This window comes from Salmo salar, chromosome ssa20 (genome assembly GCF_905237065.1).
Source record: "Salmo salar chromosome ssa20, Ssal_v3.1, whole genome shotgun sequence".
NCBI classification, from domain to species: domain Eukaryota; kingdom Metazoa; phylum Chordata; class Actinopteri; order Salmoniformes; family Salmonidae; genus Salmo; species Salmo salar.
Window position 1 is genome coordinate 39,404,027 of NC_059461.1, and position 71,563 is coordinate 39,475,589.

The following is a 71,563-nucleotide window of genomic DNA, read 5'->3' on the forward strand; positions in this document are numbered from 1 at the left end:
ATCACGCACAGAACGAGCAGTATGGCTGGTGGCATTGCTATGCTGTAGGGTCATGTCAGGACGAGCGTGCAGGAAGGGTACCACATGAGGGAGGAGGATGTCTTCCCTGTAACGCACAGCTTTGAGATTGCCTGCGATGACAACAACTCAGTCCGATGATGCTGTAACACACCGCCCCAGACCATGACGGACCCTCCACCTCCAAATCGATCCCGCTCCAGAGTACAGACCTCGGTGTAACGCGAATTCGACCATCACCCTTGGTGAGACAAAACTGTGACTCGTCAGTGAAGAACACTTTTCGCCAGTCCTGTCTGGTCCAGCGACGGTGGGTTTGTGCCCATAGGCGATGTTGTTGCCGGTGACGTCTGGTGAGGACCTGCCTTACAACAGGCCTACAAGCCCTCAGTCCAGCCTCTCTCAGCCTATTACGGACAGTCTGAGCACTGATGGAGGGATTGTGCATTCCTGGTGTAACTCGGGCAGTTGTTGTTGCCATCCTGTACCTGTCCCGCATGTGTGATGTTCGGATGTACCAATCTTGTGCAGGTGTTACACGTGGTCTGCCACTGCAAGGATGATCAGCTGTCCGTCCTGTCTCCCTGTAGCGCTGTCTTAGGCATCTCACAGTACGGACATTGCAATTTATTGCCCTGGCCACATCTGCAGTCCTCATGCCTCCTTGCAGCATGCCTAAGGCACGTTCACGCAGATGAGCAGGGACCCTGTCATCTTTCTTTTGGTGTTTTTCAGAGTCAGTAGAAAGGCCTCTTTAGTGTCCTAAGTTTTCATAACTGTGACCTTAATTGCCTACCGTCTGTAAGCTGTTAGTGTTTTAACAACCGTTCCACAGGTGCATGTTCATTGTTGATGGTTCATTGAACAAGCATGGGAAACAGTGTTAAAACCCTTTACAATGAAAATCTGTGCAGTTATTTGGATTTTTATGAATCATCTTTGAAAGACAGGGTCCTGAAAAAGGGACGTTTATTTTTTTGCTGGGTTTATAAATAGAACATAGGCTATATAAAAGCATGAATGGCTACATAGACCTACAAACATTATTTACAATGGATAACAAAAAATCCAATCATAAGAATGGCTTCAGCTCTAACTCTATATTGAGACCGAAGGGAACACGGGTCTTTAAATTAAAGATCCAGACAGCCCCTAATTTTAACAAATTGTCAAGGTCACCCCCTCTCCTAGGGAGGGTGATGTGTTCGATGCCAATATAGCTAAGGGAGGAAATAGTGGTGCGTTTCCAAATATCGCACCCTAGATTCGAGCCACATCTTATGTAGTTGAACATTAAAGTGACAAACTGACGCTGTTATTTTCGTAAACAATGTTATACGGAGTGCACTTGACGACCTGCACATGTGCAGTTCAGTGCGAGACAACCATTGGATCCGATTAGCTGTTTCTGCGCATGAGTTTAGCTAGCCAATGTCGCCATGACAATGCCTACAAATGTGATCGTGGATTTCTATTGGAGAAGCAGTTTCTGCCCATCGTCATACTGTAGGCTCTAGCCAACGTCTCATATTGTGTACTAGGGGTTAACTAGCCCCCCCTAGGAACTATTATCTAATTGCTGACACAAAAAAGCAATGTTTGGCAAAAAATAAACAATATTTAAATTTTAGACAAGCGATTGTAATGTTTGGATGGGAGACTATAGCAACATTTCAATCCAAGTGGCACCATTTCCACACTGTTTCCACTAAATCAAATCAAATTTTATTGGTCACTTATACATGGTTAGCAGATGTTCATGCGAGTGTAGCGAAATGCTTGTGCTTCTAGTTCCAACGATGCAGTAAAATCGATCAAGTAATCTAACAAATTCACAACTACCTTGTACACACAAATGTAAAGGGAAGAATATGTATATATAAATATATGGATGAATGATGGCGTGTGGCATAGGCAAGATGCAATAGATAGTGTAAAATACAGTATATACATATGAGATGAGTAATGTAGGATATGTAAACATTAATAAAGTTGAGTTATTTAAAGTGACTAGTGATACCTCTATGTGAACATTATTAAAGTGGCGTTATTTAAAGTGACCAGCGATACCTTTATTAAGTCCGTTGATTTAAGTGGCCAGAGATTTGAGTCTGTATGTTGGCAGCAGCCTCTCGATGTTAGTGATGGCTGTTTAGCAGTTTGATAGCCTTGAGATAGAAGCTGTTTTTCAGCCTCTTGGTCCCAGCTTTGATGCACCTGTACTGACCTCGCCTTATGGATAATAACGGGGTGAACAGGCAGTGGCTCGGGTGGTTGTTGTCCTTGATCATCTGGAGGGCAGGTAGTTTGCCCCCGGTGATGCGTTGTGCAGACCGCACTCCCCTCTGGAGAGCCTTGCGGTTGAGGGTGGTGCAATTGCCATACAAGGCAGTGATACAGCCTGACAGGATGCTCTCGATTGTGCATCTGTAAAAGTTTGTGTTTTAGATGACAAGCCAAGTTTCTTCAGCCTCCTGAGGTTGAAGAGGCGCTGTTGCGCCTTCTTCACCACGCTGTCTGTGTGGGTGGACCATTTCAGTTTGTCCGTGATGTGCACGCCGAGGAACTTAAAACTTTCCACCTTCTCCACTATTGTACTGTCGATTGTGGAGTGGGGGGGTATGCTCCCTCTGTTTTCTGAAGTCCACGATCATCTCCTTTGTTTTGTTGACGTTGAGTGAGAGGTTATTTTCCTGACACCACACTCCGAGTGCCCTCACCTCCTCCCTATGGGCTGTCTCATCGTTGTTGGTAACCAGGCCTACCACTGTAGTGTCGTCTGCAAACTTGATGATTGAGTTGGAAGCGTGCATGGCCACACAGTCATCGGTGAACAGGAGTACAGGAGAGGGCTGAGAACGCACCCTTGTGGGGCCCCAGTGTTGAGGATCAGCGGGGTGGAGATGTTGTTTCCTACCTTCACCACCTGGGGGCGGCCCTTTATTGCTACAACCCCACTAAGCGGACTTGTTACAATAAAAATCAGTGCTTGATGACGGTGCACACAATGTTCTTTTTTGCTTAAGTTTTCATGTACCAAATAAAAATCTTAAGTTCAATGTGTTTCTATTGTATTTTCAACTCTACCAATAGTTTTGTCACACCGTTGCATTAAATAGGCACCTGTGCTGTGACCAACAGCTCGCATATACAGTGCTGGTTGGCTAGTCTACATGAGATTGTTATGGATAGCCAATCAGAGAATATTTGTCAAACTGCAGTCAAGTATCGATCAGGTCATCAGAATAAGACCCTCAATATTTATTGTAAAGCAGCATCAAGCTCATCACCATGAACTTTCAGCACCCTGTGAAGTTTATAATTTATTTAATCTGTTGCCTAATAAACTGCATGGTTTCCTGAGTCATAGTCAGAGGACCCCACACCATATCATCACATGACTCAAAATGTACTTCTATATGATGGCTATTATATAAAAATTACACCGACACTTGTTTCCATCACAGCTGTCATGATTTTTTGTTTATATACAGTATGACTTTACTCCCCTAAATACTGAGGATGGAAACGTGGTTATTGAAGTTTTTTTATATACAGTATGACTTTACTCTCCTAAATACTGTGGATGGAAACGTGGTTATCTAAGTTTTTTTATATACAGTATGACTTTACTCTCCTAAATACTGTGGATGGAAACGTGGTTATCAAAGTTTTTTTATATACAGTATGACTTTACTCCCCTAAATACTGTTGATGGAAACGTGGTTATCTAAGTTTTTTTATATACAGTATGACTTTACTCCCCTAAATACTGTGGATGGAAACGTGGTTATTGAAGTTTTTTTTATATACAGTATGACTTTACTCCCGTAAATACTGTGGATGGAAACGTGGTTATTGAAGTTATTAGGGTCGAATTCATCAGGCACCAAACGGACTGAAATGGGGAGGGACTACCTGGACTTGTCCAATAAGGAATGCCTATTTTCTTCAGGGGGCTAGTGAGATACCCAATTTAAGGCCATGTGGCAAACAATGCAGACACTAGGGATGGGAGACTGAGCATGCAGATGAGATGTAGTCATTTGTGTCCGTCAGTAAGTTGTTGTTTGTATGTGGATGTTTGGAGAAACACAATTAAAAATGTAATATAAAAAAAGAAGAAATGTGTGTTTTTCTTTTCCGTTACATTGTGTGCTATTTATGATCTTGATGTCATACCTTGCCCTCTGTCACCTGTTCAGGTACTGTGGCTGCGGATGAGCCAATGAAACGACAGGCTCTCCTGTCGATCTCAGCTGCCCTAACAAAACGTTTGCTTCCCCTGCAAAAAGAAAGGACCCAGAAGGTAGTTGTGCAGGTATCAATACCAACTTATTTAAGTGCAGCTGCCACCTCTCCACAAACTTGAAGCTAACGAGAGGGAGACAAACCCATTTCATTCAATACATGTAAAGTAATTCCATCTATTATGGTCGTCTTGATTCTGAAGTGCAACTTGCTGTGTCTATAGCATTATTCTTTACTGTTTACTGTGCCAGTCATTGTAGCCAATTTAGGATAATAGTTAGTTCATTTCCCTAACTGTATTGCAATTGACACAAGTTACTGTAACTGGTATGTATTCCACCCTGAATCCACCACTCACATATACCTCAAATTCTAGAGAACTTTAATGGCCTTATCTTCTCTGAATCAATTGAATAAATGAATTTACCAATGGTAAGGCATAGAGCAGGCCTTTCTAACCAAAGACCATATAGCTACTAAAGTAGTCTAAGGTATTTGTGTCAGATCACAGTCCTTGACTTTGAGCCAATGTTTTTATATTCAAAACATAGTGTAATCTATTTGTTAGCTAAATCAAATAACATCTGATGTAAACTAACAGTGGAATGTTTTCTTACTAGGGGAAACCATGACCGATGTATGTAACTTCTTGGTCTAGGGAGGTGACAGGTCGTGCCCTGGGTGGGTCTTTGTTATTAAACAAAAGCGGGAATAATTTCTGTACGCTTTAGTCCAGTGACCACTGATACAGGAAGTCCTTACCTGAGAAACGTGCCAAAGAGAACACACAGGGAGTGAACCGTTTTGGTCACAACAGTGGGGCTGCAGACAGAATGCTGTCCCTCATCCAGAGACAGACACTATTGCCTCTGTGCAACTTTATGTGTTCCTGGCTATAGTGAATGCAAAGAGGGAGAGAAGCTACACACCCAACTTCAATAGGCTTACAGCATTTTATAAAGGCCTGACAGCAATATCTCTACACATTATGCATTGATTCAAGCAGACATAAGAGTTATCCTTGCAGTTTGATATCCTACCAGTTTATTTTTACCATTTCAAGTCACAAACTATTATTTTTTATTGACCTTCCAGGTCTAAAAAGGTTTTTCTCCGTGACTGTGAGGCGGTGATAAAGAATCCAGAAGTAATCTTTTTCAGTACCTTAAGTGGCTTTCATCCCATAAACTGGTTCCTCTTTATTCCAAGTTAAATGTAGCCTGATTTGTGTGTACAATCTATCCCCACTGACCAGTACGGAAAAAAATGCATGAAATGTATGCATTCACTACTGTATGTCGCTCTGGATAAGAGCGTCTGCTAAATGACTAAAATGTAAAATGTAAAATGTAATGTAAATGAATCTGTATAGTTCAACTGAGCCATTCATGGTGATTACTGATATTACACTCATCTATTATTACATATTGTTCAAATGTAATGTCAAACTGCACACTGAAACACTCTTAGGACTCTAATAACAGTTTGGAAATCTACAACCCAGTTTGGGGCTCTGATGAAAATTACAACCAAGTTGCAAGGACACAATCATGCCCCTGAGAACAGACAGAAGGTCTGGCCAGGTGAGAAGAAAGGAATGGTAGAAATTTACATTGAATAAGGCAGAGGAAGAGTCTGTATTTGAAATCGTACAATAATAACACATTAAGTAAAAAAACACAAAATGGTGGCAGTAACTGCCTACAGCTCTAGCTGCTGTGGTTCAATAAATTCACCAAAATACACAGTGTACAAAACATTAGGAACTCTTTCCATTACATCGACTGACCAGGTAAAGGCTGTGGATGAAGTGGAGGAGACAGGTTAAAGAAGGATTTTTAAGCCTTGAGATAATTGAGACATGGATTGTGTATGTGTGCCATTGAGGGTAAATGGGCCAGACAAAAGATTTAAGTGCCTTTGAACGGGGTATGGTAGTAGCTGCCAGGAGCAACGGTTTGAGTGTGTCAAGAACGGCAACGCTGCTGGGTTTTTCACGCTCAACAGTTTCCCATGTATATCAAGAATAGTTCACCACCCCAAGGACATCCAGCCAACTTGACACAACTGTGGGAATAATTGGAGTCAACATGGGTTAGCATCCCTGTGGAACACTTTCGACACCTTGTAGAGTCCATGCCCTTACTAATTGAGGCTTTCTGACGGCAAAAGGGGGTGTAACTCAATATTGGGGATGTGTTCCTAATGTTTTGTACACTGTGTGTATATCTGGCTTTGAAATGGAATTCAACTTTGTTAGGTAGATTGATCCTGGTTTGATGTGGCCGTTAGCGATCATGAGACAAACACCATACTGCCTGGTAAGGTCAAAACAGAACCCTTTCGGGCCAATCACTAACGGCCACATTAACTTTTATTCAACGACAGGACACCTTTTCCAGTCAGAGTGAGTGACTCATTTACCAGAATGGCTTTGTCCTCACTCCCCCAACAGTTTCACTTCTGCAGAACCTGAGCTAGAGTGAACCCCACTACCTCTTTCAGAGGTGTTCTCTCTGTGGTCGATCTGGACCAGCAAGAAGTTGCCTTTAAAGGAAAACTCCACTCAAAAACAATATTGTGGGGTTTGTTTTCATTAGTCCGCTGTTGATACAGCCCCACACTGTTTTGCATGTCAGCAGTCAAGTTTTCAAGATCTTGGACTTTCAAGAAGCAAAGTGCAAAATGCATCATATGATGCAAAACACATCATTATGATTACGTGTCATGTCACACTGCTTCTTAAAAGTCCAATATCTTGAAAACTTGACCGCTGACATGCAAAACATTTTGGGACTGTATGAACAGTGGACTAATGAAAACAATGACAACATAGTGTTGGAGTGGATTTTTCCTACAACTGCTGATGTAATGTCAGTTTAGCATTTTCCCTCTCATGGTTAAGGTTCAGATTGGGGGAAGTTGAGCTGATCCTAGATCTGTGCCTACTAACTTCTACCCAGAACCTTCTTTGCCTTTCCTTTCTGTCGTGTAGCTGGTGGTTGGGATCGAAACATTTAGGTCAAGAGAGAAGAGAAGAAGAGGAGGATCTGAGAAGTTCCATTTACCATTTGCAGTTTCATCCCTGGGATTTGGTGGTCTCTCTTGATAGAATAGGGTAGCATTCATACTTTGTTTTCTTATTTTAAAAGAAATATCTAGAAAATTACCTTAAATGACATAAATGGTGGGCTGGCTGTTCCAAATGTCCAATGATCAACAGGTCAGTGATCAAGAACTGGTCTTGACTTTCAAAATAACACTAAGTTAAACTCACAAGTACAATGCACACACTCCCCTTTTCCTACAATCAACAACAAAATGCTTTATTCTGAATCACGTAAGAGTTCTGGAGACGTGTTGTCTGGGACACCCACAGAGTCTAGTGAACAATTGTTTGATCAGGACCTAAAAGAGGTATGAGGAGAGATGTTTTCTCTTCCTCTTCCTCTCCTTTGTGAGAGAAGTGAGAGATCTCTGTTCCCGGAGAAGAAAGGCAACTAATTTGAAAGTCATTGTGATCATCTCTGGTTCTGTATTGTTCAGTTTCAGAGAGGAGGTAATGTGGCAGGTGGATGATACTTAGTGCCTGGGGGGAAGAGGAGACATGAGTCTTACATTCGTATGTCTGTTAGTCTCCTAAGTACACCTATTATGGGTGTCTCACTGTTTCTGATGTCACAATGCTATGTTATTGCCTAGCCAATAAATACAACTATAAATTGTCTAAAGCAGAAACAAACTGGCACCATTGCAAAGCCTAAGTGGGGAAATACTGTATATATATATATATATACAGTTGAAGTCGGACGTTTACATACACCTTAGCCAAATACATTTAAACTCAGTTTTCACAATTCCTGACATTTAATCCTAGTCAAATTCCCTGTTTTAGGTCAGTTAGGATCACCACTTTATTTTAAGAATGTGATATGTCAGAATAATAGTAGAGAGAATGATTTATTTCAGCTTGTATTTCTTTCATCACATTCCCAGTGGGTCAGAAGCTTACACACATTCAATTAGTATTTGGTAGCATTGCCTTTAAATTGTATAACTTGGGTCAAACGTTTCGGGTAACCTTCCCGGGTAACCTTCCGCAATAAGTTGGGTGAATTATGGCACATTCCTCATGACAGAGCTGGTGTAACTTAGTCAGGTTTGTAGACCTCCTTGCTTGCACACACTTTTTCAGTTCTGCCCACACATTTTCTATAGGATTGAGGTCAGGGCTTTGTGATGGCCACTCCAATACCTTGACTTTGTTGTCCTTAAGCCATTTTGCCACAACTTTGGAAGTATGCTTGGGGTCATTGTCCATTTGGAAGACCCATTTGCGACCAAGCTTTAACTTCCTGACATCTTGAGATGTTGCTTCAATATATCCACATAATTTTCAGTCCTCATGATGCCATCTGTTTTGTGAAGTGCACCAGTCCCTCCTGCAGCATAGCACCCCCATGACATGATGCTGCCACTCCCATGCTTCACGGTTGGGATGGTGTTCTTCGGCTTGCAAGCCTCCCCCTTTTCCTCCAAACATATGGTCATTATGGCCAAACAGTTATATTTTTGTTTCATCAGACCAGAGGACATTTCTCAAAAAAGTATGATCTTTGTTGCAAACCGTAGTCTGGCTTTTTTATGGCGGTTTTGGAGCAGTGGCTTCTTCCTTGCTGAGCGGCCTTTCAGGTTATGTCGATATAGGACTCGTTTTACTGTGGATATCGATACTTTTGTACCTGTTTCCTCCAGCAAGGTCCTTTGCTTTTGTTCTGGGATTGATTTGCACTTTTCGCACCAAAGTACGTTTATCTCTAGGAGACAGAACGCGTCTCCTTCCTGAGCGGTGTGATGGCTGCGTGGTCCCATGGTGTTATACTTGCGTACTAATGTTTGTACAGATGAACGTGGTACCTTCAGGCATTTGGGAATTGCTCCCAAGGATGATCCAGACTTGTAGAGGTCTACAATTTTTTTCTTGAGTTCTTGGCTGATTTCTTTTGATTTTCCCATGATGTCAAGCAAAGAGGCACTGAGGTTGAAGGTAGACCTTGAAATACATCCACAGGTACACCTCCAATTGGCTCATATGATGTCAATTAGCCTATCAGAAGCTTCTAAAGCCATGACATCATTTTCTGGAATTTTCCAAGCTGTTTAAAGGCACAGCCAACTTAGTGTATGTAAACTTCTGACCCATTGCAATTGTGATACAGTGAATTATAATGCAAATTAATTACTTAAAAATCATACTATGTGATTTTCTGGATTTTTGTTTTAGATTCCGTCTCTCACAGTTGAAGTGTACCTATGATAAAAATTACAGACCTCTACATGCTTTGTAAGTAGGAATACCTGCAAAATCGGCAGTGTATCAAATACTTGTTCTCCCCACTGTATATTTTTTTAAGCTGTTTCACATGACAGGCTAGAAATGGAAATTCACTATTCATTATTCCAGTGTTGTCATTTTTCTCTCTTATCGTCAGCCATGTGGATACATACAGTAGATTACTGGCAATTGCATCAGTGCCTGGTATGGCAACTGCTCGGCCTCCGACCACAAGGCGCTACAGAGGGTAACACGAACGGCCCAGTACATCACTGGGTCCAAGCTTCCTGCCATCCAGGACCTCTAAACCAGTCGGTGTCAGAGGAAGGCCCTAAAAATGGTCAAAGACTCTAGCCACCCTAGTCATAGACTGTTCTCTCTGCTACCGCACGGCAAGCGATACCGGAGTGCCAAGTCTAGGTCCAAGAGGCTTCTAAACAGCTTCTACCCCCAAGCCATAAGACCCCTGAACACCTAATCAAATGGTTACCCAGACTATTTACATTGCCCCCCCCCTCCCTTTTACACTGCTGCTACTCTCTGTTATCATTTCTGCATAGTCACTTTAATAACTCTACCTTCATGTACATATTACCTCAACTAACCGGTGCCCCCACACATTGACTCTGTACCGGTACCCCCCTGTATATAGTCTCACTATTGTTATTTTACTGTTGCTCTTTACTTTGTACTTTTATTATTTATTCTTATCCATATATTTTTTAACTGCTTTGTTGGTTAGGGGCTCGTAAGCATTTCACTGTAAGGTCTACTACACCTGTTGTACTCGGCACATGTGACTAATACAATTTGATTTGATTTGATTTGAATTATCAGCAGGCCATTTTGCCATATACACAATGCTTTGACAGAGTCATATTGAAAGATGCTGTGGAGTTGATAAGACAGGAAGGGACTGCAGATAGGCTACTACTCAACTCTATATGGGGCAGATACCCTATGTGGCCCAGGGGTGCTGTACTACTGTGGCTGACCCTTTAAAACAACACATTTTACTGGATCTATCTGGTGTATATGACTATATATTATAGCCTTCATACCCTGTTGGTGTGCCTTCTCACTATCCTCTACATGTGAAAATATAAAACACAACCTTGTGTTTTAAAATCTCAGTTTATTTAAAAAAAAATACAGATTACAGATACTTTCATTTATTTCAGTCAGTCACTCAAATGTTTATAAGAAATCACAAAATCATGGCTTCCCTCATTAGATTAAATAACTTTTGTTGACTCATTACATCACACAACAAAACAACACAATTTACAGACTGATTAAAACTGTCAGTAGAAAATCATTTAAAACTACCATTACAAAAGATAAATGATTGTTATCACATTGAAATCCCATGCTCATTAATTACAGAGTGGCTTTATAAAAGTACTAGTTAAAAAGTAACAATTTAGGACAAAATATTTTCATATTTTCTTAACAATTTCCATTTACATTACAATTTCTTGCAAATGTAAGCCTAACATTTTCTTAATGACACATATTTTCACATGCACAAGTATTGTCAGTTCTATCAGTCTGAAATACAATACACTTCACAGCTTATTCAAGGTACTACATAATTATCTCCCCACCCCTTTTGGAATAGTCCTCTACCCTCTTCTCTTCAGCAGTCCCTACTCCTATTCCTCCTGCTAAGAACGTCTATGCTTCTTCCTCTGTTCTTCCTTTACCCTGCTTCCAGCTCTCACCAAATCCTATTCTTTCTCCTCATCAGGCCCTATGGTTTCTGTTAATAAACACCTGGGTCTGAGTGGTAGTCTCTTTCAAATGGTTCAGGTGTGTCCATCATCTCTTCACCTGCGTCAGAATGGTAAACCTGGTCACCTATCTCTAGCTGGTCAGGGTCGGGCTTATACAACTGGTCATCTAACTCTGAATCTGAGTGGTACACATGTTTACCTGTATTACCTGACCCAGGGTAACGCACATTGTCACCGATGTGGTGTCCACCTGCCTCTTGTTCATACAGCTGGCCCCCCAGCTCAGAGTCAGAGTCATACACCTGTCTACCTGTCACACGCTGGTATACCTGTTCCTCTGCATCACCTGGCTCTGACACAAGCTGATAAACCTCTTCACCTGCCCTAGGCGGATCCACCTGTCCACCTGTCTCCATGTCCCGTCCATCTGTCTCAGACCTGTACCCCTGTCCCCTAGTGTGGTGTTGGTAGACCTCAGGGCTGTACTGGCACCTCCTGTACAGGCTGTCTTCCTCATCCTCCTCCTGGCAGGAGCTCCCTGGGACGCTCTCCCCGTCCGACTGGGAGAGGCGCAGGCTGGGCCGTGGCGGCCGGGGCTTCTGGGAGAGGTCAAAAGGCTCTTCCTGGCTGGAGCGTGTCAGAAGACCCAGAGGGGCCGACAAGCAGAACCGCCCCCGCCGCCTGAACACTGGAGGAGAGACACATGATACAATCTACATTTGTTGAACACTGGAGAACAGAGACACATATCACAACAGAGACACGTATTTAGTATTTTATTAGGATCCCCAATTAGCTGCTGTCAAGGCAGAGGCTACTCTTCCTGGGGTCCAAACGGGAAACAAAACACAACAAATAGAATACATAAAATACATATTATACATGACACACCTAATACAATTTTAAATACAATACATAACACAATATATAATACATAATACAAAATATAATACAAGATATAATTCAATATATAATAAAATACATAATATAATATATAATTCAATATATAATACAATACATAATGCAATATATAATACAATAGACAGTTCGGTACCTTCAACACATCAACACCTCGCACAAAGACCAATAGTGTGTAGTCAATCTCTACTCAACTTTGAGCCAGGAGAGATAGACATGCATGTCAAGACATTCTCCCTCCATGTACATCTAAGTGCAATATGTGCTGCTCTGTTCTGGACCAACTGCAATTTGCTTATGTCCTTCTTTGGTGCACATGACCTCACAACTGGGAAGTAGTCCAGGTGCGACAAAACGAGGGCCTGTAGTACCTGTCTGGTTGATTGAGATGTCACTTATTTACATAAGTATTCAGACCCTTTGCTATGAGACTCGAAATTGAGCCCAGGTGCATCCTGTTTCCATTGATCATCCTTGAGATGTCTCTACAACTTGATTTAAGTCCACTTGTGTTAAATTCAATTGATTGGACATTATTTAGAAAGGCCCACACCTGTCTATATAAGGTCCCACAGTTGACAGTGCATGTCAGAGCAAAAACCAAGCCATGAGGTCGAAGGAATTGTCCGTAGAGCCCAGAGACATGATTGTGTCGAGGCACAGATCTGGGGAAGGGTAGGAAAAAAAATTCTGCAGCATTGAAGGTCCCCAAGAACACACTGGCCTCTATCATTCTTGAATGGAAGAAGTTTGAAACCACCAAGACTCTTCCTAGAGCTGGCCACCTGGGCCAATCTGAGCAATTGGGGGAGAAGGGCCTTGGTCAGGGAGGTGACCAAGAACCCAATGGTCACTTTGACAGAGCTCCAGAGTTCCTCTGTGGAGATGGGAGAACCTTCCAGAAGGACAACCATCTCTGCAGCACTCTACCAATCAGGCTTTTATGGTAGAGTGGCCAGATGGATGCCACTCCTCAGTAAAGGCTCATCTGTGGGGATGTTTTTCAGTGGCATGGACTGGGAGACTAGTCAGGATCGAGGCAAAGATGAATGGAGTAAAGTACAGAGAGATCCTTAATGAAACCTGCTCCAGAGCGCTCAGGACCTCAGACTGGGGCAAAAGTTTCACCTTCCAACAGGACAATAACCCTAAGCACACAACCAAGACATTGCAGGAGTGGCTTTGGGACAAGTCTCTGAATGTCCTTGAGTGGCCCAGCCAGAGCCCGGACTTGAACCCGATTGAAAATCTCTGGAGAGACCTGAAAATAGTTGTGCAGCAACACTCCCCATGCAACCTGACAGAGCTTGAGAGGATCTGCAGAGAAGAATGGGAGAAACTCCCCAAATACAGGTGTGCCAAGCTTGCAGAGTCATACCCAAGAAGACTCGAGGCTGTAATCGCTGCCAAAGGTCCTTCAACAAAGTACTTATGTTAATTATATATTGCCGTTTTTAAAAAAATATAAATTAGCAAACATTAAAAAATATATGTTTTTGCTTTGTCATTATGGGGTATTGTGTGTAGATTGATGAGGGGGAAAAACAATTCAATACATTTTAGAATAAGGTTGTAACCTATCAAAATGTAGAAAAGTACTTTCCGAAGGAACTGTTTATCCCAATCTGACAGTCTGATTCTGATTTAGCTTCAGGGTAGGAAGGTTATAGAAAGTCTCACTGCAGAAAGGGAGGAACCATATGATGCATTTATCCATAGCCTGGAGTGCTTACCTCTTGCATTCAGGTCCATGTCCATGATCCCGTGCTTGACCTTCATATGGCGGGTGAGATTCCCCTTCAGAGTGAACTTGCTGGGGCAGTAGCGGCACTTGAAGGGCCTGCTGTCAGAGTGCAGGTGCATATGGCCCATCAGGTTATGCATTCTGTTGAACTCCTTCCCACACAGCTGAAAACAAGGAAGAACACAAATAAAATAGTCAGATATGTGCTCACGGACGAACCAATAAGGCACATAAATTGAAGAACAAACAGAAAGTGGAACAGATTTATTTTCGGCATTAAAAGACTTCATCAGGCTCCTAGGAAAGCAGTGCATGTGCTTGGAAGCAACAGACATTCAGCTGATAAACCCAAACCAGCATTTTGGCAAAGAATTATTGTAATTTTTCCTCAAACAAATGCATTGAATACCAACTATTGAAATAGTTTGTGTACGCATTCCTTGATTACTATTTGTGAATTCCATTATTCCTCGAACCACATCATAGCACTTCCTGGTATAGTAAACACCATTCAAGGGCAGAAAAACGACGACAAGTCTAGAACTGTGTCCACTTATCAGACAACTGATGTGTTAGATGACGAATCCTCAAAGCATTCAGAGCTGTAATAGGAGCTGGATGTAATTATGAATGTCTGTGTGCGTGCGCACGTGCGCACACACACACACACATACAAACACACACAATACACACACACAGAGAAAGGGCCAGAAGAGGAGGGATGGGAAGGGCAACTCCTGCGCTGTCCTTCCTCTGTATTCTTTTTGATTAGGGTTTCCTTCAGGAGGAGAGAGGGACTGTAAACTGTCCAAGAGGACCGTGAGAAAACAGGAAGTGTTCCCTCCAGCAGCAGAGAAAGCGAGATGAAATCTATTTGTGGGACCTGATCTCCGGGGAGGCTGGGGGCCATTGTTAGAGAGGCAGTTTGTGCAGCGATATCCTTCCTATGGAAGAGGAGGGATCTCACTGCCAAATCTTCTCTCTGTCTACATTCTCCTCATCGTCTCAACTCTTCTATTAGTGAACAAGTTCACACAGACACTCAGTGTTGAGCTGCTTCAGAGAGTCTATTGGCTTCTCTAGACTTTATATTATAGTAATAAAACTATTGTTTGTGTTATTTAAAAAAAAATCTTTCAATTTCGTGATATCCAATTGGTAGTTACAGTCTTGTCCCATCGCTGCCACTCCCGTGCGGACTTGGGAGCGGCGACGTTCGAGAGTCATGTGTCCTCTGATACACGCCCTTCCAAGCCGCACTGCTTCTTGACACAATGCTCGCTCAACCCGGAAGCCAGCCGCACCAATGTGTTGGAGGAAACACCGTACAGCTGGCGACCGAAGCCAGCGGGCATGCTCCCAGCTGCCACAAGGAGTCGCTAGAGCACGATGGGACAAGGACATCCCAGCTGGCCAAACCCTCCCCTAACCTGGATGACGCTGGACCAATTGTGCGCCGCCTCATGGGTGTCCCGGTTGTGGCTAGCTGCAACACAGCCCGGGATTGAACCCGGATCTGTAGTGACGCCTCTAGCGCTGATCAGTGCCTTAGACCGTTGGGCCACTCAGGAGGCCCAGAACACTACTTTTCCCTAAAACATCCCTCGGTGTTCAAGTAACCAAGCAGGGTTAAATTGGTGCACAAAATATGCACACAGACATGCAAGGCAGACAGTGGGACTATTGACATGAATTTATCTTCAGATACCCTGGCTTTAATAAAAGGAGTTGTTGCAGTTGATTTGAAAATGTCATAAATGAAACTGTCCCTAGCGCTCTCCTCAACATATTGTACCATAAGAACACTCACCTTGCATTTGTAGGGTTTAATGTCAGAGTGGACGATCATGTGGGCCTTGAGGGTCTGTTTCTGGACAAAGCTCTTGAAGCAGAGGTGACACTGGTAAGACCTGATGTTAGTATGTATCAAGACGTGGCGCTTCATGTTTGCCAAGAGGGTGAACTCCCGACCACAGATACGACACTTGTGCTCCTTCACCCCCTGAGAGAAGAGAAGAGAATGTTTTAATTAATTGTTGTTTGTTTAAAAACCATCATAGTGGAAAATTGTTTTACATGTTGACAAGCAAGGCCGTCAGGGACAAGAACGACAAGAAAGACATGTTAGCATGACAACAAGAGAGTGGATGCCTTGTATCGTCTGAAAAAGGCAGAATAATAGGATTCTCACAATATTACATGACTGAACTTGTAGCTACGGTTACTGTAGCATGCACTCACATCTCTCTCTAAAGTCTCATTTGTCTGTTTGCTGGGCTCAAGGTTTTTGAGGAGAGCTGCTCTTTGTCCTGGCTTCACCATGTAGTACTAAAAGACAGTTTGAAGCAGAAACAATGATGTGAAATTTGTAGTATGAAAGTCATCATACTGTCATGTACGTATATCCCATAACAAAACCATTTAATGTCAACAAATGTAAAGGCCCTTGATGTAGGCTACGTGTCATGGCACCAGCCAGCTGTTGCTGTCAACAGGTAAAGCCTGCCTTAACACCCATTTGACCCAAAGACACTTCATCTTCACAACACCACGCAACCTAGCTGTGTAAAGACACGTCCCTCCAAACACACATGTTGACATTAGTGGACAGTAGTACGTGGACAGTATGAAAACCCCACCCAGTCTTACCTTATGTGTGAGTGTGTGCTGTTTGAGGTGATGGGACTGTATAAACTCCATGCCACACTCGCTGCAGATGTATGGCCGGATGTCTTTGTGCTTCATCATGTGGTTCTGCAGCTGGCTGGGGTACTGGAAGCTCTTCTGGCACTCACTACACCTGGACAGAAAACAGACACTTGATACACCAGGGCAGAAAACTATCGAAATAGAATGAGAATTAGAATTGAGATAGAATGAAATAGAAGTATAATTCTATACAGAAAACCCACACTCTGATGTGGCCTGGATTTAGCCAAAAAGTGGGTTTGACAGTTTTTTTTACTGTCAAACCCACAAATCTTCCAGTGAGGTAATGTAAAATATCTACAAGCAGAAATAGGGGTAACAGACACATGAGGTAATGTGCAGCCCATCGGGTGTTTCTGGGCATATGTTATGTAGGCTACCTGTAAAGGGTGGGTCCTCTGTGGGCCGTCAGGTGTCTCTTGAGCTGGGCCAGAGTAGGGAAGTCCAAACCACACTCCACACACACGTTCTCCTGGCCTTTTTCATGCTTCAGCTCATGGGCCCGCAGCTCACTAGGGTAGGCAAAACCCCTCCCACACACCCCACAACTAGAGAGGAGAGGATAGGATAGGAGAGGAGTAGACACAATACACAAAATTAATAATTTGACCAAACATTTAGGAAGAGGTCATCATTTCATGGAGTCTGTGAAGGAAGAAACCACATGGAAAAAGTGATAAGCAAGTTATGTAAAAAAAAAAAAAAAGATTTATTGTGTTAGAGATTTCATGAAGCTTGTATCTAAACCAAAGTAAATCATTTTAAGATTGCTCTATGCATCAGTTGGGGTCTCTACACAGTTGGGGTCCCAAAATGGTTATTCGGCTGTGCCCATAGGAGAACCCTTTTTGGTTCAAGGTAGAACCACGCTCAGTGGACAGTTTACTAGGTACACCCATCTAGCACCGGGTTGGACCCCCCTTTGCCTCCAGAACAGCCTGAATTCTTCAGGGCATGGAAACGTTGCTCAATTCATATTAAAGGACCTAACGTGTGCCAGGAAAAAATTCCCCACACCATTACACCACCACCACCAGCCTGTACCGTTGATACCAGGCAAGATTGGGCCATGGACTCATGCTGCTTACGCCAAATCCTGAATCTTCCAACAGCATGATTCAACAGGAACCGGGATTCATCAGACCAAGCAAGATTTTTCCAATCCTCAGTTGTCCAGTGTTGGTGATGGCTTGCCCACTGGAGCTGCTTCTTCTTGTTTTTAGCTGATAGGAGTGGAACCCGGTGTGGTCGTCTGCTGCAATAGCCCATCCATGACAAGGGCCGACTAATTGTGCATTCCGAGATGTCGTTCTGCACACCACTGTTGTACTGCACCGTTACTTGCCTGTTTGTGGGCCGCCTGTTAGCTTGCACGATTCTTGCCATTCTCCTTCGACCTCTCATCAACAAGCTGTTTTCGCCCACAGGTGTGCCACTGACTGGATGTTTTATGTTTGTTACACCATTCTCGGTAAACCCTAGACACTGTTGAGCGTGAAAGGTCCTAGGAGGGCCTGAGATACTGGATCCATTATGCCTGGTACCGATGATCATACCTCAAATCCTCTTAGGTCTCTCTTTTGCCCATTCGAACATTCAATTGAACAGTAACTGAATGCCTCGATGCCCATCTGCCTGCTTTATATAGCAAGCCATGGCCACGTGACTCACTGTCTGTAGGAGTGAGCCATTTTCGTGAACTGGGTGATGTACCTAATAAACTGAGAAAACTGAGTCTATGTAGATACCTTTGTTAGAAAGAATACTATATTTCCCTTGATGGAGTGATGCTGAATGTAAAAATAAATTGGTCAACTTACCCCACTCTCCCATACTAATGACAATTCATGGACAGGTCTATCTTTGGTCTAAGTTTGTTCTATCCTTGGTCTACGTTTGAGTCACAGACTAGGCATGTAATGTAAGGTCCTTGTTGATGAACTAATTTTCTTAATTCTCGGCTAGACTAAGTAAAGAGTAACTCTAGTCTAGTAACTCCAGTAACTCTAATCTAGACAAAGATGGTGCCATTACTGACCTGTACGGCTTCACGTCACTATGCTGCATCATATGTCTCTTCAGGTGGCTGGTCTGGGTGAAGGCCTTGTGGCACACCTGGCACTTGTGTGGCCGTGTGCCCTGGTGGGTGAGCAGGTGAGTGTGCAGGTGGCTCAGCTGCTTGAACCGATTCCCACACAGATGGCAGCTGTGAGGCTTGATCCCGCTGTGGCCCAGGATGTGTGTGACCAGGTTATACTTGGATGTGTATGACTTCTCACACGTACGGCACTTCCAACGCTTCTGGTTTCCTCCTACATCTACGTGGTAGCTGTCGTCAATGCGGATGTTGAGACCCAGCTTCTCAGCGCTGGTCATCCCACCTCGGGGCCCTCCGTCTGGGCTGCGCCGGCTAGGTCGTAGTGCCTCTCTGGGGTAGAAGGCTCCAGGAGAGAGGTGCATGATGGGCCCAGGCATGAAGAAGGGGAAGGGGAGGAGGCTGGGGTGAAGAGGGGGGAAGAATAGGGGAGGAGGGTGGTGATGGAGGAGTGGAGAGGGAGGCCACAAAGGTGAGGGGCTGAGTGGTTCCTGTTTCACCTGCAATGGGAGGCCCATAGTTGGCTCATATCTGGACATAGCCCTGTGGTGCAGCTGGAGCCGGCTCAGGTTGATCATACCTGGGATGGACATGGGAGAGGGAGGGAGACGAGGGCGAGGAGGGAGGGAGAACGGAAGGTGGGAGAGATCAACAGTCCTGGTGTTGTCTCGACGCTCCACCTCCTCCATGTCTCCTGTAGGGGATTCGGAACCCTCCATTTTTTGTGGCCTTCTTTTGCGTTTTTGGGAGCCTTCCCTCTGGGTGTAATGCATGCCCTCAGAGCCCAGGGGCCGATGGTGAGTCAGGGGGCTGTAGGCCTCTCTGGCCGGGAAGAGGGAGAGTTTGGTCGGGTTCAGGTAGAGTGGAGGTGGGCTCAGATAAAGACTGTGGTGAGAGACAGGTCTCAGGTCTTCCCTATGAGGACTCCTCCTGTCTGGTCTGAAACCTAGAGTGTCTGTGTCCATCATTTATCTGCATGGGGAAATATACAGAGGAAATCAGTTATGTATGTCAACCATTACAATATGATTACCATAAGCATGCTTCTCCAACACCTGAGGAATAGAAACAGTCCTTCTGGAGTTACTTACCTAGTGCACAGGTAGCAGTGACAACACTAATCGCTGTCCTCTCTGTTACACCTTTATAACCTGTCACTTTTCGCTTCTGTACTACCATCCCTTCTTCCTCTACCATCCATTCATCTGAAACAGGAACTAACGTTCACTTCTCCTCCTCTCTCTGCTTTGTTCATCTTTTTGCATGGATTGGTGGAAGGGCACTTCTCCTTTTGTCCTCCACTACAACTCTGTGTTAGATTTCTTACTTTGCTCTAGAGAAGCACAAGTTCCAAACAAATTGACCACTTTGTAGATCTGCATACTCTGCTTATTAAGAAGAGCCAACCAACTACATCCACTATAGAGTGGCATGTGAATGATCGGATTAATGTTGGCATTTTTGTAGTTATGAGCTGAAGACAGTTGGTGGGAGGGACACAGGAAATTGGCTGTGATAGAGGGAATCAGACAATCAAACAATGAAGTGTTCAACTTCTGCAGTTTGGCTAAAAGAGGACGAGACAATACTGTTAGTTGCCCTTTCCTGCAGTCAATGACCAAAAGCTCTCTCTTTGGCCTCATGGGTGGAATGTTATTCATATTTTTCATAATTCTATTATTAATAAAGATTATAAAAAATACTGTGTTTCAATGTCAAATAAAGTATAATATTGGAATGCAAACTCAACATTTTATAGATTTCATCTCTACAGTGCATTCGGAAAGTATTCAGACCAACATTTTGTTATGTTACAGACTTATTCTAAAATGGATTAAGTAATTTTTTCCCCTCATAAATCTACACCCAATACCCAATATTGATGAAGCATTGAAGGTCCCCAAGAACACAGTGGCCTCCATCATTCTTAAATGGAAGAGGTTTGTAACCACCAAGACTCTTCCTAGAGCTGGCCGCCTAGCCAACCTGAGCAATCGGGGGAGAAGGGCCTTGGTGAGGGAGGTGACCAAGAACCCGATGGTCACTCTGAAAGAGCTACATAGTTCCTCTGTGGAGATGGGAGAACCTTCCAGAAGGTGGTGGCAGCATCATGCTGTGGGGATATTTTTTAGTTGCAGGGATCAGAATCCAGGGAAAGAGGAACTGATCAACGTACAGAGAGATTCTTGATGAAAACCTGCTACAGAGCGCTAAGGACCTCAGACTGGGGTGAAGGTTCACCTTCAAACAGGACAACAACCCTAAGCACACAGCCAAGACAACACAGGAGTGGTTTTGGGACAAGGTTCTGAATGTTCTTGAGTGGCCAAGCCATAGCCCGGACTTGAACCCGATCGAACATCTCTGGAGAGACGAGGAAATTGCTGTGCAGCAACACTCCCCATCCAACCTGACAGAGCTTGAGAGAATATGCAGAGAGGAATGGGAGAAACTCACCATATACAGGTGTGCCAAACTTGTAGCGTCATACCCAAGAAGACTCGAGGCTGTAATCGCTGCCAAAGGTGCTTCAACAAAGTACTGAGTAAAGGGTTGAATACTTACATAAATGTGATATTTTTGTTTTTTATTTGCAATACATTTGCAAATATTTCAAAAAATCTGGTTTTGCTTTGTCATTTGGGGTTATTGTGTGTAGATTGACAAAGGGAAAAAAACTATCCATTTTAGAATAAGGCTAAATGTGGAAAAAGTCAAGGTGTCAGAGTACTTTCCAAATGCACTGTATATCTGACATTATACAGGTGTCTTATTTTCGTTGTTGTTTCCCATAACCATGTGTGTCAGGTGTATACTTTTGTTTCAGTTGATTTTTTTTGCCCAATGCTGTAAAAGGTTCATTAATAATGATGCCAGTTATGTAAATACAGTGTGTGTGATATTTCTCTGAACTGCTATCAATCTACAGAGCAAAACCACTGAGAACTTCCAATGTTGATAGGGATGGTGATGGTGATCATCAAGGATAAAGATCAGGTCACAATTCAATTATTGTTAATAAAAAGACACTTAATAATGGGCTACTCTAAGCTTCAATGTGTTATTGCAGTCACAGTGTGAAAAGAAAATAATGATGTAAATTATGCGATATAAACATATTACGATATTATGAAAACCTGTTAAATCAAATGTTTCCTCAAATGCACACAGATGACAAGTAACCAGTCACAGGTAACCTGACTGTCAGACACTCAAGCAATTCATTATCAACCAGATGTCAATGCATATTCAAACACTTTCTCTATTCATTTTTATTAAGAACCACATCAAATACAATCACTAAATTACTCTGCTCCACACACAGTACTGTCAGATACACAAGTACTTACAATATCTCTATTTCGGCAATACACACAGTTTCTCAACATTTTTTAAACGCAAAAAGTTTCTCCAGAACCATGCCCAGTCTATTCTACACAGTATTGAAAGACCACTCTGTCTCTTCCTCTCTCTCTCTGTCTGCTCTGCCAGTGTATATCCCCAGTGAGTACAATACAACACAACTAAGACAATAAAACAAAAGCCCCCCCCTCACCCTCCTGTCATGCCCTGTTAGTCCTCAGTTGGACCTGAGAGACTCACCAGCTCAGTGTAGCTCAGTGTAGGCTCAACCTCTCTGTCCAGCGGTAGTGCAGTAGCTGTGTTAGGCTGTATTCCAGCTCCTGTAACGATCTCTCTGGCCTGCTGCTGTCCTGACAATGAGCCACCCGTCCACGGACAGCATTTGATGTGACTTAAGAAAGAGAACAGGAACAATCGCTTTGTTCTCATTTTTCAGATGAGTACCTTCGGAGAGAAGGAAGGAAGGGAGGGAGAGGAAGTCAACAAGCCTTCCTGCTGAAAAATAAGGAAACACTAGATAGACATCTCAATTTCTCTAGAAAATAAGGATTTACACAGCTTTGGGAGAGACTGGATGAGGCTTGTTTTAAACAATTGAATAGTAGTACAATGTTGATTGAATGTTGTGCATTGGTAAACAAGCATGGAAGTCCAGGAGAGGAGTTTCCAACTGCCAACACCAACAGTTCTGGGAATCACTTTCACAACCCTGTTTTTCCCATCCTGCAGATTACCCCTCACATGCTAGATTCACACTGCTTAAACATAACATCTGTGACGTTAGTTAGTGCAATAATGGCTTCAGGATGTGTGGAATGTAATGCTGGAAAGACAATTATGCGTAGATTATTTAATTGGCCAATTAGGAACCACCACAGAAAGGTAATGAATATGTTGTCATGTGAAGCTGGTGTATGCTCTGTGAATGCTCATGGTTATGATACAACGTTTAAGTGTCTTGATGACATGACAGTATTCCAAGTCATTTAGACGCATGCCTAAATGAAAGTGAAGCTCTGTCTGATTTACACATATACTAGGGTATCAACGTAATTACTAGGAATATTAGAGTATTTCAAGGTATTCCTTTGTTCAACTAGTCTGCTTTAGCCTCTTGGGTGATGGGTAGATTTTATTCAGCATAAACAGAAGGATTGAGTTGGCTCGTGTATGACAGTGTAACATGTAGTGAGTCAATACAGCCACATGTGGGAAGGATAACCCAACTGCACCATGGGAGAAGAGCTCAGTTGGGCCATTTCAAATACTCTTTAAAAGTGATGAAGGGTGCATATACAACATATTTGAACTGGGCCATCATTAATCTCTCAGTCAGGCCTATACACAAGGATTTAGACATGTTCCTGGCAGCAAGACCAGGCCTTTACTTGTCTTACCTCACAGTGACTCTTCATAGTGGGTACTGGCTCTTAAAGGAAGAAAACTCTTTTATCACATAAATCTTATGACACGTGTATGCACCAATCATCTGACGTAAACTCGTCCCCCCCCAATTTGCATATATATTCACCCTGCCTTTCTGCATCAATACAGGATGACTAAACCTGAAGGCACTAATTGAGCTCATCTCATTGGAAGAGTAAACGTCTCTATTAGGAAGCCGATTAGCGTTGTCTGTGTTAATGGACTCGGTTAATCAATTAACCTAAGACCTTGTCAATGTGTACTAATTGCTATGAGGTATTACAAAGTTTACTAAGGTGACATATCAGATATATTGTGTGTGTGCTTGTGTGTGTGCTAGTGTGCCAATGTGTGTAGCCAATAAAAGCTCATTAATTAAGTGCATTAATAAGATAACCCCTAGCGCAGGGTTCAACAACTGGGCTGAATTTGACCCATGGGTGGTTTTATTTGGCCCCCCAAGTTTTCTGAGCAAAAATAATAATAATAATATTCACTTAAAAAAATTATAAAAAATGGTGTGGAATTTTCATTGTTGGACATACCAGGAAATCAGCTCCAAGTGATTTTAATTTAAGACATTTGTTTTTAGTATTCCCACGCATAATACAGAGACACGTGATCATACAGAAATATAAACAAGGTTGGAAATGATTATATTTTAGTCAAACATTTTATCTGTTTGGGCTTCTTGCAGTCAATTTTCAGTCTACAAATGATTTGTAATTATGTTCCGGCCACGACCCTCTGCTCAAGCAAAAATTTGTCCCGTGACTGAGTCTAGTCGATGATCGATGCAATGGTGTATAATCTCAGTAGGTACAAATCTGTCTTCTTATTCCATTAGTACATGATGCTGTTTTCTCAATCCTTGATCTGGAACCATCTACAGGATATAGCCAACCAGTCTGTCAGATAGTTAGCTAACACTGAAATACACTGCTCTACAGTAATTGACTCACAATCACCATCTCATTACGTCATCTCTCTAATAATAGGTCATAGGTCCAGGTTCAACACATCCCCCCATCCCCATCTACACACCAAACACTTCCCGTTTGTCTCATTCCTCTAACACCTCTCCTCTTTCACATGCATAGTCACGGACACAGGCCCTCCACTAATGATTGTCTCTATGGCTGAGGCCGCGCCAGGCCACTTAATGTATGACTGTACTACTGGCCAGGCATCTGCCAAGCCCAAGCCAGGGGCCAGCGCTATCAGGAGGGAGGGTGAGTAAGACAGGCTCGTTAATTAACCCTAAGTGGATGTCAGGGGTCCGTGTCACTCCCCGGGAGAGAGGGGAGAGGGTATATAAGAGGTCTGGGTGCTAATGAAGATACAGAACTTCAACATTCACCTGGGAGTCACTCCGAAACACATTCGACTTGTACTCTATTCCTCTTCTCTCATTAGAGATGACTGGAGCCGCTGTGTCCTTGTGTTTATTCTTCCTCATGTCTTTCTGTTCAGCCTGCTACATCTCCAACTGTCCCATCGGGGGCAAGAGGTCCATCATGGACTCTCCACAACGCAAGGTGAGTGGCAACTCGATCTGTCTAGAATCTAGATCTACACTCTTTAAATCTTATGTGTATTGTAAATAGCAGGTATGATTTGTCTTATGCATCAAGAGGAGCGGGAACTGAAAGTGAGGCTCTGTAGAAGCACTGAGTTCTGAAGAAACTGAATTCTGAGATTTGACAATGAACCGTTACCTTCCCTGTGAAAAAAGGGAGTAAGAATGTTGATAAGAATCTATGTTTTTGAATGATGATACAACTTAATACCCGATTGTCCCTTCTCTCCTCCTGCAGTGCATGTTGTGTGGGCCAGGGGAGCAGGGCCGCTGCTTCGGCCCCAGTATCTGCTGTGGGGAAGGGTTGGGCTGCTGGATGGGCTCCCCAGAGACGGCACGCTGCATGGAGGAGAACTACCTGTCCACCCCCTGCCAGGCAGGAGGGAGACCCTGTGGATCTGAAGCAGGACGCTGCGCTGCACCAGGCATCTGTTGTGACTCAGGTAAAGAAACTTCAATGTCATGTTTCTGGGATGATCTCTATGGTTATTCCACTGGTTCTAATAGAGTGGTGGATACAATTCTTTGCTTTCTGTATCTCAGAGGGCTGCAGTGCGGACCAATCCTGTCTGGCAGAGGAGGAAGGCGACAATCAAATCAGCCAATCAGAGGGCAGTGATGACGTCCTCCTCAGGCTCCTTCACTTGGCTGGCCACACCCCTCCTCATCGAGTCCGCCAATGAGCTGCCAGTGATGCCAGGGTCCATGGGGGACACTTGAGAGATTGGTTGTTAGGATTTGTAGTTCAAAGTAACCTAGTTGTAGTTCATTGATCAATTAATCTATTTCACCTACCCACCCATTTACTGGCCTCCTTCAGTTTATAGGCAACCTCACTGGATTGGACCCTGAGCACTCCTCTGTAGATTGCCTTTATATTGCATACTAATATATTTTACATACTGTATGTATAGGAATAGCTATGATTAATCTTACAAGTGTAAAGAGTCCACGTGTATTTTAATAAAGCGTGAGAGTGTGCATGGTTTAGGCCTTTTTTCTCTATCAGCTAAACAATTACCAGTTGTTTAACATCTACATCTGAAACATGAAATGAGTGGCTAAGTGCTCTGCATCATGTAGTTCTCATATTTACTGTAACATTAGGCTCAGTATTTAGGCCAGCACAAAGTTCTGGTAAGTCACTACAATGGACCATGAAAAATCTCTTCTATGGACTTTACTCTCCTTCACTATCACAGCTGTCCTTAAATAATAATAATACCACACAAACCTTGGAGCGGATATCCTGTAGGTCATTTAGAACCATAAACAGGAACTGGAATTGCTGAATTTGATATCCAAAATAGGTTGTAACTGGGATAGTGACCTTAGGTTTCAAATAAAAACCCAGATAAAACTTTTTTGCATTACTACTACCAAGGTTAATATAGTAAACGAAATCTAATCAAGGAAAAACTATTTAGTAAACTGAAATAAAATAATTAGCAAACTCATTTGAAAAACTATATTGAAACTATTATGTTTGACTCCAAAACTAACTAAAATAAAACCGTCATGACTTCTCAAAAAAAAAAAAAAGTTTTTTGGGGGGGCTACTTAAATCTGAGCTACTTAAATCTGGTGGGTAATTGCGGCCAGGAGATGGCGATGTTTCAAAAAAGGTCTTGCTTGTGCATCCCTATCACTAGCTATCAAATGTCTAGGTATCGAACTTGATTATTTTTGTACTACTAAAGTAAAAGCATTGGTGAAACATGGCCGAGAGAGAGTTTCCTTCCACCATATTTTATGCTCTGGTTTCGACGCTATTCCATTTAAATCCAAGTCACATTGAGATTTTCTTTATAATTGAAACCTAACCTGAGCTCTTGAGAAGCCAAGGCCATACAGCCATAAGGTTCTCATTTGAACAATTGGCCTTACCTGTTCTGACACACTCAAATGCAACGTGGTTTTGGAAACCGCCAAAATTCTACTTTCAGAATGATTTACAAACACAATAGATTCATATTTAGTGGAAATCTGTGGTTTAACAGCTAACAGTAAGTGTATAATTTGTAAGGTTATTTTTGAATGATAATCAACCTCAAAGTCTCAATCCCATGATTTGATATATTGAATTTGGCCTTCATTACTATTGCCGTAGAAACGCATGGAATAACACATTCATAAACGGCAAAAAAGGCAGTAAAATAATACATCATAAGGTTGAGGTGTCTGTCCTGTATCTAGGAGATATATAAAAGCTTGGGAATTTGTGTTTTTTTTACACATTTAACCCCTTGTTTGTTGGCACAAAACTACCTCCATACAAAATGTGACAAGGAATAGCGCAGAGACGGGTGCAAAAAAATATGGAAGGAAGCCCTCTTGCCCATGTTTACACCCAATACAATGCTTTTAAACTTTTGTAGTAGGCCTAGTATATGTAAGAATGACGTTAGCTACCTAGCCAATTTTCAGTGAAAGCTAGTGATGCAGAAACTAGGCATTTTTTAAACATCTTCTCCTAGACACATTTATCAGGAGCATTGAGTCAAAGATAATTATTTCAGTATAGTTAGTTTTTCAAATGGGTTAGCAAATTATTTTATTTCAGTTTACTAAATAGTTTCTCATGATTAGTTTCAGCTTTAGTTTACATAATATCCTTGCAGTATACCTACATCTAACAGCAGTTCAAAAATTCACATTTTATTGTCCCGTATACATGATACAGCAGGTGTAAAACATTACAGTGAAATGCTTAACTTGTGAGCAATGCACAATAAAAGTTAATACTTTAGATATGAAGAAAAACACATGAAACAAGAAAAATAAGAAGAAAAACCACCAGGTCTATGACCTCCTTCCTGTAGGACAAGTCACCCTAATCAGGCCTACCACGTCATGTTATCAGCAAACTTTATGATGGTGTTGGAGTCCTGCTGGCCACGCAGTGTAGTGAATACGATGGGACAGAGAGCTGGTTTCAAGTGCAGGGCGCAGCAGGTGTTTATTTGTAAAGGACCACAGGAGGAGGCAGGTACCTGGGTCCAGGGGCAGGCAGAAGGTCATAAACAGGGGGTCCAAAAAGGCAACAGTACAGGTAGGTTAAAGGCTAGTAAGGTCATCTGGGAGATCAGGAAATAGGTTGATAGCAGGCTAAAGTAGAGGCAGGGAAAAGGCTAGTAAGGTCATCTGGGAGATCAGGAAATAGGTTGATAGCAGGCTAAAGTACAGGCAGGGAATAGGTAAAAGGTGTCGTTAGTGAGGCAGGTCAAAACTATCATACACACGAGAAGAAACTCACGGGAAACCCAGAGCTCCAAATAGAAGTGTGTCACAAAACAAACAATACCTCACAATGAGGGGGTGCAAAGAACTGAACTAAATATCGTGTGATAATGACATACAGGTGTGTGAACAGGTGATCAGAATTCAGGTGATTGGGATCTGGAGAGTGAGCTGCGTTCAGGGGATCTATGTGTTTGAGTGTGTGAGTTGTAGCAGACGTTACACGCAGGGTGCTGAGAAGTTAAAAGTAACTTGTTACATTACGTTACTTCCTTTAAAAGTAACTCATTATGGTCTAACATTATTTGCTGTGGAAAGTAACCCAAAAAAACTGACTTATGCATGTTGGTCATTCTTAGGGTATTTCCTTAACACTAGAAAAGCCAGGTCTTGATACCTCATAGGCTACCTAAGCCATTGATACAGCTTCTTGATATCAGCATTCTAAGTCTAATAAATACATTTCATATAGACCTATGTCTATCACAAAAATAATAATTTGGTTGTGTTTATGAAGGTCTAAGCAACATTAGAATATGAAAGAAAATGTAGGCTATTTTAAAGAACACATTAGTATTTTCTTTAGTTTATATAGGCTAACTGTAGGCTATATGGAAAACACCACAATTCAAGTGTACTATAATCCATTAAATAAACATCACAAATATAATTAATTATTCATTAAGGGCAGGTCTTAAAGAACATTATGAAACTCTGAAAATGTATTTCAAAAGAACAGGATGGCATACTTTGAGTTTAAATATATTACTGTGCTTTGAGTGTTGCAAGTGCATGTGGGGAGTGCATGGAATCACAGTAATTCTGCCCAAGAGTAATATTTTGAAATAGAGCTCAGGGGGTTTTTCATTTTTATGAGTTGTTCAGCAAGTGTAGGTGATTTGGAAACTGCAGAATGTGTTTAGAAGTGTTTAATTTTAAATGTAGGCATTAACTCTGAAATCTTAAGTTCAGGCATTAACTCTGAATGGTTAAGGTAAGAGTTAAGGTTTGGGATAGGCTTAAAACAAAAATCTAAAAAACAACATTCTATCGCTGCATTCAAACTTGCAACCCTTGGAATCAGATGGTTACAATCCATGGCTGTGACAGCACCATTCTCTCAGAAGTTGGGTGAGTGAGAGAATGCATCCAGTTGAGCCGAACACGTCAGACCACACCGCCGTCTCATCCATGTCAATGATATTGCTCACCTTTATCTTATTTTGCACAATCTTTACGGTACTCACTGAAGTTCACTCTCAAACAATTCATTTAGACCCGGCATTTATTTGAAACAGGCATTTATTTTCTGAAATGTGTGCCGATGCCTGGCTATGAAAAGGGACATTACAACCCCTCACATACCTGCTGCACACCTGTCAAATGAGTTTTGGCGGCTGTACAGGAGGCTTTGCAAAGGAAAACGTATGCACATTACAACATTCATGACTCAGAGTCAAAATAAAACTGCTCACCTTGGTAATTTATTTCACTGCTTTCCTCCAAAGTAGCAATAAATTAGGAAGTTGTCCAAGAGCCAGTTCCTCTGGGAAACAGAAAGAGACCCTCAACAAACATAGAGGGAGGGATGTTTTTTATTGTTCCAATTACTTGCTTATTTGAAAAAGTAACTAAACTGATTACTTAAGGTGAAAAACAAATGTGTTAAATTCCTCTTAACCACAAAAATTTTATCTGAGTAATCCAACACGTTACTTTGTAAGGCATTACCCCCAACAATGGCAAACAAGGAGTACAGGAGGGGATTAAACACACATCCCTGTGGGGCCCTGTGTTGAGAGTCAGTGTGACGGGGGTGATGTTGCCTACCCTTACCACCTGGGGTAGGCCTTTCAGAAACGACAGAAGTTTCCTCTTCCCTCTGCTTGTGTATGTGTGCACTGTGGGAGGACTGTTGTTCTTTGGCTGAGAATCTCCTCTGCTCTCCACAGTGACTGGGCTCACAGTCCCTCCTCACAACATTATAGAAGTTTACATCTCATTACAACCCCTCACATACCTGCTGCTGTCATAAGCTTCATCTTCTGATAAGGAGAAATCAGTATCGGACCAATACGCAGCGGATTGAGTGCTCATATTTACTTTTAATTTGTAAAGTGAATACGAAAAAACAATAAACGACAGCACGACAGTTTCGCATGCTATACTAACAGCAGTGCAAAAACAATCTCCCACAAAGGGACAGGTGGAAAACAGGCTCCCTAAGTATGACTCTCAATCAGAAACAATGATGTACAGCTGTTCCTGATTGAGAGCCACACCAGGCCAACAAAAAAATACACAACATAGAAACCCTAGAATACAAAACAAGAACATAAACCAAAAACCCCGGAACACATAAATCCAACACCCCTCTACATACACACACACCCCGAACCATATAAAACAAATACCCCTCTACCTAAATACATAGCCCAAACCACATCAAACAAACACCCCCTGCCACGTCCTGACCAAACTATAATAACAAATAACCCCCATTACTGGTCAGGACGTGACAGCTGCATACTTGTCAAGTTCATTTTCCATACGTGACCATCCAATAAAATTGATGCAGAGACCAGTTGACCATGGTTGGTGTCCACTGATTTCAGATCTAACCTTTTGACCTCTCTCCTATGTTTCAGTCTGTGGTGATGAAGGAAGGTAACAAGCTGAAGGTCTCTCTGAAGGGGATTAAAAATGTCACAGATCTGGTGGATGCAAACACCATCGTCAACGTGAGTCCAGGGGCATATGTATGGGGGGTTCATTTAACAACACTATTTTAGGGTTCATTTATCATTAAATTATGAATTAATTAATTGTTTATGACTGATGTGACATGAATTCAATTCAACCCTTTGCCGCCACCTGTGCTCTTATTACAGCCTTATTAGCCCTATAGGCCTACTGTACTGGCATGGATATATTGAGTGTAATGATTAAATGTATCCACTAGATGAAGCTCTTTCTCTTTTCCGATCATGACTGTAGCTGGCACCGCAGCAAACGAATGTGCACTGGATTAATATAATTTAAAAGGCATGGAATAGTCTGGTCTCACTGCAATGCATTGTAATAGCATTTTACATACTTCGGTAGAACTTCAGGGAAAATTGAGAAATTCAGCAATAATGAGACACCAATGGTGGAATTTGGAAGAATATGGATCAGTGGAACAGTGGGATTCAGTGCATTAGGAAATCAGCACACAAAGCCAACAATTGATTTCTCAACAATTTTAATGTGACTTTACTTTTTTTATATAAAGTTAAAAAAGCCCAGCAGTGTAGAAAATAAAGCTAGAATTCTTAATTGAAACAATAACAAAGCGGTCACCCCTCCTCTGTTTTGGTATGAAGCCGATAGATGGGCCTGGAGAAATATAACCACTCTCAAATTGATATACAGAGCTATGGATGCAAGGACTGACCATCCACAATATAATAATTATAGTTTTACCCATGTTTTAAAGCTATACAGTGTTTGTTTACATTTCCATTGTTTACAAACATTGGAGTAAAAAAGCTTATATTTTGGGTTCTCATGGAGTGACAGTTGAACTAAGCTCATGAGGCATTTAGAAGTTATATTCTTCAAGAATCAATAGGTATATATAATTGATTTATAAGTCCAAAAATAGATATAGCAACTAAGGATTCTAGCTTTAAAGCTTTGGTAGGGCCGTCCATCTAGTCTGTTACAATATAAGGGTTACCAGACGGGTCCGAATCCTTCCATTAAAGGGCCCATAATAGTTTAAAAGTGGCTTCTCCAATTTCTAGTGATTTTGAAAATGCAAGTTGGGTTAAAGCAATGGTGGATGTGTTTTGGGAATTTGATTTTACTAGTTCTTTCACACCAGTGTAGCTGACAAGGGGATACAGAGAGGGGATATGAGGGAATGGGTTTCCCAGCTACAGTATGGTTGGTGAGGAGCCATGGGTGTTGGAACTGAGAAGGGTTGATTCCTCTGACAATCTGTATGTAAACTGATATCAGGGTGTGTACTGTGTACACTGCTATGCTATTGTGTGTGTCTGTGTGTCTGTGTGTGTGTGTGGTGTGTGTGTGTGTGTGAGATCACTTCTTCTGCCGGCGGAAGAGATTCTTGACGCTCTCCGCCATAGGTTCGTTCATCATGCTCATTGGCTGGTTCTTCAGGGCAGCCTCCCGCATACTTTTGTAAATATACTCATTCTCTCTAAACATCCTCAACTCCATTTCTGTCTGCATACGCATAGCCTAGGGAGAGGGGGAGGGATCAGGTCGTCAAGGTGACTTACTTTAATCTTGGAGATTGTTCCATGTGTGTGTGTGTTTCTATGTGAGAATGCATGTGTGTGTGTGTGCATGTCTCATGTCTTACCTCAAGGTCTTTGGTGATGGGATGTGTGGGTCCGTGTGTTCTCTGCAGGATGGCATAGGCCTTACAGATCATGCCGTGTCCCACCTCTATCTTCCCTGCCTGCCAGTGGGTCACTCCTGCCCTCATGGTTGCCATCCCCAGGTGGGCGTTGCATGGATGGTATAGCTTGCTGTCAAAATGTGATACAGTGATACATTTAATTACACTGTTTTTTCTTCTAAACTCTGAAAAGAGGTTTCTTATGGTCAATTGTACTTACTTGTATCCGTCCACCATTTTGCGTGCATAGTCAGCGGCCTCGTCAATAAACTGCAGGTAGGCTAACACCTCGCTGGCTGTGCTCCACATCCTTAGCTGGTAGATGTGTGTATCAGCCAACACTGGCTCCTGTTTCTCCATACACTCCCTGCATATCTTAATAACCTGGGAGGAGAGGAGAGAGGAGGAGAGCGGGAGGGTTGATTTAGGCTTGGAATCCAGTGTGTGTGTGTGTGTGTGTGTGTGTGTTTATGTTGTACCTCATGGTAGTTCCCCTCCAAGCGAGCCTTATCCATCTTCTGCAGCATCTGCAGACTGTACTCTGTTACCTCCTTCACCTGCTCCTCTGGTACCTACAGCACAAGAGAGGACAGGAGAAGACAGGAGAGGACAGGAGAGGACAGGAGAGGACAGAAAAGGACAGGAGAGGAGAGAAGAGGACAGGAGAGGACAGTAGAGGAGAAAATAGAACAGGAGATGAGAGGAGAGAAGAGGACAGGAGGGTACAGGAGAGGAGAGGACAGGAGAGGTCAGGAGAAGAGAGAAGAGGACATGAGAGTACAGGAGAGGAGAGAAGAGGACAGAAGAGGAGAGAAAAGGACAGGAGAGGAGTGAAGAAGACAGGAGAGGACAGTAGAGGACAGAAGAGGAGAAAATAGGACAGGAGATGAAAGGAGAGGAGAGAAGAGGACAGGAGAGTACAGGAGAGGAGAGGACAGGAGAGGTCAGGAGAGGCGAGAAGAGGACATGAGAGGGGAGAAGAGGACAGGAGAGGAGAGAAGAGGACAGGAGAGGAGAGAAGAGGACAGGAGAGGAGAGGAGAAAAGGAAAGGAGAGGAGAGGAGGACAGGAGATGAGAGGAGAGAAGAGGACAGGAGTGGACAGGAGAGTAGAGGACAGGAGAGGAGAGAAGAGGACAGGAGAGGACAGGAGAGGACAGTAGAGGACAGTAGAGGAGAGGAGAAAAAAGGAAAGGAGAGGAGGACAGGAGATGAGAGGAGAGAAGAGGACAGGAGGGGACAGGAGAGTAGAGGACAAGAGAGGTCAGGACATGAGAGGAGAGGAGAGAAGCGAACAGGAGAGGAGAGAATAGGACAGGATAGGACAGTGGAGGTCAGGAGAGGAGAGGAGAGGAGCCCTGGTTTAGAGAAAAATATTATTCTTCTGCTCTGCTCCCACCTCCCCCAGACAACACACACACACACACACACACACACACACACACACACACACACACACACACACACACACACACACACACACACACACACACACACACACACACACACACACACACACACACACACACTCATTGGAAGGAGCACAGTCAGCCGTAGTGCAGTGGTCCTGGAGCTTGTCTAAGTGCCTTGCTCAAATCAAATCACAATTTATTGGCCGCATACACATATTTACTAGATGAAATTGCGGGTGTAGCGAAATACTTGTGTTTTTAGCTCCAACAGTGCAGTAATATCTAGCAATACACAACAATCCACACAAATGTAAAAAGTAAAATAATGGAATTAAGAATGTCCAATGACTACGGAGTATAAATATACAGTACCAGTAAAAAGGTTGGACATACCTGCTCATTCATGGGTTTTTCTTTATTTTTTACTGTTTTCTACATTGTAGAATAATAGAGAAGACATCAAAACTATGAAATAACACATATGGAATAATGTAGTAACCAAAAAAGTGTTAAACAAATCAAAACATATTTGAAATTTCACATTCTTGAAAGTAGCCACCCTTTGCCTTGATGACAGCTTTGCACCCTCTTGGCATTCTCTCAATCAGCTTCAAGATGTAGTCACCTGGAAAGCATTTCAATTAACAGGTGTGCCTTGTTAAAAGTTAATTTGTGGAATTTCTTTCTGTCTTAAAACTTCTTCAGGATCAGTGGGTCCCCTGCGGGCGGTTGAGCTAACATATGCTAATTGCATTAGCCTGAGGTTGTAAGCAACAAGAAAATTTCCCAGGACATAGACATGTCTGGTATTGGCAGAAAGCTTAAATTCTTGTTAATCTAACGGCACTGTCGAATTTACAGTAGCTATTACAGTGAAAGAATACCAAGCTATTGAGAGTGCACAGTTTTGAACATGAAAAGTTATTAATAAACGAATAAGGCACATTTGGGCGGTCTAGATACAACATTTTGAACAGAAATAAAATGGTTCATTGGATCAGTCTAAAAATGTGTACATACACTGCTGCCATCTAGTGGCCAAAATCTAAATTGCACCTGGGCTGGAATAATACATTATGGCCTTTCTCTTGAATTTCAAAGATGATGGTACAATAACAATACAAAAAAAAAATATCTTTGTATTTTCTTTTACCAGATTTAATGTGTTATATTCTCCTACATTCCTTTCACATTTACACAAACTTCAAAATGTTTCCTTTCAAATGTTACCAAGAAAATGCATATCCTTGCTTCAGGGCCTGAGCTACAGGCAGTTAGATTTGGGTATGTCATTTTAGGCAAAAATTGAAAAAAAGGGACAGATTCTTAAGAGTTTGAGCCATTAAGTTGTGTTGTGACAAGGTAGGGGTGGTATACAGAAGATAGCCTTATTTGGTAAAAGATCAAGTCCATATTATGGCAAGAACAGCTCAAATAAGCAAAGAGAAACAACAGTCCATCATTACTTTAAGACATGAAGGTCAGTCAATCCGTAAAATTTCAAGAACTTTGAAAGTTTCTTCAAGTGTGGTAGCAAAAACCATCATGCGCTATGATGAAACTGGCTCTCATGAGGACTGCCACAGGAAAGAAAGACCCAGAGTTACCTCTGCTGCAGAGGATAAGTTCATTAGAGTTAACTGCACCTCAGATTGCAGCCCAAATAAAGTTCAAGTAACAGACACATCTCAACATCAACTGTTCAGAGAAGACTATGTGAATCAGGCCTTCATGGTCTGATTGCTGCAAAGAAACCCATACTAAAGGACACTAATAATAATAAGAGACTTGCTAGGGCCAAGAAGCACGAGCAATGGACATTAAACCGGTGGAAATCTGTCCTTTGGTGTCATGAGTCCAAATTTGAGATTTTTGGTTGCAACCGCCTTGTCTTTGTGAAATGCAGAGTAGGTGAACGGATTATTTCTGCATGTGTGGTTCCCACAATGAAGCACGGAGGAGGATGTGTGATGTGTGGGGGGGCTTTGCTGGTGACTCTGTCAGTGATTTATTTAGAATTCAAGGCACACTTAACCAGCATGGCTACCACAGCATTCTGCAGAGATACGACATCCCATTTGGTTTGCGCTTAGTGGGACTATCATTTGTTTTTCAACAGAACAATGACCCAACACACCTCCAGGCTGTGTAAGGGCTATTTGACCAAGGAGAGTGATGGAGTGCTGCATCAGATGACCTGGCCTCCACAATCACATGACCTCAACCCAATTGAGATGGCTTGGGATGAGTTGGACTGCAGAGTGAAGGAAAAGCAGCCACACGTGCTCAACACATGGAAAAGCATTCCTCATGAAGCTGGTTGAGAGAATGCTATAAGTGTTTAAAGCTGTCATCAAGGCAAAGGGTGGCTACTTTCAAGAATCTCAAATATAAAATATATTTTGATTTGTTTAACACTTTTTTGGTTACTACATAATTCCATATGTGTTATTTCATCGTTTTGATGTCTTCACTACTACTCTACAATGAAGAAAATAGTACAAATAAAGAAAAACCCTTGAATGAGTAGGTGTTCTAGAACTTTTGACCGGTAGAGTATGTGTGCTGGAATACATGTGCGGGTAGTATATAATGTGTCACTAGACATGTCTCACATGTCAGTCTGGTCTTGTCAAAATTACACACTGATTGACACCGATGACAACACGTTATTATCACGTGACAATGCATTGTGCCTTGTTACCAATGTCACCGTTGCAGATGCTCAATAATGTTCTCTGTTTTCATAATGATGCCATTTGTGAACATACTGACTGACAAAAGCCCTAGGAACAGAATTCTAATTCTATAGTCCCAGTACTCTAATGTTAGGGTATTGCTTTTATGATCGTAGTCGTCGAGGGCAGCTGTCTTGGCTGGCTTTTGTCCTGAGTCTGACCTCTCAAGCAGTGACTCATCTAGGTGTAGGAAAGAATGTGAGTGGACTCATGGCCTATTAGCAACTTTAAAGTGGTTTGATTTTATGTTACAGCTAGCAGTGATTTAGCCTACAGCAAGTCAACACATTCCCACAAGGCCTAGTACAGGATGTGATGTTCATAAATCGAAAGCAACACAAGGTTCAGTTCTTTTCAGTTCAACTTTAAATAATAATCAGTCCTAGGACCCATCATTTGATCCTATCATAATAAGTCATGCACTGAACCCAGTGGAATATTTGTTGGTCAAATTTAAATGACATACATGGGTGGATTTCACATTCACATGCTCCTACCTTTACCCCGTCCACCACCTTGCCTCCCATCTTGAGGTCATCTTTGATGTGACCTTTACAGTGTTCACAGGTGCAGTCAAAGAAGTAATGCATTTTTAGCTGTCTCTGTCTGTCCTCAGTCACGTTCAGGAAATCCACATAGGACACTGTCACCTCCTCACCCGGCTCGATCTTGCCCAGGGCACGCAGCTCAATCCTGGGGTGAGGAGAGGGGCAGAGAGGGGGTTATGTGGGGTGCATCTCAATAGTCTAAAATTGAATTCTGAGATGAACCCGTAGCTACAGTTGTAGATCACTGACATGTGACAATGCACAGATCACCTGAGGGGTCTTAGGCAACATTTGTTTACATTTTTACACAGATCTTTTCATCAATATTTCCAAATACCAGCATAGAATTTGCTACCATCTACTATCACTCCCACGGCACTCTGTACAAGACAGACAAGGAGACAGAGGGAGATAGACAGAGAGACAGAGAGAAAGGGAGACAGAGGGAGACAGAGGGTGACAGAGGCAGACAGACGGAGACAGAAGGAGACAGGGTGACAAAGCGGGACAGAGTGAGACAGAGATAGACAGACAGCGGGAGACAGAGGGAAACCCAAACACAATGTTCAGTGAAGAGCCAACAGCACAAAAGGAAGACATGAAGACAGGTGGACATTCCTTATGTTTGCTGAGCTTAGCTTGCAAACAGGTGGTGCTAGTGACTTGCAGGACTGGAGTGGTGGAAAGGGGGAGGGCAGAGCCATATATATCTAAAGATATGACTCTGGGAGAGGTAGGTGGAGTTGTAACTGAATTAGTAAGTTAGCAAGTGTTGCAGATGAGGATTTGTGAAACTCACTCCTCATTTACAATGGTGCCCTGACCCCAATCTGCAATTGCTCTAAGATGAATGCTGGGGTCGCTGCGGAGTGAGTTTAGGGGGTGAATGTAGCAGTTGGGGATCTGTGAAAATCCTCCACCTGAAGTGTCTCCACTTCACGAAATCACGACTGGGTAAGACACTTCAGGAAGGTGGTCATGTGTGTTTGCGAGGCAGAGGTCCTGGGTTTGAGCCTCAGTATGGGGTCGAATCAGGAGGAAGCAGTGTGATGTCCTTTACGCAAGCAACCATTTTTGATATGGTGAAGCAACTCAACTTTAAACTTGAAGTCAGGTCTTACTGAGCCCTTCCTATGAAGAACCCTGTTTCAAGTTTATCTCTGATAGTGATGCATCATAGGAGGGATGGGTGTGAGGTTTTTATTGATGATGTTGGAGATGAGGATTCATGATGGTGAGATTTTAATTGATGATATTTAGGAAGTTGTTGGGGTTATACTATTGTACCAGAAAGACCCACCTCATCTGAGAGTGATACACAGTATTCACAGCCGACTGACTGAAAGACAAAGCAAGAAGCAGTTTACACCACACACACACACACACACACACACACACACACACACACACACACACACACACACACACACACACACACACACACACACACACACACACACACACACACACACACACACACACACACACACACACACACACACACACACACACACGGTGTCCCTACTGTTATTGAATTGCAGTACATACTTGCCATGGTTGAGGATGACAGTGCAGTTAGGCCAGCAGTCATGGTTGACCAGACACAGGTTAGGGAACAGACCCACTCCCACGGCATTTAGACCTCTCTGGTCACTCACTGTGAAGCCATTACAGTTGATCTATGAGGGATGGAGAGCAACAGATGGACAGATGAAAAAAATGAAAGTGATAGAATAAGAAGAAATAGGACGAGAAACAGGTAGAAATGGAGAGAAGAAAGAGAAGAGGGAAGAACCTACCACTCCAAAGATGTGCGAGATGTCGTCTACACGGTGTTGCTTGCTGTTGCGTGGCCAGTAGTCCAAGAAGTTGTGGATGTCCACCTTCAGCTCCTTCAGATCATCCTCAGGCATGTCACTGATGTGGTTCTCCAGATCATCCAATGAGGTCATCTGCATGTCTGACATGACACCGCCCTCTTTATCGAGGCGCCACATGATGCGGGCGGCCAAACTGACAGGGACACGGAACATGAGTTGTTAGGTCAAACCTTAATGCTCATCCATAACATGATAATGACTCAATTGACAGTAAACTATTCAACATTGCACACTTTCTATCCCCCTGCATCCCACATACCCCCTCTCTTGCTCCCCATGCACCCCCCTAAGTCTTTGGCTCCTCTCTCTCTCCATCTCTCTGCTTATCTTCCACACGTCCTCTTCATCCCTCTATTCCCCCTCACCTCACCTCACCCACTGCCCACAAGTGCCACCCACACACACAATCCCTCCTCACCGGATGTTCTCATTGGGTGCCTTGCCGAAGTTGTCCCCGATGGCCCCGAAAGCCTTGATGGCTCCACACTCCAGCTTGTGTTCCTTCCAGCCGGCGCTCTGGCATGTCTTGTCACAGTACTGGGCGAACTTACACTGGCCACAGCGCTGCAGCTTGTCCTGTCTACGGAAACAGCTGTGGCAGATCTTGTCTGCAAGACTGGAGAGAGAGATAAGAGAGAGAGGAATGAGAGGAGAAAGAGCAAGAGAGAGAGAGAGACAGAAAGAGAGAAGAGAGAGGGAGAGAGTCAGACAAGAGAGAGTGAGGGGAGTATGAAGGATGTGAATGGAAGAGAGGGATATATGGAGTTATAGAGTTCCTATAGGCCTACTGCAAGCCACATGAGGTTTAACCAACTCAGTGGCCTTGTGGTCCTCAGTGGCCTTGTGGGGTGTACTTGTACAACAGAGAAGGCTGTTGAGAGGAGCTATATGAGGAAAGGCTCATTGTAATGGTTGGAATGGAATAAATGGAACGATATCAAGCACATCAAACATATGGAAACCACGTTTGACTCTGTTCCGTTAATTCCATTTCAGCCATTACAATGAGCCAGTCCTCCTATTGCTCCTCCCAGTAGCCTCTTCTGTTGTACACGCTACAGAAATAGGAGATTTGGGCCTTCTGGTGCCAACAAAGTTTACTTGTCCAATGCTTAATTACTTACATGAGATTGAGGCTAGTTCCATGATCCACAGCAGGGGAAGAAGGATGGGAAAGTACATCCCCACATGACTTCATGTGATGACCTTTGACCCTATGTCTCTGTCCCCTGCTGAGGTCATAGCGCTCTGATCTTGTTGTTCACAAACTGATTTGTACCTATAATATCTTTTGAAGTTTGTTGTGTGTCTCCAGATAAACAAAAAATGATTCTAGCTAATATAATTACACAGAAGAAGCTCCACCACAATAATACTGTATTTTGCTTCATGTGACCTCACCTATCCGGGCCTGTCCCACTGCCCTGAGAACATGTGATGTGACAACAGGCCAGTTCATATGGCTGTCGTCTAACTGTCATGTCCAATCATGTGCAGATGACAGAGAAAACTACAGCATAGTGCAGTGTAGAACAGTACAGTGCAGTAATATGGTAAAGTGCTGTATCTTCAACTAAACGATGGCAGGCTTTAGCCTATGTGTCAGCATGCATGGGACCTGTGTGTGACCTGTCCTCATCACCATTTTACACTATGTAAATGTTTTGAACTAATTATATGTGGCTGTGAATAACACATGTTAATGGTTGCAGCCCAATTCTGATCTTTAGCCCAATTAATGGCAAAAGATTTGATCAGATTGGCCAAAATACCAATAAGTGGCAAAGTTTCAGAATTGGGCTGCCTGTGTAAACGCAGCCATTAAGACATATAACAAGGGATCGGTATATTGGGCTCATGTGTGGTCGCCCATGCATTAGGAGTTAGTCATGTCTCATGTGCCAAGCCAAACCCCATCCATACTGAAGCATCTTCTTACCTGTCAAAGACAACTGCGGCAAAAGGGGGTTCTGAGAAAAGAACATCTCCGGAAAGCAGCTCTTTAGTGGCTCTAAGACCCCTCCCCTTTCCGGGTGAGTCAAACACCTCAACGTTGTCCATGTCAGGTGTGGTGGTCCGGTCCGAGAGACAGAGAAACAGTCCGTTAGGTTAAGGAGACAGAGAGAGAGAGACTGGAAGCGAGTACTGTATGGGTGTCCTCTACAAAGTATATCTTCCACGTTCTTCAACAACTACACATTCCACACCCCAATCTTCTAAAATAGACTTCCACCACTTGAGCTGAACCAAGTCAGATAGAGAAGGGGGTTGGTGTGGGTTTGAAGGGTGCCACTAAATTAGTCTTGATAGAACCCTAGACCAAAATCACTACAATCACATTCTAATGTCCTAAAAGTTCAACTACCATTTTTGAGAAAGTTACCATTACTATAGGTTTTATTGTTATTTTCCTTTGATCTGCTGAAACCCCCCCCACACACATTGTCCTGAGTTGGTCTCTCCTGGGTCCTGGGGAGTATTTTGGTCTCTCAGTTGGGCCTGTCTGTCAGGAGTCAGTTGTGGTGACGTTGGACAGCTGCTGGAAGCTAGTCAGACCCAGTACCACACTATCTCCTTTCCTCCACCACGTTCTGGTACTTTCTCTCTCTATCTCTTTCTATCTCTATCTATGACTAGGTGGGGTGTCAAGTATGATATCATAAGGCCAGGTGAATATCATTAACCCCTGTTTAAGATCTTTAGGGCTACCATGTCCAAGAATATGAGATTGACAGTGTTACTTTAAACAAATTAAATAAGATATCTTCATAAACTTGGCAGAAGACAAAGTCTATTTAAAAAAGTCTTACTTTAGTCCTACTCTAGTCTCCTTCTCAGCTCATTTATCACCTGATTTATCACCTGATTAACAAAAGGCACATTTCAATAGGTGGTCCAGGTATCCTCATGACATGGCACAGGTTTTGTTCCTCATGCAAGGGGGAAGGCCGATGACACCAGAAATCCCCATCAGACCAATTCCTTGAATTCCCTACTCCTTGAAGTTTGCAGTTGTGTCTAGAAAACACTATTTAGCTAAAAACGCATTTCTTGAACTTGGCATCACAAATAATTCACACAAACGGAGACAAAGGCAAAGGTGCACAGGAAAAACATGTATTTTCTTTACCCTTTCGTGTGTGTACTTTTTTGCATTTATACTTTGGGTATTGCTTTTGAACAGTTAACATTTATTTTGAACAGTAAAAGTAAGAAAATGTCTGGAGGAAGTCCTTAAGTGTCACATTAATGGCAATCATGATGATTATTTTCATTCATGATGTGTACATTGCAAGGTGTACAATGAAGAATATGTGTACCATTTCTTAAGAGGACTTAAGCTTGAAAGAAAGTTACATTATTTTGCCATAATAACACTGTATGAGACATCTGCCACACAGTATATTATCATTTGTAGCAACATATGTAAGGAGGTTATATTCTGATTCCGTTCTGATTGTGACCCCATTTACACTTTGAAACGTAAAGCATTGAAGGGCCTCTATCAGCTGACTGACCATGAAGGGTCTGCTCAGTGCACTGTTCATGCTCTCTTCTTTTAGCCAGGAGTCGGCAGTCAGGACAGAGACGAAAACAGCTCAAGTCTGATAACAATAGACATTCCATTTATAGAAAAGCACACGGTTTTAGATACAAAGAGTAGGCTTTGAAATTGAAATGCTTGAAAGAGAAGTAAGGCTATTAGACTTCTATTCTAGCTGTCTTTACCCTTAAGGAAAACCCACATGAAGTGTTCCAAAAACACATTAAATTTCATGTGAAATCAAGTGATCTTATGCGAAGTTAATGTGATAACATGTGACAACATGTAAAGCAACATGTGATAACATGAAACTAAACATGAAAACGTGAAATTTCATGTGAAATCAAGTGATTTTCCACATGTCAAATAATGTGTTTTTTCTGTAGGGGTAGACTTACACCACGTTACTCAGTGGGTTTGCTTCTTATTTGACCTCTGTCTGTCTCAGTCCTGTCTTTGACATTAGGTTAGGTTTCATAAGACACTGTGTCAGCCCTAAGGCATGCATGTACCGGTAATAGACCTGTTATCAGTGACAGCCTTCCTCAAAGGAATATCACAGTAGCATGGTAACATTTGAAAAATATGTTTGAATATAGTAATACAGTTTGGTAACAAAGCACAACACAATAATATTCCTAAAACAGCCCCAGTACTTGGCCAGAGAATGGATTTGATCTGCCTGTCAATGGAACCTTATTTCTGTGTTTGAAAGAGCAAGTAAACAATTTGTCATTTAGACTAAGGAGGTCATAACCCAACCTACATTTTTGTGGTACCGCCTTTTATGTTTTTAAAATTATGTTACGATTTGTTGTGTCTATGGAGAGCGTCTAACACATTTTATACTTACTGGATTTGAAAGAGGTGGCAGGTAGCCTAGCACTTAAGACCTTTGGGCCAGTAACTGAAATGTTGCTGGTTTGAATCCCCGAGCCAACTATGTGAAAACTCTGTCAATGTGCCATTGAGCAAGGCACTTAACCCTAATTGCTCTGGATAAGAGCATCTGCTAAAATGAAAGAGAGATATAACAAACACGTTCTTGTTTGAATTGAGTCATTGATTATCTTGGTTAACCCAAAACTAAATCCTTCCGTAATTGGTAAACTGCTGGATTAAGTTCTGGGTTCATACATTTTAAAGGGTGACTGAACTTTCAGATTTTGCCTTGTTTTTCAGCTTGGTCATTAAGAAATGCAGTGGCCATGACTGAAGCCAAACAAGAGTTGTGGTCGTCTATTGTGTGTGTGTACATTCACTCTACCAAAACAGGACAAAGTTACAGTCATTCACCCTTCTAGATAATGTGAAACAGTCTAACCAGGTCTTGTGTCTTGAAGTCGCCTAGACAAGCTAGCAAGCAAGCCAACTTCTTTCGCCAATTAGCTTCAGCGGCTGGTGTGCCACTGTGGCAATGTTGGTTTGACATTGGATAGCCTATCCTTGGGGCTAGTTAGGGACCGTCAATAATTTATATTTATATTATCATGTTGCAGATCTTTCAGTTGCCCCATTTAATGCTTTAAATATTTTTTAAATTCATTTCTAAAATGTTGGTTTGAGGTTTTTAAGTCATTGATATTTGGAGCTATTGACATTTTTTACTATTGTCCCATGTATATTGTGTACTTTACTGATAGTCCCTAACAATCCCAATAGGGATATTGAATGTCAAATCAAATTGACCATGGACAGTGGTGTAAAGGACTTAAGTAAAAATACTTTAAAGTACTACTTAAGTCGTGTTTTTGGGTATCTGTACTTTACTTTACTATTTATACACTGCTCAAAAAAATAAAGGGAACACTTAAACAACACAATGTAACTCCAAGTCAATCACACTTCTGTGAAAACAAACTGTCGACTTAGGAAGCAACACTGATTGACAATAAATTTCACATGCTGTTGTGCAAATGGAATAGACAACAGGTGGAAATTATAGGCAATTAGCAAGACACCCCCAATAAAGGAGTGGCTCTGCAGGTGGTGACCACAGACCACTTCTCCGTTCCTATGCTTCCTGGCTGATGTTTTGGTCACTTTTGAATGCTGGCGGTGCTTTCACTCTAGTGGTAGCATGAGACGGAGTCTACAACCCACACAAGTGGCTCAGGTAGTGCAGCTCATCCAGGATGGCACATCAAGGCGAGCTGGGGCAAGAAGGTTTGCTGTGTCTGTCAGCGTAGTGTCCAGAGCATGGAGGCGCTACCAGGAGACAGGCCAGTACATCAGGAGACATGGAGGAGGCCGTAGGAGGGCAACAACCCAGCAGCAGGACCGCTACCTCCGCCTTTGTGCAAGGAGGAGCAGGAGGAGCACTGCCAGAGCCCTGCAAAATGACCTCCAGCAGGCCACAAAGGTGCATGTGTCTGCTCAAACGGTCAGAAACAGACTCCATGAGGGTGTTATGAGGGCCTGACGTCCACAGGTGGGGGTTGTGCTTACATCCCAACACCGTGCAGGACGTTTGGCATTTGCCAGAGAACACCAAGATTGGCAAATTCGCCACTGGCGCCCTGTGCTCTTCACAGATGAAAGCAGGTTCACACTGAGCACGTGACAGACGTGACAGAGTCTGGAGACGCCGTGGAGAACGTTCTGCTGCCTGCAACATCCTCCAGCATGACCGGTTTGGCGGTGGGTCAGTCATGGTGTGGGGTGGCATTTCTTTGGGGGGCCGCACAGCCCTCCATGGGCTCACCACAGGTAGCCTGACTGCCATTAGGTACCGAGATGAGATCCTCAGACCCCTTGTGAGACCATATGCTGGTGCGGTTGGCCCTGGGTTCCTCCTAATGCAAGACAATGCTAGACCTCATGTGGCTGGAGTGTGTCAGCAGTTCCTGCAAGAGGAAGGCATTGATGCTATGAACTGGCCCGCCCGTTCCCCAGACCTAAATCCAATTGAGCACATCTGGGACATCATGTCTCGCTCCATCCACCAACGCCACGTTGCACCACAGACTGTCCAGGAGTTGGCGGATGCTTTAGTCCAGGTCTGGGAGGAGATCCCTCAGGAGACCATCCGCCACCTCATCAGGAGCATGCCCAGGCGTTGTAGGGAAGTCATACAGGCACGTGGAGGCCACACACACTACTGAGCCTCATTTTGACTTGTTTTAAGGACATTACATCAAAGTTGGATCAGCCTGTAGTGTGGTTTTCCACTTTAATTTTTAGTGTGACTCCAAATCCAGACCTCCATGGGTTGATAAATTGGATTTCCATTGATTATTTTTGTGTGATTTTGTTGTCAGCACATTCAACTATATAAAGAAAAAGTATTTAATAAGATTATTTCATTCATTCAGATCTAGGATGTGTTATTTTAGTGTTCACTTTATTTTTTTGAGCAGTATATTTTACTTTCACTTCACTACATTCATAGAGAAGAAAATGTACTTTTTTCTCCATACATTTTCCTTGACACCCAAAAGTACTCATTACATTTTGAATGCTTAGCAGGACAGACAAATGGTCCAGTTCACTCACTTGTTTGAGTGTTGGAATGTGCCACTTGATATCCGTACATAAAAAAAATAAGAAAATGGTGCCATCTAGATTCACAAGTCCTCAACTGGCAGGTTCATAAAATAGGTTCATAAAACATCAATCTCAAAGTCAACAGTGAATAGGCAACTCCGGGATGCTGGCCTTCTAGGCAGAGTTACAAAGAAAAAGCCATATCTCAGACTGACCAATAAAAAGAAAAGATTAAGATGGGCAAAAGAACACAGACACTGGACAGAGATATGGCTTTTCCTTTGCAACTCTGCCAAAAAGGCCTGCATCCTGGAGTCACCTCTTCACTGTTGACATTGCGACTGGTGTTTTGCGGGTACTATTTAATGAAGCTTCCAGTTGAGGACTTGTGAGGCGTCTGTTTCTCAAACTAGACACTCTAATGTACTTGTCCTCTTGCTCAGTTGTGCACCGGGGCCTCCAACTCCTCTTTCTCTTCTGGTTAGAGACAGTTTGCACTGTTCTGTGAAGGGTGTAGTACCCAGTGTTGTACGAGATCTTCAGTCTCTTGGCAATTTCTCGCATGGAATAGCTTTCATTACTCAGAACAAGAATAGACTGATGAGTTTCAGAAGAAAGATCTTTGTTTCTGGCCATTTTGAGCCTGTAATCGAACCCACAAATGCTGATGCTCCAGATGTTAATTGAATTTAAAAAAATTTATTTAACCTTTATTTAACCAGATAGGCCAGTTGACAACAAGTTCTCTTTCACAACTGTGACCTGCGAAGATAAAGCAAAGCAGTGTGACAAAAACAACAACACAGTTACACATAAACAAACGTACAGTCAATAACAAAATAGAAAATCTATGTACAGTGTGTGCAAATGTAGAAGAGTAGGGAGGTAAGGCAATAAATAAGCCATAGAGGCGAAATAATTACAATTTAGCAATTAAACACTGTTGGATAGATGTGCAGATGATGATGTACAAGTAGAGATACTGGGGTGCAAAAGAGCAAGAGGATAACTAACAATATGGGGATGAGGAAGTTGGGTGTGCTGTTTACAGATTGGCTATGTACAGGTACAGTGATCAGTAAGCTGCTCTGACAGCTGATGCTTAAAGTTAGAGAGAGAGATATAAGACTCCAGCTTCAGTGATTTTTGCAATTCGTTCCAGTCATTGGCAGCAGAGAACTGGAAGGAAAGGCGGCCAAAGGAAGTGTTGGCTTTGGGGGTGACCAGTGAAATATACCTGCTGGAGCGCGTACTACGGGTGGGTGTTGCTATTCTGACCAGTGAGCTGGGATAAGGCGGGGCTTTACCTAGCAAAGGCTTATAGATGACCTGGAGCCAGTGGGTTTGGTGACGAATATGTAGTGAGGGCCAGCCAACGAGAGCATACAGGTCGCAGTGGTAGGTAGTATATGGGGTTTGGTGACAAAACGGATGGCACTGTGATAGATTACACCCAATTTTGCTGAGTAGAGTGTTGGAGGTTATTTTGTAAATGACATCGCCGAAGTCAAGGATCGGTAGGATAGTCAGTTTTATGAGGGTATGTTTGGCAGCGTGAGTGAAGGAGGCTTTGTTACGAAATAGGAAGCCAATTCTAGATTTAATTTTGGATTGGAGATGCTTAATGTGAGTCTGGAAGGAGAGTTTACAGTCTAACCAGACATCTAGGTATTTGTAGTTGTCCACATATTCTAAGTCAGAACCGTCCAGAGTAGTGATGCTAGACGGGCAGGCAGGTGCCAGCAACAATCGGTTGAAGAGCATGCATTTAGTTTTACTAGCATTGAAAAGCAGTTGGAGGCAATGGAAGGAGTGTTGTATGGCATTGATGCTCGTTTGGAGGTTAGTTAACACAGTGTCCAAAGAAGGGCCAGATGTATACAGAATGGTGTCATCTGCGTCGAGTTTGATCAGATGATCACCAGCAGCAATAGCGACATCATTAATATATACAGAGAAAAGAGTCGGCCCGAGAATTGAGCCCTGTGGCACCCCCATAGAGACAGTCAGAGCTCCGGACAACAGGTCCTCCGATTTGACACACTGAACTCTATCTGAGAAGTAGTTGGTGAACCAGGCGAGGCAGTCATTTGAGAAACCAAGGCTATTGAGGCTGCCGATAAGAATGCGGTGATTGACAGAGTTGAAAGCCTTGGCCAGGTCGATGAAGACAGTATTGTCTCTTATCGATGGCGGTTATGATATTGTTTAGAACCTTGAGCATGGCTGAGGTGCACCCATGACCAACTCGGAAACCAGATTGCATAGTGGAGAAGGTACGGTGGGATTTGAAATGGTCGGTGATCTGTTTGTCAACTTGGCTTTTGAAGATTTTAGAAAGGCAGGGCAGGATGGATATAGGTCATGTTGCTGCAGGGGGTGCTGAGCTGGTCGTAGCGGTAGCTAGGTGGAAAGCATGGCCAGCCGTCGAAAAATGCTTATTGAAATGATCGATTATTGTAGATTTATCGGTGGTGACAGTGTTTCCTAGCCTTAGTGCAGTGCTCAGCTGGGAGGAGGTGCTCTTATTCTCCATGGACTTTACAGTGTCCCAAAAGTTTTTGGATGTAGCACTACAGGATTTCTGTTTGAAAAAGCTAGCCTTAGCTTTCCTAACTGACTGAGTATATTGGTTCCTGACTTCCCTGAAAAGTTGCTTAACGCAGGGTCTATTCGATGCTAATGCAGAACGCCATAGGATGTTTTTGTGCTGGTCAAGGGCAGTCAAGTCTGTGGTGAACCAAGGGCTATATCTGTTCTTAGTTCTACATTTTTTTGAGTGGGGCATGCTTATTTAAGATGGTTAGGAAAGTGCTTTTAAAGAGCAACCAGGAATCCTCTACTGACGGGATGAGGTCAATATCCTTCCAGGATACCCGGGCCAGGTCGATTAGAAAGGCCTGTTTGCTGAAGTTTTTTAGGGAGCATTTTACAGTGATGAGGGGTGGTCGTTTGACCGTGGACCCATTACGCACGCAGGCAATGAGGCAGTGATCGCTGAGATTCTGGTTGAAGACAGCAGCAGTGTATTTAGAGGGCAAGTTGGTCAGGATGATATCTATGAGGGTGCCCATGGTTACGGATTTAGGGTTGTACCTGGTAGGTTCCTTGATAATTTGTGTGAGATTGAGGTTATCTAGCTTATATTGTAGGACGGCCAGGGTGTTAAGCATATCCCAGTTTAGGTCACCTAACAGTACGAACTCTGAAGATAGATGGGGGCAATCAATTCACATATGGTGTCCAGGGCACAGTTGGTGGCTGAAGGGGGTCTTTAACAAGTGACAACAGTGAGAGACTTGTTTCTTGAAAGGTGGATTTTTAAAAGTAGAAGCTCGAATTGTTTGGGCACGGTTACAGAAGTCAACAAATGAGAGCGCCTGGGGAATGGGAGTGGTGCTGAGGGCTGCAGGGCCTGGGTTAACCTATACATCACCAGATGAACAGAGGCGGAGTAGGATAAGGGTACGGCTAAAGGTTAAAAGAACTGGTCGTCTAGTGCATTTGGAACAGAGAGTAAAAGGAACAGATTTCTGGGCGCGGAAGAATAGATTCAAGGCATAATGTACAGACAAGGGTGTGGTAGGATGTGAGTACAGTGGAGTTAAACCTAGGCATTGAGTGATGATGAGTGAGGTTTTGTCTCTAGAGGCACCAGTTAAGTCAGGTGAGGTCACCGCATGTGTGGGGGGTGGAACACAAGGGCTATTTAAGACCTATTGGGCAGGGCTAGGGGCTCTACAGTGAAATAAGACAATCACTAACCAAAATAGCAACAGGCAAGGCATATTGACATTAGGGAGAGGCATGTTTTTTTTTTTTTGTCATTTAGCAGACGCTCTTATCCAGAGCGACTTGCAGTAGTGAATACATACATTTCATTTAATGCATTTTTTTGTTATTGTACTGGCCCCATGTGGGAATTGAACCCACAACCCTGGCGTTGCACACACCATGCTGTCGTTGCAAACACCATGCTCTACCAACTGAGCCATGTGTAGCCGAGTGATCATAGGGTCCAATGAGTAGCACGAGATGAGTCAGGGAGCCAATTCCATAGTCGCTGCTATGCTAGGCGAGCTGGAGACACGGCGATTCAGACAGCTACCGGGCTGGGGGTGGCAGATGGGCACCCGGCGACGTCGCAAGGGAAGAGCCTGTTGAAACCACCTCGGACGGTTACGTCGGCATACCACTCCTGATGGATCGGAGGGGCTCCGTGTCGGCTGTAAAGGGTCCATGCCAATTGGCAAAAGAGGTATTGTAGCCCAAGAATTGACTGGCGGACCTCTTTGGCTAGCCGGGAGATGGGCCTAGCTCCAGGCTAGCTCCAGGCAGACTGGTGACACGCACCTCAGGGCGAGTGCGGGGAGCAGGCACAGGACGTACCTGACTGGGGACACGCACTTCAGGAAGAGTGCGAGGAGCAGGCACAGGACATACTGGGCTGTGGAGGCGCACTGGAAACCTGGTGCGTAGAACCGGTGCAGGATATACTGGACCCTGGAGGCGCACTGAAGGTCTGGAGCGTAGAGCTGGCACAACCCATCCTGGCTGGATACTCACTTTAGCCCGGCAAGTGCGGGGCACTGGCACAGGACTCACTGGGCTGTGAAGGCACACTTGCGACACAGTGCGTAGAGCCGGCGCAGGATATCCTGGACCGAGGAGATGTACTGGAGACCAGGAGCGCTGAGCTGGCACAACCCGTCCTGGCTGAATGCCCACTCTAGCCCGGCGAATGCGGGGAACCGGCAACAAGCGCACCGGGCTGCGAATGCGCACTGGAGATACAGTGCGTATCGCCGCATAACACGGTGCCTGACCGGTCACACACTCCCCACGGTAAGCACGGGGAGTTGGCTCAGGTCTAAAACCTGACTCCGCCAATCTCCCCGTGTGCCCCCCCAAAAATGTTTGGGGAGCTGTCTCTCGGGCTTCCGTTGTCGTTCTAACTCCTCGTATCGTCGCCGTTCCTCTCTTGATGCCTCCATCTGCTCCCTTGAACAGCGATACTCTCCACTTCGCGTCCTGGGCCCTGCTCCACTCATGGTCTCCTCCCATGTCCACTCATCCTGGCCACGCTGCTTGGTCCGTTTTTGGTGGGATCTTCTGTCACGATTGTTTGTAGAGAAGGACCAAGGCGCAGCGTGAGTATCGTTCCACATCTTTATTAATATGTGGAACTTCGCAAGACATACAATGAACTATAAACAAAATAACAAACCATGACGACAGAGGTGCAACATGCACTAACTCAAAATAAGATGCCACAAACAGGTGGGAAAAAACTGCCTAAATATGATCCCCAATCAGAGACAACGATAGACAGCTGCCTCTGATTGGGAACCATATCAGGCCAACATAGAAATATAACATCTAGATTACCCACCCTAGTCACAGCCTGACCTAACCAAAAATAGAGAATTAAAAGATCTCTAAGGTCAGGGCGTGACACATGCGCCATCTGTAGTTTTCCATAGTAATACGTGGATGACGTCAGTGCTATCACCATCTGCTAGTTTTAATTTGAACCAGCAACCTGTTGGTTACTGGCCCAACGCTCTGAACTGCTAGGCTGCCTGCCACCCTAATCTTCTTAATCTTATGCTACACAAAGATAAATAACATAATTTTTTTCTTAACCTGCTAGTAGTTGGACTTATTGCACCGACTACTGTTATCAATCTTTTCTACCCTGGCAGTCATTCTAAATGCAGGTTGTGGGTGATTTAAAAGTTCAAATGGTTGGATATCCTCATTCTGGATTCCAATAGGAATTACACGTCACTTTGCAAGCCAGCCTAATGTGACTTGCAGGCCTGATTTTTTTAACACCACTATGTTAAGGTTTAACTAGGCCATCATGTAATGTATTGTCATTAATTAAGAGGTTCATTTTAAAGACTGATGGAACAGTTCGTAGAGTGTTAGGGTTAGGAAGAACCTTTAGATGATAAAAGGGTTCTTGGTAGAACCATTTGTAGCGCGTTCTAGGAAGATTGGGATGCCATCTACTTCTATTGTGCCCTGAGATAATCCCTAAACTACTGCGCTTCTTTTCTTCTTCTGCTTCTTCTTCTTCTGCTTCGTCTTCTTCTTCTGCTGCTTCTGCTTCTTCTTCTTCACATGCACAATCTCTTTTTCCCTCCCTCTCCTTTTCCCTGCTGCAACCAACCACTTCCCTATCTGCGTCTCATGATCACAGAGCAGACAAAGCATGTTTCCGAGAGAGAGAGAGAGAGAGAGAGAGAGAGAGAGAGAGAGAGAGAGAGAGAGAGAGAGAGAGAGAGAGAGAGAGAGAGAGAGAGAGAGAGAGAGAGAGAGAGAGAGAGAGAGAGAGAGAGAGAGACATCTTCGGGGCTCCATAGAGTTATAAAACATTCTGCTCTGTTAGGCTACATCCACAAGGGTTCCAGCATGCTGCTAATTAGCCTGATGTAAAAAAAAAAAATTGTAGGCACTACCTCTGCTATGGTTCATTGGACCAAGTATATGGGGAAATGAATGGCATTTCTGTAGGTTTTTTCGATAAATGCCGAAAATAAGGGATCATAGCTTTCACCTGGATTCACCTGGTTAGTCTATGTCATGGAAAGACCAGGTGTTCATAATGTTTTGTACACTCAGTGTACTCTGGAGTTACTTACCAAGACAACATGGTTTAGTTACAGTTTTGACTTAAATCAGCTTCAAAATCTACGACAAGACTTGAAAATGGCTGTTTAGCAATGATCAACAATCAACTTGACAGAGCTTGAAGATGTTTTAAACAATAATGGCCAAATATTGTACAATCCACGATGGCAAAACTCTTAGAGATTTGCCCAGAAAGAAGATTCACAGCTGTAAATGCTGCCAAAGGTGATTCTAACATGTATTGGCTCAGGGGGTTGAATATTTATCTAATCAAAATATATTAGTGTTTTATTTTTCATGAATTAAAAACATGTTTTGTTGTTGAATTTTTCTTTCACTGACATTACAGAGTATTTTGTGTACATAGTATTACAGAGTATTTTGTGTATATCGTTGACAATAAAATTACAATTAAATCAATTTTACTCCAATATTGTAACACAACAAAATTAGGAAAATGTTAAGAGGTGTGAATACTTTCTGAAGGCAGGTTGACTCATAGCCATAGTCCCCGCGGTATATAGCCTATCATTCTTATATTCTACATCGTGGTTTTTCTTTCATTATTTTAGGCTATCTGCGATTTCGTTCGAAATGCAGAGTTGAAAATAAAGAGAAGGGATGGACAGAAAAGTAATGTTTGGGAAATAGTTGGTGAAGTGGTATAAGAGTATGCTAGCAGTGCCAGCTATAGCCTACAAATTCGACAGTCACAAGACAATGACTTCAAATAGGTTTCTGGCACATCAAGGGAATTGTAACCTACTGTTCCGATGGGTTAAACGAAAACAGAAATCTGAACACTGACAGTAGGTCTATAACCTCTCACATAGCCTTAATATTAACTCTTGGAGAATTAAGCATTTGTTGAAGTAAAATTATACATCAAATGTAGTCAACATTTTTTTTACTCGGGAACAGGAGTGGATAAATAGGATTTCTTTATTTCAGCATCTTGAGAGAATCCGAATGCGCAGTCCTCTGTTGAGGGGATATCTTTATCAGCATCGTAGCTGATAGTTGATAGTACTTCAACTACAATAAATATGCATCCAAGCCGAACTGAAATCTCATCAGAAACATGTTAGGTCGTTTCACAGCTTTATATATCCTTAGAACCGTTCAAACTGATGTCATTTGGAAATCGTTCCCGTTTTTTTTTGTTATGCTATTGCATCTTCTCTCCGGTCCCTGAACGTCTTTGCTCGGTGAAAGAAGCAGAGATTACAAAAAGAACTGATGGCAACTAGATTCATTCTATCTATTTATGATGCTTTTCTGGTTCTCAATGGTTTATTTAGTATTCTAGGGCAACATACTGTATAATGACAGAAGAGAAGCTGTTGTCTAACAAGTTGTCTAACAAAACCCCCATCAAAATGTCATAAATTATAAGCATAAACATATCTAAATCATAACAACAACAAAAAACTGTCAAAAAATCATTCTGCCATTTCTGACTGCAGCCTACACCACATTTTCTATACTCGCGGGTTAGGTTTGGGTGCGGGCCTCCGATTTTCACTTTGTCATGTATATTTGCAGATGGGTTATTAACAATTGCGGGCGGGGTGCGGGTGAACGAACAGCTGACCTGCGCACCACTACTGTAGGCCTACATATAGCCTTTGCTCATGTATGGTTGAGTGGCGTAAAAAGTGGCGTTTCTGCCGTGCACAAGGAGGGGCGTGTCTGGGTTGTGTGTGGTTACAGCTGATAGTCGCATCCGCCGCTGCCTCCATCATCATCGATACGACACCGACCGTGGCTGAAGTCGATAATATAGATAATATCGAGAGAGAAAAACATCCACTGACAACATCCTAGGGTCCTTCATAACTGACCGGAAAGAGGCCAAGGTTGTTTTCTAACGGACAAATGACTGTGGTGCTGCAAAGAGTAAGTATCTTATAGGCAGGGCATACGGGTTTGCTGGGGGATATGGTATCCCAGGCTACATCAAAGCGGCTCGGTCTATGACAAATACATGTCCGTTTGAGAAGGATAACAATTCCAATCTAATAACCGTGAATGTTTCGGGGGAACGCGGTCGATTCAGTCTTGGTGCGATTCGAATGCTGATATAGTCGCGTTGGGATGGAGGGAGGGGTGAGAGAGTTGGATTGAATGGTGAAGGGCGGGGGTGAGAGGAGACCTCAGATCAGTAGAGAGACAGTGTGTTAGGCTTCTACTACAAGTCACCACACTGGAAGTAAATATTGTAACACATTGACACGGGAGGGGGTTATGCCTGTGGCAAGAGCAACCCTCTCTCTCTCTCCATCTCTCTCTCTCTCTCTCTCTCTCTCTCTCCATCTCTCTCTCTCTCTTCCTCTCTCATATCAAGGCAGGAGGGCACCGGGGTAGTGTACTGTATGCCAACACACACACATTATGTAGTAGGAGAGAGTTAGTGAGAAGGGCTGTACTCCTGCTTCCTTTTGCAGCAATCACTCCATCTAGAATGCATAGTAGATTGAGAGGTGCAAGGGTAGCCAGCTGTTACCTGATGTAGCTGTCAACATATGTAGACCTATACACAGACACGCACGCACACACACACACACACACACATGCACACACACGTGTTGCACGCATAAGTAACTTATAAACTCAGAAACTACCATAATAGTAACTATGTAAAATTGGATGTTGCGTACGACAACACTATTTGACTGGAGCTACACTGCATTTCACTGTGTATAATTGTTCAGATGATTGTGTGTGAGGGTACTTATGAACAGAACATGTTTAACTACTCTCTCTCTCTCTCTCTCTCTCTCTCTCTCTCTCTCTCTCTCCTTCCCTTCAGTGTGTGTGCATCCAGTTCCCCCTTTAACCCATGATGACCCACACTGCTTCCCAGTGTGTGAGGCAGAGTGACCCTCTGTCCCCCTTAACTCCTCACCTCTGACCCCTGACCCCTCGCCATGGGCAGTGTGGGTAGCGGAGTGGCAGGGGAGCAGGAGTTTGCCATGAAATCAGTGGGCACTAGGACCACCCTGCCCCGCGCCCCGGCCCTGTCTCGCCATTGCCCCGCCGTCCGTAGCTGCAGGACCGAACGACTCCCCCCAGAGACAGTCTCAGAGGGAACCGCGTCTAGTGACGAAAGAGGAAGTGTTAGTATTGGTAACGGGACTGGAACTGGGACTGGGACTGGAACAGACCGGCCACCGGACTCTGACACAGACCATACCACTACAACGGCATCCAACTGTGACCAGGAGGATCCATGGGTGGGATACGGGAACGGAGCGGGAAGGAGGGAGATGGAGTGGGAGAGAGAGAGGGAGAGTAGAGGGAGGGAAATGGAGAGCAAAGAGAGGGAGAGAGAAAGAGTGTGGGAGAGAGAAAGGGAGAGGGCTGAGAGAGAGAGGGAAACGGAGAGGGCAGAGAGAGATAGAGACAGGGTAGAGAGGGAGAGAGAGCGGGAGAGGGTTGAGAGAGAGAGGGAAAGAGAGAGGGTAGAGAGGGATGGAGACAGGGTAGAGAGGGAGAGAGAGCGGGAGAGGGTTGAGAGAGAGAGGGAAAGAGAGAGGGAAAGAGAGAGGGATGGAGACAGGGTAGAGAGGGAGAGAGAGCGGGAGAGGGTTGAGAGAGAGAGGGAAAGAGAGAGAGTAGAGAGGGAAAGAGAGAGGGTAGAGAGGGATGGAGAGCGGGAGAGGGTTGAGATAGAGAGGGTGGAGCGGGAGAGAGAGACACAAGGTGGTTTTGTGAGTCTGGATGCATGCAGTAACGTGGTGGGACTGGGGGGGAATGACAGTGGTACTGGGATGACTCCCCACCAACACAAAGAAACTGGAGAGAACAAAACCGACAATCACAACAACCCTCCAACCCACAACCCACCCAAAATCCTGCCTGTCTCTGGCAAACTAGAGCAGGTATGTTCCTCTTCTCAAACAAGTACTGTATGTTTGTAGCTATGTGACTTATTGGCATATTGGGTTAGCTCACAATTAGATCACAGCAACACATATATGCTGCTGTATCATTATATCATTGCAGTTACATTATGACTTCATAATTACACAGTTAGCTACATAAAGACTTCATTTTCTTATAACATCTGATGAAATAGAATGGTGAAAAGGTCTTACAAATAATTATTGGCATAGTATTTCATAATGATTTCTATTGTCTACTGATTTAAGACAGTAATGTAAAAGCTTTAATGTGTTGTTATGCTAACAGTTTCCTTTCCAGTTTCTTTAGAACTGTCTTTACTCATATCCCTCTACGCAAACCGTTTTTCTCCCCCTCTATCTCCCTTTCTCTCTCTGCCTCTTCCTGGCCTTCAACCCTCCAGAACAACTCGGGGCTGGTTCGTCCCTCTGCCTTCAAACCAGTGGTTCCCAAGAGCTTTCATTCCATGCAGAACCTCATTGGCCCAACCAGTGGGGGTGGAGGTGAGGGTAGGGGTGTGGGTGGGCAGAGAGAAGGAGGAGCAGGGGGAGGAGGACTAGTGGCAGTCCCAGAGGCCCTCCTCCTAGACCAGGACAGCCCAGGGAGGGGCAGATGCCTGGCAGAGGGAGCAGGAGGGGGTAAGGGTAATGGAGGGGTCCATGGAGGGATGTCAGATTCAGGGAGGAACTCCCTGACCAGCCTGCCCACTTATGCAGGCTCTGGTTTGGGCTATGGGCCTCAAGAGGCCCTGGGGCCTCTCAGTGCTTCTACCAGCAATATCAACAGACTAGGGACCACAGCTGGAGCTGCAGTGGCTCTGGAAAAGCTGGAGCAACCAGGCTACCAGGTGGGTGCATTGCTTGCTGCTCCGCAAATGGGATCTTTTAAACATAATGAAAGCCACTGCAGTCGACTCCTGATGAGTGCTAACATCCTTTTAGTGCAGTGCAGCTCACCAGTAGCAATTCATGTACATTTGTTTCACTTTCTCTGGGTATATGCATCTATCCAGTTTGGTACACTATCATACCAAAGCCACAGCAGGAGTGGACTTTATATAAATGTATGCAACTATTCCAGAATGGGCTGAGTACCTCATACAGTGACCGCTCCTCTTCAGTAAAGAGCTCCTCGTCCTATCAGCAGTTGAACCACCTGGGGGACACCCCAGGACCCCAACGTCCCGCTCCTTCCTCTGATGATGTCATCCAAGACCTGGAGAACCGTCTCTGGGAGAAGGAGCAAGAGGTGAGAGCTGAAAGATAATTTTGGGGTCAATGTTCATGCGTGACTTATTTTCATAGATTTCATGAATGTAGCAATTGTCATTGCTTTGGGTTAGTCCCAAAAATCCTGTCCTCCTCTTCTGTCCTCTTTTTCTTCTCTCCTCCCTCTCATCCCCTTTCCCAGGTGCAGCACATGCATCGTAACTTGGAGCAGAGCGAGGCCGCCATCGTCCAGGTGTTTGAGGAGAAGCAGCATGTGTGGGAGAGGCAGATGGACGAGCTGGGGCAGAACTACGCCTCCCGTCTGCAGCAGGTGACCACACATTCCACAGCAGCGGTAACCAATAACAGTCTACCAAATGTTGATACTCTCTTCCTCTGTGTGCAGGTGACCCGTCGCGCCCAGCGCTCCCAGAATGCCCTGCAGGCCCAGATCACCCGTCTGTCACAGGACAAGCGACGTCTGCAGGAGGAGATGGCTGCCCTGCTGGCCCAGAGAGAGGAGCTGGAGAGGAAGTGTCTGCACTTCAGGAAGGAACAGACTGACATACTGCCATGCCTGGATGAGACCAAGTGGGAGGTGTGTTTGTGTGTGTGTGTCTGTGTGTGCGCGTGTGTGCGACTGTGTGAACAGCCTCCCCATAACACTGCTCTACTACGTATGGTCCAGGTGTGTCAGAAGGCAGGGGAGATCTCCCTGCTGAAGCAGCAGCTAAGGGAGAGCCAGGCGGAGGTGACCCAGCGGGCGGGGGAGATGGTGGCCCTCAGGGGCCAGCTGAAGGAGGCCAATGCCCAGCTTAGGGACCGGGAGGAGGCCATGCTGGGCCTCAAGAACTCATATAGCTCCAAGAGCCTGGAGCTGGAGCGCTGCCAGGGAGAGCTGAGGAGGACGCTGACCGAGGTACCTATACCCTGTTAGGTTCATATTTTTCAGTAAATAACCCACGGACACTAGAGAAGCTTTAACCAAGTTTAATTCTTCCCAAAGGTTCTGTACAGCTGTAATCAGACAGCGAAACATTTCTCTCCATCACAGTTATATACAGCCTACTTAAGACCCTCCCTCTCTCCAATCCTTACAGTTTATGCCCAACAGGAAGAAGGTAACCAGATATTAAACCCTGATTACTCCCTTAAGGAGAACTGACCTCACCCCTCACCTCCTGACCTTAACCCCTCCTTCACCTAATCCACAGATATCTATCTGTCTTCCCTATATCAACACGTCGCTCTCCTCTCCTCCATCAAACACATTCCAAAGCCTTCTGGCTTTCTACAGAGAACCCTTAACTTCTGACATAAAACCCATTCTCTTCCACTCTATTCAAGGCTTCTTCTCTATCATTTATTTAATATCTCAATGTTCAAAGTTTAGCCGATTCCAACAACCCATACACATAGAAACCTGTAAGTCACCTATCTGATGACACTAATGTGCACACTACAGTAGATGAGTTATCCTGTCCGTTCAGAGTTAGGGATGGAAGTGAAACTGGACCATGCACACACATATTGACAGACTCATACTATTCCTCATTCCCTTTGTCAGGTGTCTATCCTGAGGGAGAAGCTGGGTGTGTTTGAGGCTGAGGTGCTGGGTCTTAAACAAGCTCTGTGGGAGATGGGTGGAGGGGTTGATCCTGCCATAACCCAAACCCTAGGAGCTGTGGGGCTACTCCCACACTGGGGGGCTCTCTACTCCCCCCGCACCCCCTCAGAGCCCTCGTCCACCCCTCTCACCTCCACCTCAGATGCCCTGCTAAGCCTCCAGAGTGACGAGGCAAAAGCCCAGAGACAGGAGGTGCAGAGACAAGAGAGGCAGCAGCGTGAAGAGGCCCAGTGGCGTGACATGCAGCAGCACCAGGAGGCCCACCAGCGCCTGAATGCCCATCTATATCAGGAGGCTCATCTCCACCAGGAAGCCCAACTGCGCACGGAAGCTCGACTTCATCAGGGGGCCCACTTGTGTCAGGAGGCCCACTTCCACCAGGAGGCCCAGCATAAGTGCCAAGAGGCCCAGGTGGAATCAGGGATCCTGCGTGAGCAGCTGGATCAGCTCCAGGGGGCCTTACGTCTAGAACGTCAACAGAGAGAGCGCCAGGCCCTTAGTTTCGACCAGGAACGACACACCTGGATTGACGAGAAGGAGCGTGTGCTGAAATACCAGGCACAGCTTCAGGTCAGCTATGTGGAGACTCTACAGAAGAACCAGGCTCTGGAGCAACAGGTGGGACAGCTGGGGTCCAAACCCACCCCCACCCCCTCATCCTCCAGCTCCCCTCCCCCACCACCGGCCCTGTCAACCTTCCCTCCCCTGCCCTCAGTCCCTCTCCCTGCCCCCATTGCCCTAACCCTCTCCCCACCGCCTTGTGAGGATGTGAAAGGTTCCCCTTCCCTCCTTCAGCTGCCCACCCCCTGGGCCGGACCCTCACGTCTAGAGATGATAGAGTCCACTGAGATTTAGAGAGGCTCCATTTTACTTAATATCAACTTGATTACAAACTACACAATTGGATAGGCTACAAGACAGATTAAACTACAACACAGTTAGAACTGCAAAATATATAGTGAAAACAACCATTGCAAACTGAACAGCAGAGAACCATACAATAGAGTTTAGACTATGAACACAAACTATAAAGAACATAGAACTACAAAAAAACATAAACTGAACTGCTACACTCTAGAATGCAATATACACTATCATTGACATTGTTTAGGTTAAATATTAAAATACTTTGCCTTTAATGTAAAGTATCCATTGCTTACCAGGCAGTCTTGGTGGGAAGCAGTGACACTTAAAGGAAGCAAGGATGGCACCAAAAGTTTCAAGACATTAACATTGTAGTTTGATAACGTTATTCCCCTGGAAGGTTTAGTGCCAACCTGGAGGGTAGTTTGCCAAATTGCATATCTATGGTAATGAGACATGAGGTCGGGGGATAGCAAAATCATATTTAAGAAGATTTTAGATGATAATCAGGAGCGATGTTTTGGAGAATGTGCTTGTCTTTGGCATTTCTGGGGTGATGTTACTCTCAGAAGGTGTGTGAGTGGATGGTTTGGAGACAGTGGACGTGTGGTTAAAATTGGGGATGAAGACTCACGTGTTTTTTAATATGAGGAAATTAGGAAAATAGTGGTAAAGTTGATTGGTAGTTGGTTGGTTCCATTTCAGAAAATTTCCTCAAATGGCTTGAGATTAAATGTAGTTGACTCTGAATGGTTCTTAGTGTGGGGTAATTGGAGAGCCTGGTTCTCTGACACTGCAAACATCTGCGGTGCCTAAAGATGAACACAAGGGGTCAGCATTAAGTTGTGTCAGGGCTAGAGCCCAACCGATTATATAGGTTCACTGATATTATCTGCCAATAGTGGCCTTTTAACACTATATTGGTATCGTCCGATAACTCCAACGATAACCGATATTCAAGATATAGTGTGAAAGAAAAGGGAGTCTAATGAATATCTGTACACTTGCAGCCGTTCTCATGATGTGTCATTATTGTCACAATGTATGAAATCAACATTTGAAGCATAGTTATTAGACAATGTTGGATGGCTATTTATGAGAATTCAGTGTGTAAAAATGACACTTTTTCATTTCCCTGATGTAAAACAGTATATCGGCGCATATATTGTATCGGTATGTTTTGCGGCCCCCAAAAAACATGTTGGTCGGGCTCTTGTCAGGGCTCCCCACCAGCAGAGAAAATGACTTGAAAATGACTTTATTCCGTGGTCTCGGAAAGAGACATGGCAGCACACTGGCTTTACTCTGAAGTTGTTGTTATTTATACTTTCAGACAATGCTTTTATGACCAAAAGTGGGATGAGAAAGTTACAATAGTGAGCAGAAAGAGAAAGGACAGAGGTGAAACTGCCCTCACATGTAAAGATAGACAAGAGAGAGTACTGTGTCCAGACCTTTTAAATCAGCAAGGCTGGGTGCACGTTTTCAAAGTGGAATTCAGGTCAAAGAGTTAGAGAGCCAGGCAGAGAAAGACATTGCCTTCCCTAGATATGGTTCAGATTTACTGCACTATGTCCTGCTGAGGAGGTCAGACAGATTGTGGACATGTTTATTCCAGCATAGCAAGATAGTAAGATACTACGTGTCAATATTTTTTTAAAGATAATTGTGACTATTATCATCGTTATTATTCTTGTGAATCGGCAGTGTTTCAAGCTTTTCTTTCATGTATTTTTTTACTGTATACATGAATGCTATATGACTGTACTACATGGTACAACCACATCAACCATATCCAAAGCCATTGTTTGTTTACTTTTAATGGTGTTGATATCAGTGTAATTAATATATTCTTTTAGAGAGCTAATTGTTATTTAAATTGTTTGTATTTATGTTACTGTAATGCCTTGACAAAAGTCTTTCCTGTCATTAAAACTTGTTTTTCAACCACTCCACAAATTTCTTGTTAACAAACTATAGTTTTGGCAAGTCGGTTAGGACATCTACTTTGTGCATGAAACAAGTAATTTTTCCAACAATTGTTTACAGACAGATTATTTCACTTATAATTCACTGTATCACAATTCCAGTGGGTCAGAAGTTTACATACACTAAGTTGACTGTGCCTTTAAACAGCTTGGAAAATTCCAGAAAATGATGTCATGGCTTTAGAAGCTTCTGATAGGCTAATTGACATCATTTGAGTCAATTGGAGGTGTACCTGTGGATGTATTTCAAGGCCTACCTTCAAACTCAGTGCCTCTTTGCTTGACATCATGGGAAAATAGAAAAAAATCTGCCAAGACCTAAACATTTTTTATTGTAGACCTCTACAAGGCTGGTTCATCCTTGGGAGCAATTTCCAAATGCCTGAAGGTACCACGTTCATCTGTACAAACAATAGTATGCAAGTATAAACACCATGGGACCACGCAGCCGTCATACCGCTCAGGAAGGAGACGCAACTGGTGCACTTCACAAAATAGGTGGCATCATGAGGGAGGATAATTATGTGGATATATTGAAGCAACATCTCAAGACATCAGTCAGGATATTAAAGCTTGGTCCCAAATGGGTCTTCCAAATGGACAATGACCCCAAGCATACTTCCAAAGTTGTGGCAAAATGGCTTAAGGATGACAAAGTCAATGTATTGGAGTGGCCATCACAAAGCCCTGACCTCAATCCTATAGAAAATGTGTGGGCAGAACTGAAAAAGCATGTGCGAGCAAGGAGGCCTAGAAACCTGACTCAGTTACACCAGCTCTGTCAGGAGGAATGGGCCAAAATTCACCCAACTTATTGTGGGAAGCTTGTGGAAGGCTACCTGAAACGTTTGACCAAAGTTCAACAATTTAAAGGCAATGCCACCAAATACTAATTGTGTATGTAAACTTCTGACCCACTGGGAATGTGATGAAAGAAATACAAGCTGAAATAAATAATTCTCTCTACTATTATTCTGACATTTCACATTCTTAAAATAAAGTGGTGATCCTAACTGACCAAAGACAGGGAATTTGTACTTGGATTAAATGTCAGGAATTGTGAAAAACTGAGTTTAAATGTATTTGGCTAAGGTGTATGTAAACTTCCGACTTCAACTGTATGTAGCTATAAAATAAGAAAAATCTTAATGGGTGTCATTTGGCTCTGTACTGCTGCCTCTGCAATTTCTCCAGTGCCCCCGGAGCTGGTCTCCTGAGGTATCGTGCTCCCAGTCCCTTTCTGGACTTCTGTCGCCTGGCTAGCCAGATAGGCACCATTTCTTACCAGGGATGACGTCACAGCCTTGATGGTGCAGGCTGTGCTTTGGCTGTCAGTGATGGGAGCCTCCAGCTGTGATAGATCTACATCCAGCAGGGCTGAGATGTCTTTATACACAGCGATCACTATGGCACCCCTCTGAAATCTTTTCTTTCTTGATGAAAGCTGATGACTGTAAGTTTCTTGAATAGTGTTTACAATATGTGTGTTTGTTTTCAGCTGATCACTTCTGTCAGATAGGTTGCTACAGATAAATGAAACAACTAGGACAGGGTGTTACACAGTTTAATTGCAATATTTTTTATTTGAGAAAACAAAAAGCCATACATTAGATAATAGTGAATAATAATGCCAAGACAAGTGTTATGATATGGTAGCCTAACCAACCTGATGGTGAATACCTACCTATAGCCTACCATCACACTTTTACTCCTTTGGGCAAGTTCTGTAGTACCATGGAGAGCTCCCGTGGTGCTTAATTTATCCATGAGCTTGCATTCCAGCCAGCTTCCTGGTCATCACTTGTTACTACAGCCACAAATGCCTAAACCCCGCCTATTTCAACAATTTCTTTTCTTGAAATCAGATTTTAAACCTAACCCCAACCTTAACCCTAACATTAACCACACTGCTAACCTTATGCCTAAGCCTAACCTTTAATTAAGACCAAAAAGCAAATTTTCATGAATTTCATGAATTTTGTCTTCATGAATGTTTGGGATTTAGACCATTTTGACTTTGTGGCTGTGGTAACAAGTGACAACTCGTTCCGCGATCGTGTTTTATGCACAGTTCCCATTGGTTAAAGAGATCACAGGTAACACCCCATGCCGAACATAATTCTGAACAGAAACTGTCACTCATTGGGATTCCTATGTTGCGAGCTAGCTGGTGGGGAAGCGAAGTGGCAATAGTCATATGTGACAACGCTACAGGGGAAAGGAGTTGTCCTCCGAAATTAATTATTTCGGCGATTTTGTCCATACGCTCGTTGAATCGCCGTCTGCATGTAGTCCAGTCAGAAAGGTAAGGGGATATGGGTGTTTCGTTGTCTTATGCAAGTGCATAGATGACAGGTTGTCCGACAGGCTTATATAGCCTACGTAAATTGAATAGCAATATTCTGGGGAATGCATTCTCACGATGCTTATGTCTAGATGACACCGCTTCTGGCTGGTTGGTTGCCTATACACTACTGGGAATTTAGCAAACGCCAGAAGTTAGGCCTATGTAATAGCATTGACTTGAGGCACACTGTGCCTTAGATAACGAAGATTAACTGAGCATTACTGATTAGGCTGATGCTCTAATGTGGAGGGAGACTGTGTGTGTAAAATATGACGAAGGGAATATTTGATTCAAACCTACCTAATGTGGAATCAGGAATGAGGATGGACGGGGTAAATTATTTGTGTGGTCTTTATACCTGGTTTGTGAACAAGAATGTGCAACTACCCTGGTAGCAAACATGGGTTGTCTGAGAAATCTAAGAATGCCTTATTCATCCTGCTGAGCTAAACGCTTAGTTGTTAGGTCTGGGGGTTAAAAAGATGCTTCTGATCCACCCCGTTATAAATACATAGCCACTGCGGTGAATAGGACTACTATAAACACTAAAACCTAGGTAGCCTATACTGTTGTGTGACGTAGAGGGAAATGGTCCAGCAGACTGTGTGTACTATTGTGTGTCTGTTTGGCAAACTGTCGGCTGTTTCCTTTGCCTTTGATGCTTCATCAGTCAGAGCACATTAAACATTTCTCTGACATGTCTTGGATAAAAGCTGCTTTGAAGTGTTCAGATTAGATAATAGATGAGACACAATGCAGCGGAAATGGCTCTTGTCACTGTTCAAAGAACGTAAGGGGCCAAACGTCGGCTTCGTCCTGGATTCAAGGCACTTCATAACTTATTAATCTTTTTTCTTTTTTCTATTTTGTAGATCATTGCATTTATTCAAAAAGATGCCCCAAAGAGATGCATGATGAGGTAGAGACCATAGAGTTTAATAGAACATGTGCATGCTAAATGTAATGTAGAATATCATCTTCTTGAATCTGTTTTCATTGGCCTGGCTGGAACTCACTACCTAACACTTCTGCTTTGATGATGCATCATGGATAGGATACTGATTATTGGACTTACTTGGTACAATGAATGTGTCACTAGTGATATCTCGTCCAAGTGATTTTATTTGGTGTGTGTGTGCTCCCCGGAGTAATTACAGCGGTGTGAAAACGCCTCTCTCCATGTGTACAGCGTCATGGTAACTTATTCGGCGCCCTGGGGATATGTGTGTGTGTGTGTGTGTGTGTGTGTGTGTGTGTGTGTGTCACACTTGTCTTCAAGAATGGACCAAGGCGCAGCGGGAATGTGGATACTCATAGTTTAATTCCAAACACAAGTAAAGCATCCACAGGGAAAACAATAAACGGTACTCACAAAGACAGGAACAGTTTTGCAGGCACACAACACGCAGTGCAAAAACAACTACCCACAAAACCAAGTGACAAACATACTCCTACATATATGACTCCCAATCAGGAACAACGATCCCCAGCTGTTCCTGATCAGGAGTCACAAGACCAACACAGAACAATCACACACACACACAAGACTGCCACGTCCTGACCCCAAAACTACTACAACAGCTCCATCTGCTGGTCAGGACGTGACAGTACCCCCCCCCCTCAAGGTGCAGACCCCGGAATGCACCTAACAACAAAAAAACACCAACAAACAAAATCCCCAACAAAACCCATAAACAATAACCCCTAAACAATAAGGGAGGGAAGGGAGGGTGGCTGCCGTCAACGACGGCACTGTGCTACACCCTCCCTCCCCAACCCACCTATCCTGGAGGTGGCTCAGGTGCAGGATGTGGACCTTGCTCCACCCTCGGCGTCGCCCACTTCGGTTGCGCCGACAGCTGCGCCAGGCAGATGGACCCCTCGGGCTGGGCCGGGGGACAGGAGGGCCCCTCGGGCTGGGCCGGGGGACAGGAGGGCCCCTCGGGCTGGGCCGGGGGGCAGGAGGGCCCCTCGGGCTGGGCCGGGGGACAGGCTGGCCCCTCGGGCTGGGCCGGAGGGCAGGCTGGCCGCTCCGGCAGTTCAGCGCAGTCTGGCCGCTCCGGCAGTTCAGCGCAGTCTGGCCGCTCCGGCAGTTCAGCGCAGTCTGGTCGCTCCGGCAGTTCAGCGCAGTCTGGCCGCTCCGGCAGTTCAGCGCAGTCTGGCCGCTCCGGCAGTTCAGCGCAGTCTGGCCGCTCTGACGACTGTTGACTGGCGGGCAGCTCCGACGACTGTTGACTGGCGGGCAGCTCCGACGACTGTTGACTGGCGGGCAGCTCCGACGACTGTTGACTGGCGGGCAGCTCCGACGACTGTTGACTGGCGGGCAGCTCCGGCAGTTCAGCGCAGTCTGGCCACTCCGGCAGTTCAGCGCAGTCTGGCCACTCCGGCAGTTCAGCGCAGTCTGGCCACTCCGGCAGTTCAGCGCAGTCTGGCCACTCCGGCAGTTCAGCGCAGTCTGACTTCTCTGGCGACTGTTGACTGGCGGGCAGCTCTGACGACTGTTGACTGGCGGGCAGCTCTGACAACTGTTGACTGGCGGGCAGCTCTGACGACTGTTGACTGGCGGGCAGCTCTGACGACGACTGTTGACTGGCGGGCAGCTCTGATGACGACTGTTGACTGGCGGGCAGCTCTGATGACGACTGTTGACTGGCGGGCAGCTCTGATGACGACTGTTGACTGGCGGGCAGCTCTGATGACGACTGTTGACTGGCGGGCAGCTCTGATGATGACTGTTGACTGGCGGGCAGCTCTGGCGACTGTTGACTGGCGGGCAGCTCTTGCCCCGTCAAACAGCCCTTGTGCCCCCCCCTAACAAATTATTGGGGGTGCCTCTCGGTCTCCCTTACCTCGCCAGCCTTCTTCCGCTGCTTGGTCCTTTGTTGGTGGGGAATTCTGTCATAATATAAGTCGTACTCATCCTTAAAAATGTTGTACTGGAGAGAAGAGGACCAAAACGCAGCAGGTATGTGCAGGCTCATCTTGACTTTTATTAACTATCAAAAATGAACACCCAAAATAACAAAGAACTCACGAGACTGAACGAACAACCAACAGTCTGGCAAAGCATAGGCTCAACACAGAACAATTCCCCACACACACAAGACTGCCACGTCCTGACCCCAAAACTACTACAACAGCTCCATCTGCTGGTCAGGACGTGACAGAGAGTGTGTGTGTGTGTGTGTGTGTGTGTGTGTGTGTGTGTGTGTGTGTGTGTGTGTGTGTGTGTGTGTGTGTATACACATGTAGGCCAGAATAACAGACTTGACTTTTCTCTTCCATCACAAACAGGGCACAAAACCAGTGCTTCCCCTAGGAGTTTCTTTCCAGCAGTGGTAGCAGAGTTAGGGGGTGGGGGCTACTAAATGTTTATTTGGGAAACACTGAAAGAACATTTGTATTTGTATTTGTTAAGGATCCCTATTAGCAGCTACTCTTTCAACATTAAGGCAGTTATATACAACTTCAAATATTACATGACATTACAATTCATAAACCTTTACCCAATACATTTAGAATGTTCCTTTAGGCCACTACTCAACTATCACATATTTACAATACAACATTTATGTATATGTGTGTGAATAGTGAGTGTCTTATCATGTGTAGCGTAGCACCCCGTACTATCGGCATATTCGGCATATTCAACTACGTTGTTGGTTAAGAGCTTGTAAATAAGCATTTCACTGTAACCTGTTGTATTCGGCGCATGTGACAAGTACAATTTGATTTGATTTATTTAAAAAAATATATTACCTTCAACAGTGTTATCTTGTGATCAAGCCATCAATGTTTTGGGATTATTGGTGTCGTTAAAATGTTAGCTAACGGGTTAGTAATTAGCATGTTTGACATTTCAGTGGAAATACTACTACTATCAGCTTTTTGATAAGTGGTTTAGCAAAAAAAATAAGTCGCGTATTATCAGCATACGGTCCCCAGTTATTGGCCACCTTACTATTTTGTTCAATTACAAGATATATCCGTTTAATTATGTTTAAAAAAAGAGGCACCAACCTCGTATCCGAAGTGTTTACTAGATAGTTGACTAGTTGGCTAGTCTTTCGGTAAAAAAAAGATATATACTTGCCTGAAATCCTATATTTCAGAGGTAAAAAGTTGGATATTAAATGATGTGTGGTCTGTTGCACAGTCAAATTTTACAATACAGAGCGTGTCCCACAAAATGTGTATGTATTAAACTTTTTTGAAAACTCACAAAACCTAATTTTGCAATAGAAAATTGATGGTCAGCTAGCTAGAAGGGTTTCTTTAGTCACAAAACTTACTGTTATTTTCCAGTCCATTTAAATGTTGAACTTGAGGTGATTTAATCCTCTAACCGCTAGAGAGTGTCTGAAGTTAGGGGTGTCCGATGTTCGGGGGAAATTAGCTATGTGTGTCTGTGCCTGTGTGTGTGTCTTTGCAGTCCCTGCTGTTCCAAAAATCTTCTTAGGGATAGCCCCCTTTTTTTCTATTCTTTCCTAAATGAGACACGCAAATCTAACTGCCTGTAGTTCAGGCCCTGAAGCAAGCATGTTCTTGGTACCATTTGAAAGGAAACACTTTGAAGTTTGTGGAAATGTGAATTGAATGTAGGAGAATATAACACAATAGATCTGGTAGAAGAAAATACAAAGAAAAAAAACAATCTGTCTTTTTCTACCAGTATCTTTGAAATGCAAGAGAAAGGTCATAGTTATAGCCATCACTCTGGTTGTAATTCCGATAGTGTCCACAAGATGGCAGCAGTGTATGTGCAAAGTTTCGAATGGATAACTTAAAAAAATTATTGAACAGCAAGACGTTTAGTGTCAAGTCCCCAGGTACATTTGGGCAAATCGTGAAATAGACATTCGCATTCATATTAATTTTTTCTGCAAGAATATCGTCAAATCTTGGTGAGGAAGCTTTGAATTAGCTTTCTAAGTATTAGTAGCCATATTATAAGTTCAACATTTGCAAAACAACCAGTTTTCATAACTTCATAACTCTGAATTTTCTTATACTTTGTGTCCGAAAGGAAAAGGCATGCTGTCGCAAAAGGTTAGCACCTACATTTTGAGATGGGGTTTCCGGATACCCCTGTAAAGCCAAGCTCATTGGCTATCTAGCTAGCTTTGTTTTACCCCGATTGGTGCTTATTTGACAAAGATACAGTCCTTTAAGTGATGGCTGCCTGCTTCATCGTTGTGCCATGAAGGCGTCGCTCTCTGAACAAATATGGTCTCCTATAAGATATACTACAGCCCTAATGAAATAGTGAAGTCTTGTTACCTTCTAGGATCTCTGAGGAATACATACGGACGTGATTTGACTCGTTCAAAAAACGTTTAGGGTGAGATTTTCACAGATTCCTTTCTTTGCAAATTGAACGAGTAGAAATACAAAATCGATCGCACATGCTAAATGGACCTTTTTAGGATATGAAAAAGGATTTTATCTAACAAAACGACACTTCATGTTATGTCTGGGAACCTTTGGATGCTAAATCAGAGCAAGATTTCAGAATGTAAGTACACATTTCACCTTCAGAAGTGAATTTATCAAACCTATCGCGTTGAAATAAGTGTTTTGTTGTTAGGAGCTCTTCTCAAACAATATCATGGCATTTTTGTCGCAGTAATAGCTACAGTGAATTGGACAGTGCAGTTATATTAACAGGAATTTAAGCTTTCAGCCGATATAAGACACTTCTATGTACCGACATTTGTTGTTACTCTAAGATCTGCGATCTTGATATAACGTGCTGCATGATTTACAACTGTCCCGTTGACGGAACGCCAATCCTTAAATAAACAACTAACACACAGCTCAGACACCCGTGTATACCACACAAGACATGCCATGGTCTCTTCGCAATCCCCAAGTCAAGAACAGACTATGGGAGGCACACAGTACTACATAGAACCATGGCTACATGGAACTCTATTCCGCATCAGGTAACTGATGCAAGCAGTAGAATCAGATTTAAAAAACAGATACAAATACACCTTAGAAGTTAAACAGACAACTCGATGCATTCAGCATGTCAACACTTCCTACAAAACAAGTATAGATGAAGTCAATCTCTCCTCCACTTTGAGCCATGAGAGATTTACATGCATTTTATTTATGTTAGCTCTCCGTGTACATTTAAGTGCCAGCCCTGCTACCCTGTTCTGAGCCAATCGTAAGTTTCTGAGGTCCTTCTTTGTGGCATCTGACCACAGGGCTGAACTGGAGTCCAGGTGTGACAAAACTAGAGCCTTTAGGACCCCTGCCTTGTTGATAGTGTTGTTTAAAAGGCAGAGGAGCACTTTAATATGGACAGACTTCTCCCCATCTTTGCTACTGTTGTATCAACATGTTTTGTCCATGACAGTTTACAATCCAGGGTTTCTCCAAGCAGTTTAGTCACCTCAACTTAAATAAGTTAAATAAGTGACCTAGACCGCTGCCCTGGGGAATTCCTGATTCTACTTGGATTATGTTGGAGAGACTTCCATTAAAGAACACCCTCTGTGCTCTGTTGGACAGGTAATAACAATATAGCAGGGAGTGTAAAGCC

At 43.7% G+C, this 71,563-nt stretch overlaps 4 protein-coding genes across 7 annotated transcripts; 2 read left to right on the plus strand and 2 right to left on the minus strand.

The window, feature by feature from the left end:
• Nucleotides 1–10,719: 10,719 nt before the first annotated feature.
• Nucleotides 10,720–22,623, minus strand: LOC106580564 (zinc finger protein 366). Of its 2 annotated transcripts, XM_014161757.2 has the most exons (8): nt 22,410–22,623; nt 18,750–19,778; nt 17,092–17,259; nt 16,652–16,802; nt 16,244–16,330; nt 15,813–16,004; nt 13,992–14,166; nt 10,720–12,028 (listed from the first exon to the last, which is right to left on the minus strand). In XM_014161757.2, the coding sequence occupies exons 2-8, from the start codon at nt 19,772–19,774 to the stop codon at nt 11,370–11,372; spliced, it is 2,457 nt and encodes an 818-aa protein (XP_014017232.2). In that variant the 5' UTR covers nt 19,775–19,778; nt 22,410–22,623; the 3' UTR covers nt 10,720–11,369. The 2 variants fall into 2 exon arrangements, with proteins under 2 accessions (XP_014017232.2, XP_014017233.2); XM_014161758.2 differs by lacking the exon at nt 16,244–16,330.
• A 2,330-nt stretch (nt 22,624–24,953) lies between these two features.
• On the plus strand, nt 24,954–26,137 carry LOC106580598 (isotocin-neurophysin IT 2-like). Its single transcript, XM_014161840.2, has 3 exons — nt 24,954–25,132; nt 25,412–25,616; nt 25,717–26,137. The coding sequence occupies exons 1-3, from the start codon at nt 25,013–25,015 to the stop codon at nt 25,854–25,856; spliced, it is 465 nt and encodes a 154-aa protein (XP_014017315.1). The 5' UTR covers nt 24,954–25,012; the 3' UTR covers nt 25,857–26,137.
• Nucleotides 26,138–31,640: 5,503 nt separating this feature from the next.
• On the minus strand, nt 31,641–41,600 carry smyd1b (SET and MYND domain containing 1b). 3 transcript variants are annotated; one of them, XM_014161753.2, is made up of 10 exons: nt 41,341–41,600; nt 39,820–40,017; nt 39,321–39,534; nt 39,070–39,200; nt 38,822–38,860; nt 37,471–37,666; nt 33,304–33,396; nt 33,045–33,208; nt 32,786–32,954; nt 31,641–32,661 (listed from the first exon to the last, which is right to left on the minus strand). In XM_014161753.2, exons 1-10 carry the CDS (start codon nt 41,460–41,462, stop codon nt 32,500–32,502), a joined length of 1,488 nt encoding a protein of 495 aa, XP_014017228.1. In that variant the 5' UTR covers nt 41,463–41,600; the 3' UTR covers nt 31,641–32,499.
• A 14,394-nt stretch (nt 41,601–55,994) lies between these two features.
• Nucleotides 55,995–60,666, plus strand: LOC106580595 (leucine zipper putative tumor suppressor 3-like; the record flags this gene model as incomplete). Its single annotated transcript, XM_045703368.1, has 7 exons — nt 55,995–56,393; nt 57,380–57,946; nt 58,012–58,224; nt 58,387–58,515; nt 58,591–58,782; nt 58,873–59,103; nt 59,752–60,666. Coding segments are annotated over 7 exons (2,646 nt in total), but the record flags the coding sequence as incomplete, so codon positions are not given.
• Nucleotides 60,667–71,563: the final 10,897 nt, after the last annotated feature.

Excerpts from the sequence above, each read along its gene's own strand:
- LOC106580564 (XM_014161757.2), bottom strand. The coding sequence starts at position 19,774 with ATGATGGACACAGACACTCTAGGTTTCAGACCAGACAGGAGGAGTCCT. Across the intron at positions 14,167-15,812 it reads TTAAACCCTACAAATGCAAG|CTGTGTGGGAAGGAGTTCAA; the intron begins GTGAGTGTTCTT and ends CCTTGTTTTCAG. Across the intron at positions 12,029-13,991 it reads CATGGACCTGAATGCAAGAG|TGTTCAGGCGGCGGGGGCGG; the intron begins GTAAGCACTCCA and ends TCTCTCCTCCAG.
- LOC106580598 (XM_014161840.2), top strand. The coding sequence starts at position 25,013 with ATGACTGGAGCCGCTGTGTCCTTGTGTTTATTCTTCCTCATGTCTTTC. Across the intron at positions 25,133-25,411 it reads TGGACTCTCCACAACGCAAG|TGCATGTTGTGTGGGCCAGG; the intron begins GTGAGTGGCAAC and ends CTCCTCCTGCAG. Across the intron at positions 25,617-25,716 it reads AGGCATCTGTTGTGACTCAG|AGGGCTGCAGTGCGGACCAA; the intron begins GTAAAGAAACTT and ends TCTGTATCTCAG.
- smyd1b (XM_014161753.2), bottom strand. The coding sequence starts at position 41,462 with ATGGACAACGTTGAGGTGTTTGACTCACCCGGAAAGGGGAGGGGTCTT. Across the intron at positions 39,535-39,819 it reads GCACCCAATGAGAACATCCG|TTTGGCCGCCCGCATCATGT; the intron begins GTGAGGAGGGAT and ends TGTCCCTGTCAG. Across the intron at positions 38,861-39,069 it reads GTCATCCTCAACCATGGCAA|TCAGTCGGCTGTGAATACTG; the intron begins GTATGTACTGCA and ends TTTGTCTTTCAG.